General features: G+C 36.6%; 1 protein-coding gene and 1 long non-coding RNA gene across 2 annotated transcripts; one reads left to right on the forward strand and one right to left on the reverse strand.

Annotated features, from left to right (window-relative positions):
* Positions 1-37,474: 37,474 nt before the first annotated feature.
* LOC119984157 (cullin-associated NEDD8-dissociated protein 1-like) lies at positions 37,475-57,805 on the forward strand. The gene is made up of 29 exons (XM_038827979.1): positions 37,475-37,632; positions 38,314-38,421; positions 38,516-38,685; positions 44,225-44,435; positions 45,099-45,264; positions 45,732-45,861; positions 46,590-46,704; positions 46,860-47,014; positions 47,106-47,229; positions 47,465-47,515; positions 47,589-47,671; positions 49,388-49,472; positions 49,541-49,642; positions 49,761-49,859; positions 50,123-50,233; positions 50,311-50,394; positions 50,480-50,620; positions 51,528-51,620; positions 51,720-51,841; positions 51,952-52,114; positions 52,196-52,435; positions 52,870-53,118; positions 53,248-53,424; positions 53,558-53,704; positions 53,791-53,907; positions 55,952-56,120; positions 56,660-56,737; positions 56,817-56,955; positions 57,205-57,805. The coding sequence occupies exons 2-29, from the start codon at positions 38,386-38,388 to the stop codon at positions 57,299-57,301; spliced, it is 3,654 nt and encodes a 1,217-aa protein (XP_038683907.1). The 5' UTR covers positions 37,475-37,632; positions 38,314-38,385; the 3' UTR covers positions 57,302-57,805.
* A 126-nt stretch (positions 57,806-57,931) lies between these two features.
* Positions 57,932-58,883, reverse strand: LOC119984637. Its single transcript, XR_005464944.1, has 2 exons — positions 58,665-58,883; positions 57,932-58,532 (listed from the first exon to the last, which is right to left on the reverse strand). It is a non-coding gene; the product is annotated as an uncharacterized LOC119984637 (long non-coding RNA).
* Positions 58,884-72,089: the final 13,206 nt, after the last annotated feature.

Consider the following 72,089-nt stretch of genomic DNA (forward strand, 5'->3'; position numbering starts at 1 on the left):
CTTCATGAAAAATAGCATCACCGGATTCAAAAATAATTTTATTTTCAATATAAAAAAATTTATAGGCTGTACTATGCAATGCATATCCGAGGAAAGCACAAGTGGTAGCTCTAACACCCAATTTATAGGGCTGTGCAAATTTCGGTTGTAACCGAATTTCCGAGCCGAACCGACCGACCGTTAACCGAATTTATCGGTTAATATTAACCGATTGGGCGGTTCGGTTAGAGATTTGTGAGTATTTCGGTTTTCGGTTAATGGTTCGGTTAACATAAAAAATTAACCAAATTAACCGAACCGAACCGAAAATATATGATATTATATAAATATGTAATAATATGTGTATATATATATATGATTATTCTTATAAATATATAATTATGTTATTAATTTTCCACATATTAATAATTTAATACTTATATTCTTCTAAAAAAAATCTACTAATACTCATATAAAAAATTCAAAATAAATAAATATACATCAATTAATAAGTATTAATTCATGTTATCAAGTACCAACTTAGTAACTTACCATATAATGTAATACCTTCAATATATTATATATTTATATTTATCATCATTAAATATGATGATGAAATTAATAATATGACAAAACAAATACTATAAACCATTAAACCCTAAATCCTAAGGTTAAAGGTCCCAATAATATAAAACCTTAAATATTTTATTTTTTTTAAATGGAAACCCTAAACCCTATAAAACCTTATGAATATAAACCTTAAACCCTATTAACTATATAACTATAGTCATGTTATAAACTTAAACCTAACCGATAAAACACTAAACCTATAAAATTATACTCTAATAATATAAACCCTAAACTCTAACACTATAAAACCTTAAACCTTTTGTTTTTTTTTAAATGAGAACCCTAAACCCTATAAAACCTTATGAATGTAAACCCTAAACCCTATTAACTATAATATAGTTATAAATTGAAACCCTAAAATTATAAATCCTAAACTCTAACATTATAAATCATAGTATATGCTAAATTAGTAACACATTCCACATAATATAAATATATAATAAATGATTAAAAGATCATGTTGTACGATATGCTATTATTTATTATTGATTAGGTGATAAATGATAAAATGATTAAAAGATGAGATTATTTATTAATATGTCATTATTATTTATTAAAATATATTTATGTACTATAATTCTGGGCCATTGATCTAAAAAAATCAATGGCGTTTGGGCTTTGGCCCAAAATATAAGGTTTTTGTGTTTTAACTTTGGGCTTTGATTTTGACCCAAAATATTTGGAATTAACCGAACCGACCGAAATCCAAACCGAAATTTTAGGTTAACCGAACCGATGATTAACCGTCTAAAAAATGATGGTTCGGTTAAATGGATGAAATTAACCGAAAAAATTTGGTTAGGTTAAAAATATGTCCATAACCGAACCGACCGACCGATGCACACCCCTACCAATTTAGGTCTCTTAGGGTCACTAAGCCTAACATAGACAAGACAATCCCAAACACGTAAATATCTCAAGTTTGGCTTATAGCCTCTACACAATTCAAAAGGTGTCATTTTTATTTTCTTATGAGGCACTCTATTCAACACATAACAAGCAGACACAAAATAGCTTCACACCAAAAACTAGAAGGAGCACTAGCATTAATCAACTAAATCAAAGTCCTATTCTTTCTTTCAGCAACATCATCGGACCTGCCAAAACAACCAAAAATTCATGGAGATAGATTTCATTTCCGATCGATCGAAATAGTTTCCGATCGATCGGAGTTACTATTTACAGCATAGCAAATTTCGTGAAAAAACTCTGAATTCAAGTGGGTCCGAACCAAAACGATCCCAACTTGTGTGAGAAACGACATAGGAGTTTAGGGAGGTATAAATAGGTAGTTTTAGGGTTTTTGAGGGGTTTTTCACACATTCTTACACATTCTACCACCATTGGAGAGCTTGGAGCTACCAATGGAGCTTGGAGAAGAAGAGGGTCTACAAGGGGGTTTTCTCTCTCCTTTTATATCTTAGTTTCTATGGTTGATTTCCTTTGTTTAATGATATATTTTGCTTCCATGAGTGGCTAGATTTCTTTACTAGGGTCTTAATGTAACCAAACCTTGAAGATTCAATAAACTTGGTTTCTTTATTTCTTGATTTCTCTCTCTTATTGATTGTCTATGGGTGTGCTTAATGCTTTTGGATGTTTGACCATCATTCAATTGCTTTGTTGCCTAGATTGAGACCGGAAGAAGATATCTAGGGTTTGCCTCAAACCATAGATGACATAGGGTGCATGAACCATATGAATATAGATTTGTGACTTATGCAATCGCTAAATGATTTCCATAGTTCTTAATGGGTTTTTGATATATTAATCAGATTGTTTGGAATAACAGGGATTTATATTGAAAATACGTTTGATGTATCTAGGAATATAACATTGAATAGGTTGGGAAATCGATTGTCATTATAGAGAGAGGAATTAGGGATTAAGGGACCAAGGGAATTGAATTGGATAAATGAGGTGACGTTAAGTACCCTAGTGCTTTCCATCTTTGATTACATACTTGTGTTTGATTTGTCTTTGTTCTTTTGCTTTAGTTTAGTTTAAAAACAAAACTGATCTCGAATCCTTTTCCCCAATTTGCATAGTTGTTACTAGTTTGACATTGATCTTGATTGCTATTATATTCTCGTTGGGAACGATAATTTACTCATCTCTTTATTACTTATGCGATTTTTGCGCTTGCAATTAAATCCATATCAAGTTTTTGGCGCCGTTGAGGGGGATTGAGGCAATTGTTTTTGTGTCAAAGTAGGTTTTCAATTGTGTTAATTGGTTTCTATTTTTCTGCAGAAATTCTTTCTGTTGTATGAGCTTGGGAAGACGTTTTCTTAATCCGGAATTAATTACTATTGATTTGGAGATTGAAAGGACTCTTCTCAATCTTAGACGGGAGCTTATTAATAATCAAATGGAAGGCGTTGGAGACAATCATGGAAGGGGGAATGTTGGTGAGCTAGGTGGTGGTTTAAATATTAATGAAGGCAATGATAATGGTGGAGGTGCTAATGGAAGAAATAGTGGTGATGAGGTTGAAGGTCCTCCTAGGCAATTTGATCCTCGCTCTCTTGAGGATTGTGCTAGGCCTACTTGGGACACAAATCCTTTAAGCATCCGCTATCCTCCTATCAATGCTACTAATTTTGAGATCAAGCCGACTATCATCAACATTATCTCTAATTCGGTGGTTTTCTATAGTCTTATTAATGAAGAACCCAATGTCCATCTTCGCTCTTTCTTGCATGTGTGCACTACTTTTGGGATTAATGGAGCTTCTAAGGATGCTATATTGTTGAGGTTATTCCCATTCTCTTTGAGGGACAAGGCTAAGGGATGGTTGATGTCGTTGCCTCCCAATTCTATCACCACTTGGGATGAGATGGCGGAGCAATTCTTGGCGAAATTCTTTCCTCAGGCCAAGGCGGTGTAAATTAGGGCGGATATCATGTCTTTTGCTCAAAAGGATCTTGAATCATTTTATGAGGCTTGGGAGCGCTTTAAAGGAATTATTCGAAGTTGCATAAATCATGGCCTTCTGGAATAGGTGGTGTATCAAGCTTTCTATAATAGGTTGAGCATGCATACTAATGAGACTATTGATACGGCTGCGGGAGTTTTTTTTTTGATCAAAAATCAAAAGGAGGCTCGGGAATTATTTGATAAAGTGGCCAAGACCACTAACTCTTGGTCCTCAGTGAGGAGGAATCCAAAGCAAGTGGGAAGTTGTAGAGATGATGAAGTTATGTCTATCTTGGCTATTATGGCAAAGAAGATTGAGGCATTGAAGCTAAATCAAGCTCAAGGAGTGCAAACTTTACAAAGCACACCTTCCTATATTTCTTGTGATTATTGTTGTGGATGCCATTCTACGGGGAAGTGTCTTGTTGCTTCTTCGTCTAACTCTAGTGAGCAAGTGAATGCCATTGGTGGAGGTAATTTCAATCAACCCCGCAATGATCCTTATTCCAACTTTTACAATCCGAGATTGAGGAATCACCCCAACTTTTCTTGGAGCAATACTCAAAATGTGTAAAATCCTCAACATCTAGTGCAGCCCCAAAAGAAGAAAAGGGATATTGATGAAATGTTCTCAAAGCTTGCTGGAGGCCTAGATACACTTACAACTCATACCTCCCAATTTATGACAAGGACGGAACAATACATGAGCAAAACCGATGCCACTCTACAAGCTCAAGCAACTTTGATGCAAAATAACTTCCATCCGAAATCTTGAGGTACAAATGGGGCAAATAGCTAACACTTTGTCATATAGAGAAAGAGGTACATTGCCAAGTCAATCGGAGGTGAATCCAAAAGGGAAGGAGAAGGAGCAATGCATGACAATCACTCTCTGGATTGGTAAGGTGGTTAAAAATGTTGCTGATCTAGATGCTGAAAAGGTGAAAATTTTACAGGAAAATGAGGAGTGTAGCAAAACAAGGGAAAAATAAGTTGAAAAGTGTCTAGGGGCTATTTCCGATCGATCGAAGGGGGTTCCCGATCGATCGGGCCTCCTTGGTAAATCTTTACCCGAGGCTATTTTCGATCGATCGGGCCTCCTTGGTGAAAGATGCGCAGCCACGATATGCAGTTGAGCCCGATTGGCCCGATAGTTCTCTTCATGCACCTCCAGTCAAGGCTTATGTGCCTCTAATTCCATTTCCTCAAAGGCTAAAGAACAACTAGAAAAATGATGATCAATTCTCTAAGTTCTTGGAGGTTTTCAAAAAGATTCAAGTGAACATTCCCTTTACCGAGGCCTTAGAGCAAATTCCTTTCTATGCCAAGTTCATGAAGGAGATTTTATCCAAGAAACGGAGGTTGAAGGAGCATGAAAAGATACAATTGATCGAAGAGTGTAGTGTCATTGTGCAAAGGAAGCTCTCAATTAAGCAAGATGATCCGGGAAGTTTCACAATCCCGTGCACCATTGGAAACACCTTGATTGAAAGATCTTTATGTGATCTTGGAGCTAGCATCAATTTAATGCCATTGTCGGTTGTGAAGCAAATTGGAGTGAAAGAGATTAGTCCAACCATGGTGTCCTTACAAATGATGGATAGATCAATCAAATACCCGCTTGGCCTAGTAGAGGATGTCTTAGTGAAGGTGGGTCATCTTATGTTCCCGGTGGATTTTCTTATCTTGGATATGGAAGCCAACCCCACTACTCCCATAATCTTGGGTAGGCTATTCTTGAGCACGGGAAGAGCTTTGATTGATGTGGAGAAAGGGAAGCTTACTTTGAGAGGTGCAGGAGGTGGCCAAATCACTTTTAAGGTGCTTGGAAATAGAAGGCAAGAGGAGGTTTCTCAACAATACCTCCAAGTGGAGCATATTGATATGGTCATTCCCGACACTATTGAGAAGGAAGCTCATTATATTCCAATTGAAGTTCTCCTAGGCCAAGACTCCAAAGTGAAGCATGAAGTTCCCAAGGCAGTCACCCAAGCTGAAATTGAAGTGCAAAAGTCTCAAGTGGAAGATCTCAAAGAGACGCAAAAGAAGAGGAAGAAAAAGAAGAAGTGGAAGACCAAGAAAATGAAGAAAATGTCTTTCCTAAAGAAACGGTAGTGATGAAGGTGTGTGCTCCTTGCATGGCACCTAAGCAATCAAATGTCAATCTCAAGAAGCCATCAAGGGGAGTATACACCACAACCCTCAAGGATCCCGGTTGAATTCACAAAGGGAAGTCGGGCTGAAAACTCTAAACCAAGTGCTTTTGGGAGGCAACCCAGGTCGTATTATTCTATTCCTATCTTTTTCATTTTATTTTCACCTATTTCATGCATTGAGGACATTGCATATTTTAAGTGTGGGGGTGGGAATTTAGGTTTCTAGTTTTTATTAAAAAAAAAAAATTTGACTTCAAATGCCTTATGCCATGTCATTCTTGAGTGTATTTGAATGAATTTTGTGATCTTTGAAGCATTGATGGATCTTGCTATGGACATTCTTTCCAATTGAGTTTTCCTATCTTGACAATTGTTTTGTCCATTGTGCTTTTGTGAATATGAAACACTTGATTGTGGGGTATGAAATATGACTTGACTTTGGCATTTGTGGTTGTTTGAGATCAATTTGATTCTAAGTAACACTACTTGAGCATTGAAAAAAAAAAGAAAAAAAATATAGAAAAAAAATTGTGTTTATGAATAAATGGTTTCTTTCATAAGTTTTCTGCTGAGTAACCGGGCCTCTTGCCTAGCAAGCAATGAGTTTCGCGTAAAAATGTAGGAAATGAATGCTAGAGTACCTTGGTGACTAGTTTAACCTCGCCTTTTTGACTCTGGTAATTAGATCCGTCGGGGTGTCTTAACACCTAGTGCCCTAAGCCAACTGGATTGGAAGTCATTGGTCGAAAGCTCGCTACATGGGTTATTTAGAAAGCTTAAGGAGGTTGAACATTGCACAAGTCACCTTTGAGAAGAAAAAGAAAGAAAAAAAATGTGAATAAGAATGAAGTTTGAATAAATGCTCATTGTATTTGTTCTTTGATTCTTATTGTTCTTGGAAGACTACATGACCATTGTTTATGTCACTTTGAAGCCAAATATCAAGTGAAATTCATTATGGGCATTAATTCTTGAATTTATAAGCAAAGTGGATGAGATAAGATTCTTAAAGGAATGCTTTTATTGGTTTGAATGCCCTAATGCTTGGTTTGTTAGTGTGGATAGGGTTGCAATTGAGAATCCATTTTATACTCTTCTTGATGACATCAATTTTGGCATTGAAGTTGTTTAGTGTTTGTGGGTATGATTCTGGTAAACCCTCATGAGACACAACTCCTCCTACTAGGGGCACCTAGGGGTTTAAAGGCTTATGGGACATGCTAAGTGCCATCGTGAGTAATACGAAAGTGGCGTTGTTTAGTTTCTCATTTTTGCATTAGTGTTAGTTGTTTTGTTTTTCATTTGAGCTTAAATGAGAACTCCTATCTTTTTTGATCCTTAGTTTGCTCGAGGACGAGCAAAAGTTAAGTGTGGGGGTATTTGATGTGCCAAATACATACGTATATTTGTGCATCCTTTACACATAAATTCATCCCATTTTGAGTTGATTAAGAGTTGATATTGTCTAAGAAAGTTATATTTGCATATTGTAGGTGCCGAAGCAAGAAATGGAGGAAAAGAGTGCAAAATGAAGATTTTTAGAAGAAATTTTCGATCGATCGGAGCCATTCCCGATCGATCAGACCTGCCAAAACACCCAAAAATTCATGGAGATAGATTTCATTTCCAATCGATCGGAGTTACTATTCACAGCACAACAAATTTCGCTAAAAAACTCCGAATTCAAGTGGGTCCGAACCAAAACGACCCCAACTTGTGTGAGAAACAACATAGGAGTTTAAGGAGGTATAAATAGGTAGTTTTAGGGTTTTTGATGGGTTTTTCACACATTCTACCGCCTTGGAGAGCTTGGAGCCACCATTGGAGCTTGGAGAAGAATAAGAGGGTCTACAAGGGGGTTTTCTCTCTCCTTTTCTATCCTAGTTTATATGGTTGATTTCCTTTATTTAACGATGTATTTTGCTTCCATGAGTGGCTAGATTTCTTTACTAGGGTCTTAATGTAACCAAACCTTGAAGATTCAATAAACTTGGTTTCCTTATTTCTTGATTTCTCTCTCTTATTGATTGTCTATGGGTGTGCTTAATGCTTTTGGATGTTTGGTCATCATTCAATTGCTTTGTTGCCTAGATTGAGATCAAAAGGAGATATCTAGGGTTTGCCTCAAGCCATAGATGACATAGGGTGCATGAACCATAGGAATATAGGTTTGTGACTTATGCAATCGCTAAATGATTTCCATAGTTCTTGATGAGTTTTTGATATGTTAATCCGATTGTTAGGAATAATAGGGATTTATATTGAAAATACGTTTGATGTATCTAGGAATAGAACATTGAATAAGTTAGGAAATCGATTGTCATTATAGAGAGATGAATCATGGATTAAGGGACCAAAGGAATTGAATTGGATAAGTGAGGTGACGTTAAGTATCCTAGTGCTTTCCATCTTTGATTACATACTTGTGTTTGATTTGTCTTTGTTCTTTTGCTTTAGTTTAATTTAAAAACAAAACCAATCTCGAATCCTTTTCCCCAATTTGCATAGTTGTTACTAGTTTGACATTGATCTTGATTGCCATTATATCCTCGTTGGGAACGATAATTTACTCATCTCTCTTTATTACTTGTGCGATTTGTGCATTTGCAATTAAATCCATATCACACATCTTTGAGGGTAAGCACACGTCCAGAGCTGAACTTCAACTCAACATCTCCGCTTCCAATTACTTTGGTCTTGCTAGAATCACCAAGCATTATAGACCTAGATGACATGTAAGGAGCGGATTTTGTCCACATAAACCACTCGGTTGGGGCTTATCCAACAGATGTAGTATATTTATTCTTAACATTCTCCCGATATCATATTAGAAATCCAAACCCCGAACAACCAATTATATTGTATGCTTTGGGGTTTAGATTTTCATGGATATGTCAGATTACCCTCACGTGTTTGTTTCTCATGAACCTAGCAACTGAGCTTTAGCCCGATATATGAGTTAGACTCTAGACATTCCATTATTTTGCTGTTATTTTTAAAATTCAAAGTAAATTGAAAATTCTCTCAAAATAATGAAAAACAAAAGGCAAATAGTTGTACTACAAAGCCTTTGGGAACATTCTCTATTCCCATCGCTTTAAATTTTTTGTCTGGACTTAAAACGACTCTAAAAGGATCTCACTATTACATAAAATTAAGATACACCAAGCCCTACCAAACATTCTCTAAAGCAATTTATTTATATACATACATATATACATATTAGCATTAGATTCAAAGGGAACACATAGAAACAGAAAAAAAGAGAGAAAGAGAGACTTTTTCCTTTACACAATTCCTTAGGTTAAGCATCTCTCTCTCTCTCTCTCTATATATATATATATATATATATATATATACCCTACATACATATATTCACGCACCACCTTCTAATGTACGATTCAGAATGTTACAATGGAAAAAAGCTACACAAAGCAACTTGCTTTTGAATTTTTTGGATTTTCATAGCTTTAACTTCTCCTCCTTTTTTCTTTTTTTTTTATCTAAATGAATATTCCTTACTTACCATTTGCAATCCTCAAACATGAAATTGTGAAGTGACATAAAATTATTCACTCAATTATATATAGGGCAATTTGTGCTGTACAACATTTGTTGAAATTAAGAATAATTTGGTAATATCTTTTTCAGTAGTGCTAGGTAGCCCATATGGTGGTAGTCCATGGGAGCCTAAGTCTCTTAAATGAAATTTTAAAACATTTTAACTCTCAAAATACATATTAGATTTTTTTAAAAAAATTACATATTCAGAATCGATGTATAAAACTCTGTCTAACAAGATCTATTATCAATGAGTTTTATCGGTAAAATTTGAATTCCATTATTTCTTTTTCAATGGAATTTCAAATTCCATTATTTTTTTCAATGGAATTTCAGAAAACAATGAATTTAGAACTAAAGTAATGAATTCTAGACTATGCGTTAAAAAATAATGGAATCTATATTAAAACAATAAATTTTGAATAATGAATTATGGGATAAAAGAGTGGAATGAAACTACTTCATTGATTAAATCAATTGAATAAACATGTTGGGCTCCCATGAACTACCAAACTGATGGGGATACATATCACTTTCGTATCTTTTTTTCTAGTGGAAAATTGGAGGGAAACTTATCAAGAATAAAAAAATAAAAAATCATATGATCCGTATGATAATTGTTTTAGAACTCATTAAACATAAAAACTAACTTTAATGTTGCCTTCTATGCAAACTATGCTCCTACTCTGATGTATCACTTTTACTAATTACTAATAAAAAAAGAGAAATTTAGTTCATGTAAAGAGTATATTTTCATCTTCATATGGTAATATACACTATATATATATATGTATGTATGTATGTATGTATGTATGTATATATATATGTATGTATGTATGTATGAGTCAACTTACATGAGCCAATGAAACATGAGGGTAGCCCAGTTGGTCTTAATACAATTAAATAAATTTAGCTAAGTCAACATTAAATGGTTTCAATATTCTAATTGAAAGACAAAGCGAAACCAATGAAAGAAAAATAAATGATGCTTTACCTTTAATTTTAATTTGTTCTCCTTCTTCTTCTTCTTTTTTCTTCTTGAATTCTTGTGTCCTTCATGAATGTACTCTTTCCGCAGTCAACCCGACAACTTAACCCTATAACCCTTAGTCCAGTCTTTCTAGAAAAAAAAAATGATATATATTTTTTTACTTAATTTGATTGATTAGTTGGTTTTGGCAGTCCCACAATGTAACTAGTTTGATTTTTTTATTTTCAAATTTTGATTTATCATATTCATACATTCAGAAGGTACTATTATATATATATATATATATATATATATGAATTATGTTATGAGATTTTAAAATAAGGTCCTAATTTTTATATATTTTTTAAAAATTTTGAAAAAATTTATTTGTATTTTGATCGGTTTTACTAACCCAACAATATAATTTTTCTTCGAAACAAAAATCAAATTCAACATGAAAAGTGCATGATAATTCTAAATCATTGGATATAAAACGAAAAATATTTCAGACACTTTTCAAGTTGTATTTGATTTTTGTTTCGAACAAGAAATATATCGTTGAGTTGATAAAACCAATCAAAATAAAAATATATTTTTTTCTAAATTTTTAAAAAATATTTTGAAGCCTAAAAGTGAAACTTAAAAGTTAGGACTTCATTTTAAAACCTCATTTTTTAATATCCCTTTAAAGATTATATATATATATATATATATATATATATATATATATATATATATATATATATATATATATATAATCTCCCTGTTGATGTTCTCAGTATATTTAAAAGAAACTTTTATGTGTTATATGTACAAAGATTGAAGGGTAGTAGAATGGTAAAGGTTTTGGACTATCCTAAGGACCACCCAAGTTCAAGTCTTACTACTTACCATATATAATACATAGGTCAAACTTGGGGACTTTGATATAATCTCCTACCTTGTGTTAATTTTTTCCTTGATTATTTTTTTTTCTAATTTGATTTGATCAATAACTAAAAACATGTTTTTCCTTGATTCTCTCATTAATGATGAACGTAATCACATTTCCCTAATTTACTGGAAAAGGATCCCAACGTTTTTTTTTTGATATATAACAATGGAAAAAGTTCTGGTTTATATATATATATATATATATATATATATATATTTTTTGAGAAAGAAAGACAAAAAGAAACACTGTAAAATTCGAATAGTGTTCTAAGTGTGCAAAGATCACTGATAAGAAGAGAGTATTCTGGGCTTGTTTTATTCTGGGGATGACGTAACCGATTTATTGCTTGCACACAAGAGACAGAGCCACGAATCGTCTTAAAGAGAGCGACGTAGTTCGTGACTCAAGCCATCGGTTTTAATTTGCTGTTCAATCTCCTTAAAGGTAATATCTTTAACACTCCCTTTAAAGATATTTCTCTACGACTAATATTGTATGTATATACAATATTATTGTAAACTTTTTTTAGTGGAATAAAGTACAATAAAATTCAATTTCTTTTGTGTGTGTGTAGCAGTGAATGATGAATGATTAAAGGAAAGAGAGTGCATTTGCGTGATCCCATAAAAGAAAGAAAGAAACATCGCATGCTTAAGCCTGAATTCAGGCAGCCTTCATGGCATGACCACACATTCTGAAACCTTTATTTATGTCTCTCTTTCTCTCTCTACATTCAATCCTTTCACGTATATTTTGAGTTCTTGGGCCCATCACCTTTGCAAATATATATATTTACTTTCTTTTTTAATTATTATTACTTACAATTTATCTTGTAATAGTGAGTAAGATTTCCAACTGCCACGACTAACTTATGTTTAAGTTTAAACTAGGACTTCAAAATTAAAAGAGAAAATACAATTCTTTTGTAATTAGGTAGTCGAATGCATTTCTCGTCTTGATCTCTGTTAAAAAGATTCATCTACGGCCAACTAATTATTTAACCACCTTAAATTATTAACATAATTCTATAATCTATTTTTATCAAAAAGAAAAACTATATAATCAACTAAAATAAGGCGCATGTTATAGGTGATACAGCCGTAATTATAATAGTTTGTGAGAGTGTGTCTAGGGTTTCCTAGGTTATGTCAACAGCAAGCCGTAAGGGTTTCTGAGAGTGTGTGTCCAAGGAGTTTCCTAGGTTGTGTCGGCGGTAGTGATTGCTGGAGAAGGTTAGAGTGATTTCTGATGGCAGGGGAGATGGTGATCAATAGGCTACAACAAATGCGGTTGTTTGATCAGGAAAAAACATAGTTGATTTGGTGGCCAATTTACAATCTTTTCCGACAAAATGAGTGGATCGATGTTTGGTGGGGAGGATATTTACATTAAAGAATCTGGAAGCAATCAGACAGTCTATTGGAAGAATATGGAAGGATTCAACATTAGTTATTGAAGAAATGGATGAACGACTCTATCTTTTGAAAATTTTCAATCCTGACAATAAGGATAGGTTCTTGGCTCTACAGCCTTTGACGATTAAAAACAAGCTACTTGCCTTACGTCCTTTTACTGTAGTGAAATCTGTGGCTTATATGAAGTTTGAATGGGTCTCGATGTGGATTCAATGTCATAGTCTACCGGTGGGAGGGATGTCTAGCAGTGTATAGGGAAATAATTGGGGGCTAGAATAGGGAAAGTCCTCTTGGTGGACACAAATAATGACGGGCATAGTTGACATTCTTTTCTTCATGTGAGAGTCTGTGTCACGCCCCTCTCTCCTAAGGTATACCGAAGTGTACCTAAACCCATAAGAACGTGACCGGCAGGGGACCCCATCCCCCGAACCAACCCTTAATCCAATATACCTAAATCAACATATAAAATATATAAAATAGTAACAACTCCTGAAATATAACATGGGCATAGTCTCTCCAGAATACCACATATATACACCTATCGAAAACATCGGAGTATCTATACAACAGCGGAAATAAGAAGACTTATCTACCCGAGATCAGACTGAGCAAATAAGTAACATATATACAACTACAAAACCCCAAATCCTCAAAACTTGCTAAAGAAACAGCTCGAGGCTACACACCAGCTCATGCGTCCCGCCGCTGACCAGCATCACCTAAATCCAACTCACCTGAAAGGGAAACAAGAAGAGGGGTGAGCCAAGAAGCTCAGTAGGGCATAGAAAGGGAACACCGATATCAAAAAAATAAGAAATCCAGGGATATGACGCATAATATGCAGTACAATAAATATACAATCATTGACAATTCACCCAAGTAATATGGTAGCCGATAAGGCTATACATCACCGTAACCACAAACACTAGTCTCCGGTAATCCATAATCCATAATCCACCCCTGGACCCACCCTAATCCCCGTAGGGTGTCTCCCAGTCCAGGTCCACACCGAAACTGGATGAGGATCGGATATCCCGATAGCATAGCCTACACCAGAGAGCGTCCCCTGTGATGCACCTCACCTCAGACGGTCTACAGGTACGTACCCAGTTTACTGTATAATCCATCATAATCCAATATATTGGGCTCCTATATGGGCCCCACAGTGTACCTCAACCTCCTCCAATCACCCCACTCCCAAAGACGTACCAACAATGATAATCAACATAGAATACATATAAATTATACAAACAGGTCGTATTTCCACCCCCGGAAACCGACAGATTTATAATATAATAAGAGTCCGTGAAACCGGAACCCTAGAATCACACGCAAGATACATAGAAAACCCCTACCTGAAAATCAGAAACCGAATACCCCGCACGCGTCCCCAATAAACCCCTAACTCTGAAAGTCAACCTGCTTCAAATCTCAACCGGGATCACCGTCTACATCGAAAAACACATTATACGAAAATACAGTTAAAATACGTTCGGTCAACTATGGTCAACGGTCAAAGTCAACAGTCAACGGGCAAACCGGATCAAATGGGTCAAAACCGGGTCAAACCGGGTGAAATGGGTCAAAACCGGGTCAAATGGGTCAAACCGGGTTAAATCGGGTCAAACTGGGTTGAACCGGTCAACACATCAGTCAACCGAGTCAACTCGGCCGGAACCCATTCAACGTCACCGCCGGCGATCCGGCCACCCAAACCTGCCAAATCTTATATCAAATTGAAGAGCTCGATGAAATGAACTCATAGGTACCTGAATCAAGCCAAACCGTCGCCGGAATCGGCCGGATCGACCAAAGAAAGTTCACGGTGGCCGGAACTCAATCTCAGATTTCTCCCAAACCGGATCTCCGATCGACGTGATTCAAGTTGGGTTACACTCGTCTCGTCCGTACGCTTCTTTTGATACCAGCCTTGACCGTCACCGTCGCCGGAATCATGAAATCACAGTTGAACCCGTTTTAGAGAGAGAAAGAGGAGAGAGAGAGAAAATCGTGAGAGAAGAGGGTATTTTTGCAATTTTTTATTTTTTTTTATTTTCTTTAATTCTTCTTTTATACAATATTTTACTTTCAAAAACACTCATCTTTCAAAAACACCCCTAACTAAAATGTTCAAATTAACTTCAAAAATTTATAATAAATCCAATTTACATCCGATTCGAGTAATTCTTGCGCCAATAATTTTCTTTTTAAATCCCCCATTTATTAAAAATATTTTCATAGTTTTTTCTTGATTTAATTTTTATTCTCCCTAAATCCCGATTCACGATTACCGAGGTTCACTCCACCTCGATCAACGTGTCAAAATACCGTAAATAGTGTATAATCGGGTTAGGATATTACAGTCTGTATGCGCATTGAGCACAGTCTTCTTCGGGGTGTGATGGTGAATCTGGGTGAAGGTGAAAGATTTGTTGAATTTAAATACGAATGTCTTCTATTGTTCTATTTTTCGTATGGGTGATCAGGACATTGTGATTGTGAATGTGTTGATCACTTGATTGCGGATTGGGGGATTTAAAGAGTGGTAAAGGGAGGCTACCTTTTGGGGCTTGGATGTGTGTAGGTGGATCTATACACTGAACTTCTTCTACTTCTTTGAGTAGCATTGAGGGTGAATCTGTCCCATTAGCAAGGGATGGGTCTCGTACTGGGAAGGGAGGCGATGTAGGCTGCTAGATGGGATGAATTTAGTTGTACATTTGGTGCAATTGACTATTGAACAAATGTCGGAGCAAGAAGGAGTAGTCCTAGGGAAGGAGGTGGGGTGATAATGTAGCTTTCTCAAGGTCTTTTGCAGATATAGAGGCAGAACTACCTTATGCCAACAACATGGTGGGTATGGGTGACACTGATCAACTGAATAAATGAGGGACTCTGACTACTGAAATGGTGTATGTCTCACATGTTCCTCTGATGACAAAGTGTTGGAAGCGAAAGGAGCATACTGTGGGTGACACTACAGTGGTCTTAGATGAGACTATGATGGTAAACTGTCAAGAAGTCTCGACAGTGGTTAATCAAGCTAAACAATTGGAGATGGGAGAGGAGTCGTTAAAAAATCGCTACGTATGAAACATCATAGGTTAGAATGGATAAATCGCAAACACTATTCTATAGAGAGACATACTAAAATGTGCCAATTGAATTTCAATCTCAATGAGTTATTACTTCGGGAATACGTTATGTGAAGGCAATGATTTTGAGTTGGCTGGTTAGAGTATGATAACCGTAATACTACGTTTTTTTTCACAAGATAGGCAGTCAGTGGAAAAATTCACATTTCAAGAATTGAGGATGAGTAGGGAAGATGGTTGCAGGAGGACGATCAAGTTGCGCCGATTATTTTCAATTTTTTTGGAAAGGCTTTTCCAATATGATAACCCATCTGATGTTGGGATTGATCTATCTTGCCTTCATGGAGTGGTGTTACAAAGTATGAATGATGTTCATGTTACGAAACTAGTTGAAGACGAAATTTTCAGGGCACTGTTTCAAATGCAAAGTATGAAGATGGTTGAATGGGGTGATCTTGTGATGCATGTGTGTACTTTCTCCTCATAATTTTTATCACACTATGTTTCCCACCAATCAAATCCTCTAGCTTCATATTCAGTATCATCAGTTGCACATAATGGGGGTTGGTTGGCTCCAAATGTTGGTAGGCTCAAGTTAAATGTTGAAAGGGCATTATTCGTTGAGATGGATGCGTTTGGGGTTGGTACTATTTTGCGGGATCATCTAGGGAGTCTTCTTTTCCATTTTTCTGAGAAGATTTGTAGCTGAGTAGATCCAACATTTGCTAAACTACTAGTAGTGACTTGTTCTTTATGTAGTCTTATGGTTGGAGGATTTTGGGATTTTGTTCTTGAGGTAGACTCTACTAATGTTGTTCAAGCCTAGGAAGCAGATGATTATTTACACTCTAGAACGGAGTACTTTGTAAGGGAAGCTAAGTCAATTATGAGTCGGCTTGGTACCACACTGTCACGCCTCGACCCTTAGAGCATGAGGGAAGAAGGAAATGACACAACAATACCACACAACAATAAATCAAGCAGAAAATCGGACAGCATCTCCCCATAAATTAGAGAACGCTCCCCATAAATATAAAAGAAATTCAAAGATGACATAATATCCAACAGAATCCAAACATCCAATCCAAACCAAGAACCTCAGGGCCCACTTCCACCTCCATATTATTAGACATAGGAGTCCCAAAAATTGGGAGCACCCTCCTAGTCATCCAACATAAATCCAGAAATACAATCTCATAATACATAAATGTATATCCAAATCAAAATAACGCATCCAAGTCCAAAACACAAGTGAGTCATCAGTCCAGGCCACTACGGTCTCACCCCATCCTACTAATCTGAAGGACCTACATCAGAATTAGACTTACCTAAAAGGATAAGAAATGAGGGTATGAGCCGAATGCCCAGTAGGGATATAAATAGAGTATAAATAAGGGTTGAAGTTTCAGGAAAACAAATGCAACAATATGTCAATGATAAAATATGCACCCGATCCACCCAACCGAACCTCCAAACTCACCTCCAATGATCAACCATCAACAACTCATCATTCTCGAGCATTTATAACCTCCAGAATACTGATAAATACTAGAGAACGTCAAATATTAGGTACAAGAGTCCCGATCACACGGAGCACCGTCTTGGCCCAAAATCACATATACATATATCTAACACAAGAGTCTCGATCACATGGAGCACACTCTTGGCCCAAATATCATAGTAACCCCAATCTACCAACACCTAATGTGAAACACCCGAGTCCATACCCGGTGATCCACCATGGCACTAATAATGCACAAAAAAATGCAATGTCCACATACATCAACATTTCATGAAGAACATTTTCAAACATATCAATCAAGCTTGACATTTCCAAGGTTTAATGTACAATGAATAATCAATTATAGATATAACAAATAACAAGAATAAAATAGGGGTTCGACCCTCTTTGGAACAAACAAAGAGTAGCCCAAATGAATTTACTAAACCAAACAAATAATATGATATCCAAGAAGAGGAAATTCAAGGTACTTTTACGAAATTTAAATAATCCAACAAAAATGGGGAAAATCACTACCTCAAAGCGAAGTGCAAGTTCTTACCACAAAAGCAACGTATACTCCGTGTAATTTTACTAACCTATTCAATGAAATAAGCTCCATCAATATTTCCATGTTCACCAATCATCCAAGTCTCACATTCCATACTCTAAAATCCAACCCATTTCTTAGAAATCCACATTCTACCTTAAATTCAAAGGTTAAACAATCTAATCCCACCATATATTATTTCTCTTGTCAACCCAACCTTAATTAGAACAATTTGAGATAATAAACCTTACCTTGAAACTTGTTAGTGCCACCAAATTAAGAAATCAAACTTTCCTCTTGGATTGGTGATAACACATATTTATGCACTTTTTACATCCCTTATTCCTATACTTTGCACTAGTTTCCTTTGTGAAATTGGTTGTTTTGATGTGTTTTGTATAAGTTTTGAAGGAATACGTCCCTAATGGTGATTGAGAGCTAAAGAGGCAAAAATATGGTGAAATAAGAAAAGATGAATATGTTCACAATTTTGAAGCCAAGTCAGGTTCCTAAACAGATTCGTCAATTTCACGGAATAAACTGGACGTTCTCAGGAGGAATTGGACAACGAGTGATATACCGTTGGAAAGATCTAGAAGTCTAGTTTCCATAGAATTTTATGGTTCGTGATTTGGAGTTCCCTAGAGGAAGTTGCATCAGTTTTAACATCAGTGGTTCAGTGCAAAAATTATATACGGAATTAGAAGATTTGATATCTCAAGTTACTATTCTTGGTACTCAAGACACGGAACAAATCTTGGGAGATTACGGGGCACTCGAATCATGTGTTAGAAGTCAATGACAACTCTCTCAGTCAATTAAGTTCAGTTTCCATAAGGAGAAGTGTATCGAAAGTCGAGTTCTGTATCAATTAGGAGAATCACTTCCTTATGGTAATTGGACTTAATTCCTATTTTGTCTCAAAAGTCTCAGTCGTGCCCTATTGTGAAACTATAAAAGGGATGTAAAAGTCATCGAAGAACACACGGACAGAGGAAAGAACGAACGGAGGACGCAAAGAGAAGGTGAAATCGGCAGCAAGCAAGCGGAGATCTACTACTTGGTTGTCTCTTTCTCTTATGTGTTTTAGTGTTCAAAACAGATGATGAGTGGCTAGTTTTCCTTCAGTTAAGGGGCTGGTTGAAGCCCGAACATGATTGTATTGATGCTTCGTTAATCTTTAATCTTATTTCTTGATATCGAATGAAAATATTTTCACTATATTACCTGTTGACGAAATCTGAGATATGTTTCTTTGAGTGCACGCTTAGATGCATGTCTTAGAATTCTATTGCTAGGACAATATGATTGATCGCCCATATCTTCATAAAGTCTCAAGTAGCCAATGAATAAGATAGCTCACATTCATGTGAATTGATTTCTAGGTTATGTAAGATGCATGCCACATCTTGTGAATTTAGTGATGTTTGCTTTCTTTGTGCTTAATGATCCTTGAGTGTTGAATCTATGAACATGTCATTCTAGATTGCATCTTAAGAACTAAGTTAAGGAGTACATGCCATGCACTTGACATACTAATTAAGAGAGAGCAATATGGTAAAATCAACACGCCATTGTTTTATCTTAAACATCATCATTCGTGAATCAAGAATTACAGTTGAAGATTGCAGCAGTACATGATTGTTAGTGGTGGATAGCTTTCCCTTGACTCTTTCTCTTATAAGAATCAAAAAGTTTCCTACTTCTTATTGATTATTCTAAGTTAGTCGTGTAGCTCGAGTCACAATACTGTTTAGCTCGAATCACAATTAGATTTGACTTGCAATTACATTCCAATCCTCTGCGGGAGATACCCTTGCTTCTCACTATACTCAACAACCTTTTTTTTTTAGTTGCAAGGATTAAATTGGGTTATTTTTCAGCACCTATTTTGGTGTTCGAAAATAGCTGAACAATTGGTTCACAACCCACACTTGAACCTAGTAGTAGAACATGATTAGAGTCTAATTTTAGCTATTAGGTGAATAAAAACTCAATTTGAACCAAAACCCCATGACCCATAACCCTAGATTCGAACATTTACCTTAATTCATTCTCTTTTCTTATAGGAAATTAAAGTATGTGTGTAGACTCCACCTATGGAAGATCCTTGCCGGCTGGAACCTCATCGGAGCTTCGCCAGAATGGGAGTTGCCGATTCGGTCTTTGGTGTGGAGAGAAAGGTGAGGCAAAAAGGGATATTTCGGTTATTTCCCTTTGTTTAATTTTTAGAGAATCGCCCTTTTCATGTTTTTTTTTTTAAACTTAAAGTTATATTGTAATGATCATGTTGCCCCTCAGCACTTCAAACATTTACAATTTAATCAAGCCTTAATAACAAAACTGTCACTCAAAATGTTCTTCTGCAAAATGCCCCTCCCAACACTCATAATTATAGAATTACCCATGTCTTATTTATGATTATGCCATTACGAATTTAATGTATTATTTCTATAAAGTTTTTATCCAATTTCGGATTCGTTTTAAGCCCGATTCACACCATTCTCAAACCAAAATTTTCACAATTTAATTCCTCAATTTTATTTGTACAGATTTTGACATTTTAATTAGTTTTATTTTTATTCATTCTCATTTTTTTGGACGAGGTATTACACACACAATGTCAACATGTTCCTCGCTCTGGTAATGCTGTACCTCATTCTCTTGTGCGAATGGTGATTACCAACCATTCGGCTTTGGTTAGTTTCCATACGCATTTGTTCGATTAAGCCAATCCTTCCATAAATGTTACATCTGTTCTATTAGGCCAATCCTTCCATAAGGCAGAGTGCTAATATTGTTTCAAGTGCCCTGTTGGAGAAAGTAGAATGAGGACCAAGCATCTACATGATCATTTTAAGGGATGCCCTAAGCGAAAGTACAGAGATATTACAGATATAAGACAACAAGTTTTGGTGAATCAACAAAATAAAGTTGATACAAAAATGAGTTTGATTGCCTATCACTTTGATCAAGAAGTAGCAAAGAAGGAACTCTCAAGTATGATCCTCTTTTTATGATTGAGCATGTTGGATTTAGAAGATTTATTACTTCAGTGCAACCTATGTTTCAAATGGTTTGTAGAGATACAATAAAGAGTGAGATCTTCAACATCTACGAGCATGAGAAAGAAGGTGATGAATAAATTAGACAAAAATCGAGGTAGAGTTGCCATAACAACTGATATGTGGACATCAAGTAACAAAATAGAGAACTTATGGTTATAACATCACATTTTATAGATAACTCATGAACTTTACACAGTCGAGTGATGAGGTACATCATATCTTCCTTGTTTTTTTTGGATTTCTTTAGTTTGAAAAACTGTTACCTTCATTTATATGCAAGTTCGCTGAATACTTACTTAAATTGGTTTCAAGTTTATCTATGTGCCTTCTCAATGTATGAAGTAGGTTGTTTCGGATTCATTTCTTGATAACATTGATCGGAAGTTATCGACTATGACCTTGGATAATTTTATAACAAATGATGCCATGTTTAGAATTATTTTGGAGAAGCTTCAATAGAGTTCACTTATGCGGGTGGGTCTTTGTTGCATATGAGTTGTGCTACGCATATTCTAAATTTGATTGTTTAGGATGAACTGTTCAGGATGGGTTGACTATAATTATAATTAAATGAGCGCATATCAACATAGATAAAGAATAGTGCCCATCCCAAGCTGTTAAAATATTTGAAAACAAACCCTTCAATCTTCGTAATTAAAATAACTAAACAAACACAAAATCTCCTCCCATTTTAAGAGTTTCTGCACTAGCTTCTCCCACATTGACCACATCCTGATTGCCCCAATCTCAAGCCTTGCCATAAAAATTGCATTTGATTTCATCGGAGTAGTGGTGCATAATCTCCATGTTAACACAGTCCTATCATTTAGCTCAATCGTCTGCAAAATATATCATAATCAATTTAGTCTTGGATTCAGGATAACTCTCATTATCTATGTTATCATTTATAATAATGAATATGCAAGTGAAAAAAAATATACATAGCATTGTAATGATAAGGTGTTCACATAATAATCCTCTTGAAAGTGAACAGCTTCGATCCATGATCATTATATTTGACCTCAAGATATGAATCGACCAATGTAATATTAATAACGTTAAAAGTGAAATTGACATTTGATAGACAAAATTTTACTATATCGCAATTGTATGGTGTTTCGAAATCATCGATCATTTTACCATATTGAGTAGTCGCAACCTCAACTTCAACTCCTCTTTTAATAATTGTTCCCTGCATGGTTTATAATGCAAAGAAAGAATATAGTAAATATTTATATAACTAAATACCAAGATCTATTACGAACAAAAGTTTCTCCTTATATAATAAAACCCATAGCAAAATCAACAGGTATGTACGCCCATCCAACTACATCTGATATTTAGTTCACTTCTGACACATACAATTTGATCACGACGTCTATGACCTGCATTAAGCAATGGAAAAAATCAATACTGTTTAAATTAGTAATGTGTTGTCACAAACTGTTACTGATGCAGATTGAGATTGAGATATTTCAATTAAATATTTTATTTTGGTATTTTAGGAAATCAATTGTTTGTAAATCAATTAGTATTATTTTTTAGGAGTCTAGTACATTTTTTATTAGGAGTACTTTTATATATTTACTTTTAGGTTTTTGTTTCCTATTAGAAGTGTTTAGGGTTTTGTTTAGTTTACTATTTAAGATTGTAACCCTCATTGAGAAAGGACAATTTTTGATTGAATAAAATTAAGAGACGGCTAATCTTTTCCAATTCTTTGGTATTCGCTAGAATAAACAAAGTTTGAAGCCTTAAATCTGGTATTCGTGTGTCGAATCAACAGGTCCAAGTAGGTGTTCTTTCTACCACGTCGTGCTGCATCAGTTGGTATTGAAGCCAGGTCTTCCTTCGCAATCATGGTACGCAATGACAAAGTTGATGGAGTTTGTGAAGGTCATGGTAGTAGGCGGGTTCCAAAAGAGGAGGCCTATGAACATGAAAATCGTGATGGTGGACGGGTTCTGAGTGAGGAGGTCTACGATCATGCAAGAGACGTTCTTGATATTTTTGATTCAGAGATAGTTCTTGTAGAAGAACTGATCTTCGAGCCAGTTGGAGATCCCATCTTCGATGATTACAACGATGTTGACGATCCGGAGGTACATCGGAAGTTAGAGTCGTACTTGGCTGAATAATTGTTTGATTATTATCTGAAAGATCTAGAGGAGTTTCTATTAGAACAAGTTGTTGGTGTGGAAAAACCTACAAAATTTGTAGCTAAAGAAAGATTTCATCAAGAACTTGTTGTAGAGATACAATATGTGGAGTTTATTATTCCTGAATGGCTTGACGACCCACGTGAAAAAGGCTCTTTATTAATATTGTTTCTGAATTTAATCAAGAGTTTAAAGTGCCATGAGTTGGAGGCTTGTTCTTTTGTTGCAAAGACAATGATTGAGAAATCCAGAGTTTTCTTACTACAATTCTTTAAAACTCGAGGTCGAGTTTTCTCCAACAAGGGGAGAATGATGCAGATTGAGATTGATATATTTCAATTAAATATTTTATTTTGGTATTTTAGGAAATCCATTGTTTGTAAATCAATTAGTATTACTTTCTAAGAGTCTAGTATCTTTTTTATTAGGAGTACTTTTATATATATTTACTTTTAAGTATTTGTTTCCTATTAGAAGTGTCTAGGGTTTTGTTTAGTTTACTATTTAAGGTTGTAACACTCATTGAGGAAGGACAGTTTTTGATTGAATAAAATTAAGAGACGACTAGCCCTTTCCAATTCTTTGGTATTCGCTAGAATAAACAAAGTTTTGAAGCCTAAAATCTGGTATTCGTGTGTCGAATCAACAGATTTAAGTAGACTTGCTCCTGGTATTCGTGTGTCGAATCAACATGTCCAAGTAGGTGTTCTTTCAACCACGTCGCGCTGCATCAATTACTTACTATTGTAGTAATGTTTTTTTTGTTTGACAAACAAACAAGATCATTTCTCTTGAGGACATGATATTTTGACTTCACAATTACTTGATCATTGACAATTCTAAAATATCATAAGTCATAACAATAATAAAATATAAGGTAATTTCAAGACTAACAAATGACGACATATATTTGTAACATTCACTTTACTCGAGGTCTGGATAACATAAAATAGGGATTTGAACCAGTTAACCATTAAATTGACCAAATTGTAGCGTAATTGTTTAATGTTCATCATCATTCCTCATTCGTTCATGAATTTGAGTTGTATGTTTGCGACCCAGTTTTGAATAGGTTAATTATACACTTGTGGATGTTTGCTATTCAATGATGATCAATAATAATTTTACTAAATATATTGTTACATAATACTTTCGAGAAAATGTATGTTTGGACATGCATCGTCACTTTGAATAGTAAATTATGTTAAGGGTTTAAAGTTGGAATAAAAAATCAAAAAAATAAACAGACAATTCATGATGGACACGTGGTTATACGTGGCATCCAATTTGGTATGAAACAAATTGTCTCAATACAATATATTTCGATGAAATTGCATTAAAAATTATCACATATTGATCCATTAGAATTATAATCCATTTTTCGGTGCAATCTGTAATTTATTGGATTAAAATGAATTTCAGGATGTATGGAGAAAATGCACTATTGAAAAAAGAGTACGGATATAACTGGTGGACTTAAAGGACCCAATCAGGCAATGAGAGATGAAGCTCTTATCCAAACAATTAGTAAACGAATAAATGAAAGGAAAACACTCAATTCCAGAGTTTATCGAACTTTCATCCTTCTCGTTATATATCACCTACTAGCATGAGGTGCCCTTCAATTGAAAATTTATCAGAAAATATTATTTTATTCTATGAATGTTAGATAGCATGCATAATGGGGATTGTATATTAAATAAGTGTATAACAACGACATCAAAAAACAATTTCATGTTAAGGTCACATAATGTTACTAGCTAATCCGCATATACGATTCAAAATTTTAAAAAACATTAGGAAATGACATAAAAGTTCATAAAAATGTTATCGAGATCATGGTTAACAACTCAAAATAAACCAATGAATTGGTTCCCACCACCCATATATTGTTCACAAAATGCGACTTTATTTCACCTCCTTACCAACTGTCCAATCAAGAGCGAGTTGCTTAACATGTTGAGAATACAATATTCCTTTCCCAAGATTGTTAGTCAACTTAATATGAAATTAATGTGGAAAATAAACAAATAAGAACACCACAAATTTAACAAGGAAACCCAGACTAGGAAAAAACCTTGGGTCTATGAGTAACCATCCTGTCAAAGCAATCCACTATGTAAAGAAAAGCTTACAATCTATCGTTACCTACGACTCGATCATACAACTTGACTCAGCATATGCTTTAACCCCAAACCAACACACCAATGATGATTTGCAATTGCTCTTGGCTCCTCCAAGAGACTTTGTACTGAAGTACAATCCAGGTAACTTCTGAGATAGCATGCGCAGGTTACTTCGAAACAGTGCAATCTTGCTATTCTTCTTCCTCTTATGGATCAGTCAGAGAAATCAACAGAGCAGCACTCAAATATGAAACTCACACTCTCTCATAATGAATACAGATATGAATCACTCATCAAAATATCTAGGAGAGTGGAAAAACGAATCTAACAAAAAAAAACTCAAAGCACAAAATCTCTCTCAAGGTTTTTGTCTCTCAAAGCTTCGATATATTTCACTTCATGTTGATGTGCTTTAAATAACCACCACGAATCACTTCTGATAATCTTAGATGTTAATCAGATGATTATCTTGAAGATAATTGCTGCACCTGATTAAGATAAAAACCAATACATATATATCCAATTAATAGACATTAGTTCTTATCCAACAACTAATAAACAAGGAGTCCATATCAACTTCAACTAATCCACAAAGAGTCTATATCAAACTTCCGTACTTTGTTCCTATCACATCTCCTGTATTAGATAATATCCAGATCAACTTTATCTGAATAAAAACGTGTTCCAAATCAATACAGAGATATAGTTCAAGCAAAACAAAAACTGTAGATTCAGATCTAGTAACCTCTGAAGCTTACCTTAAGACTATTTCAAGTGAAGTTTAACTTATCATGCAAGTGTCATATCAGTGTAGGATTTTTAATCCCAACAATCTCCCCCTTGACACTTGTGTGATCAAAACACCAGTAATCAAAACACCTGCATAAACAAACAAAGTACCAGACCAAAAATACTTGAATAAAACTCCCCCTTAATGGAACACCAAACAACCAAGCAACCTGCAGTATACAATCAACCAAGCAATCTGCAGTAACCAAACACCAAACCTCAAACCTGCAGACATATATATGCAAGAAACCACAAACAAAAACAATCAACAACCATCAATCAACCACCATCAATCAACAACCATCAATGTATCAACCAAATTCAATGTATCAAGCAAAATAACCTCAAATTCTCCCCTTGTTTTGGTTACACAAGTGTCAACGTCTCCTCCTATTTTGAAAAGAATGAAGAACATCAGCGCATTCAGCAACTTCCCTTTGTAAAGTTTCCAACTTGTGACGCGTGTCAACTTGATGAATCCCGTCACGCTCAATTCCAAAATCCACTCGCACCATGACATAGTCCATATTCGAAGCAAGAACATGTTTAGATTTTGAAAGTTCAGTTAGCCTGGAGGAAACAGTGGTATTCACAACTTCCATAGCAGATTCAGCCCTGGAGGAAACTAGATCATGGAGATTCGAAAACATGCTATTCAACTTGGTAACCTGTTCTGTGAGTGAGGTAACCTGTGTTGTTAGGGAAGTAACCTGTATTGTCAAAGTCAAAATCTCTACAGAAACCTTTACAGATTCTTGAGCAACTGATGTAGGTACAGAAGTAGCAAGAGAGTCAAATACTGTAGACATTTGAGATTGACTTCTCAAAATGGTCTTTGCAGTGATTGGAGGCCTAAGTGGCAAAAAATAACGTGGTATAATCACACCTTCAGACTCAAAGATCTTGGTCAAAATGACTCCATAAGGTAGTTTATAAGATCAGTTCCTATTTGACTTCACAAACATGATTTGATTGAAAATCAAGATAGGTAAACAAATGGTTTTTCTAGTGAGAATGACATGAAGCAAACAACAATATCTCTCGGTTAACTCACCATGATGTTCAGTAGGCAATAATGTAGAATAGACAAACATATTCAGAAGCCTATGATTGGGTCTAAGAAACCCATGAGGTAACTTATCATGGACTATCTCAAAACCTCCTTCACATAAATATTGATGAATGTCATTCAAAGGTGGATCAGTAGGAGGATCAAAAACATCAAACTCAGCATCAGGGACAATAGGAATGTTCAAAATTTCAAAAATTATGGCTTTTGAAAAATTGAATGTAATACCCCGAACAAAACCAGAAATTACACCTAGTTCCTCATCATCAAGTTCCCTATCTGATAGATTTGTATAAAACTCCCTAACTAACAGAGGACTGGCCATACCTGTTAAGTCAGCAATGGGGGACCATAAACGAGATTCGAAGACATAAAACAGATCAGGGTCATCTAACTCATAGAAAAGAAATTTTCATTCAGTACTAAGCGCACGGGACTCGAAGTGGGCATCAAAGAAGGCTTCGGCATCAGTGGTGGAAAACCTTTCCATGGGTGGTTCTCGTGGCTTCTTTGACTTCTTCGGCTTCTTCAGAGGTCTCTTCAATTTTGTTGATGAAGAAGACTTTGGAATCTCCCATTTTCTTTTGGCCATGGAACTCGACAGAAAATATGGATTTAGAACTTGAACGGAAGAGAGATAGAGATGAAATAGGAGTGGGAGAGCGAAACCAAACCGGTAATTTGCTATTTAAGAGAGAGTGGGAAACTGAAAGATGTATCTCTTCAATGAAACCCATTCCCACGCAACTCCTCGTTGTAGGAAACTGTGAAAGATGTTTCTATTCAATGAAACTCACCCATTCCCACGCAACTGGCCTTTTTGAAAAGCATGCCTCTTTAATTGACTTGTCAGTTTGGACAAAATTTCAGAAATGTCATTGGGCCAGGATTGTGTAGACATTTGAGGTTACACTGCAGCTTACTCCTCAGTTGACCAATCTACTTAATAAATTTTTCCACCTAGAACACAGCTAGGCTATCCCAGAGAATTAAAAACACATAAAAAGTATCCAAATAAAATAGATAATCAAGAGAAATTGGTTTCATGATGGAACTTTTAGATTTTGATACTCAATCAAATGAAATAAACAATGATTAGAAAGACTTACCATAAGATATGTTCATGAAATGGACTTACTATTCCCTCATCATTTCCTTGAAATCTGATGCATGTTATTCGTTCTTGTGAATCTGTGTGTGAATCTCAACAATACTGGTTAGATCAAGATATAACATAATATTAGAGATAGAATTTTCATAGGTTGTCAAATCTAGATCCATTGGTACTTTTATGTACATACAAGCAACTTACAAGATTACCCCCTTTATTTCAAGAGGTGAAACCTTAGAATATATGGCGGCTTTCACAGTCACACTTAGGTAGTTCTTTTTATTTCAAAAGATACGTACCTCTTTTTTTTTTGTTGTACCTTTGACGTAGCCTTTTCCATTTGTGTTACTTGCATCAAGTTTCCCAAGAAACTGTTCAATAGACCTATCAAGTCAATTCTCACACATTATGTTAATCAGACTTCACCAGAAGAGAGTTGTGAAATACAAAATATGACTAATAACATGATCTTTTCAATTCCATGGACGGATTAGCCATTTAACAATAAACATATGTGGAGGTAACATCAAACAATCAATCTATAATCATCAATTAAGAATTAAATCACATATCCCACATACTTGTACCTCAAGCTTACTTGAAAATCTATTTTATTTTGATCACCCCTAGTGCTTTTCTTAGGAACAAAAACCTTTGCGTGTCTAGAGGTTTTGTAAAAATGTCGGTCAATTGATTTTCAGTAGCAATGTACTCAAGTTTCACACAATTGCTTTCAACAAGGTCTCGAATGAAATGATGACAAATGTCAATATGCTTAGTCCTAGAACGTTGAACAGGATTTTAGAGATGTTAATAGCACTCATATTATCACAAAATATGGTCATACTTTCCTGATCCAATCCGTAGTCAATGAGCATTTGTTTCATCCAAAGCAATTGAGTACAACAACTTCTAGTAGTTATGTATTCTGCTTTAGCTGTAGAGAGGGAGATAGCATTCTGCTTTTTGCTATGCCAAGCTACCAAGTTTGTACCTAAGTAGAAACATCCACCTGAAGTGCTCTTTCTATCATCGCTGCAACCTGCCCAGTCAGCATCCGAGTAACCTGCCAATGACGTATTAGTATCCTTTGAATAGAAAATTCCAAAGTCTAGTGTACCATTGATGTACTTCAAGATCCTTTTCATTGTCGAAAGGTGAGATTCCTTGGGATCGGCTTGGTACCTAGCACACACACAAACACTAAATGCAATGTCAGGCCTACTTGCAGTCAAGTAAAGTAACCTTCCTATGATACTTCTATACAAAGTCTGATCCACAGACTTTTCTATTGTATCCTTGCTTAGCTTAGTGCTTAGGCTCATAGGAGTTTGAGCTGGTTTGCTCAAAGCTACATTGAATTTCTTCACCAAGTTACTTGCATACTTGGTTTGAGAAATGAATATCCCTTCTTGGGATTGCTTCACCTGAAAACCTAAAAAATAGGATAATTCACCCATCGTACTCATCTCAAATTTAGATTTCATTAACTCACCGAACTCTTGTGACAAAGAAACAGAAGTGGATCCAAACATAATATCATCGACATATATTTGAGCAACCAAAATATGTTTGTGATCTTTCTTTACAAAGAGTGTCTTGTCAGCTGTTCCACTTGAAAATCCTGTACTCAAGACAAAATTTGTGAGTCTTTCATACCAAGCCCTAGGGGCTTGTTTCAAAGCATACAAGGCACGATTAAGCTTATACACATGTGATGGATGAATTGGATCCTCAAAACCTTGAGGTTGCTTAACATATACTTCTTCTTTAGTAATCCATTCAAGAATGCACTTTTCACGTTCATCTGAAACAACTTAAAACAAAGTAAGCTTGCTATAGACAAAAGAATGCGAATAAATTCTAAACAAGCAACAGGTGCAAATGTTTTATCAAAATCAACCCCTTCAACTTGTGTATACCCCTGTGCAACTAACCTGGCTTTATTCCTAGTAATCAAACCATGTTCATCAGTTTTATTCTTGAAAATCCATTTTGTCCCAATGATATTGGCATTTTCAGGTTTAGGAACTAAAGTCCAAACATCATTGCGTGTAAATTGATTTAACTCTTTATGGATTGCATCCACCAATGACTCATCATTTAAAGCATCCTTAACATTTTTGGGCTCATATTGAGACACATAGCAAAAGTAACTTACCTCATTTTGAAGTTACCTTCTTGTCTTCATGGGAACGGTTATTTCTCCAAGAATGAGATCTTGTGGATGGTTTACTCATTTAGAAGGCTCAAGAATGTCTAGGTAGATTGCTTCACTACTTGTGTTAATGTAGGCTTTTCCAAGGTTACTTCAGTGGTTACAGCAGGTTCTGCTTGTGGAGAGGTAACCTGCTGTGAAGTTACATCAGTACCTTTAGAATCCTTTTCAGCACTTGTACTTAGCTCATCATTTGACTGCTGAAATACATTTTCTTGTCCAACATCACTTTTAAACACATCATCATGTATAATAACATTTGGAGATTCCATCATCGTTTTGGTTATGGTATTGTAAACACGATAAGCTCAACTATTTAAGGAATATCCCATGAAAATACCTTAATCACTTGAAGTGTTTCACCGTGGGCTTCTTTCCTTCCCAGAGTTCATAACACGTGAGTTTTGTTCCAGATCTCACAAGAACTCGATTTGAGATAAAGCTTGAAGTGTTTATTGCTTCAGCCCAAAACCTTTGTGCAACATTCTTTGAGTGCATCATAGTTCTTGCCATTTCTTGAAGCACCCGATTCTTTCTCTCCATAACACCATTTTGTTGAGGAGTCTTTGGAGCAGAGAACTCGTGTTTGATTCCAAAACTTCTGCAAAAAGCATCAAATTTAGCGTTTTCAAACTCAGTTCCATAATCTGTCCTAATTTTAGTCAAATTAAAATCATCATCTTTCTTTTCATTTTCCAATAGTAGATACAGATCATAAAAGGCTTCAAATGTTTCAGTTTTGTCATGCAAAAACCTTACCCATGAGTATCTTGAAAAGTCATCTACCACAACAAGAATATACCTCTGAGACTTTCAACTTGGGTAGGTCCCATAAGGTCCATGTTAAGTATTTCAAAAGGTCTTGAAGAGTTTACAATACTTACCCTCTTGTGTGGTACCTTGGTTTGCTTACCTTGTTGGCATGGACCACACACACCTGTTGTTGAGCCAATCCTTGGCATTCCTTGTACTACCTCCTTATTTGACAGTTTCTTCAAGTCTTGATAGTTGAGGTGCCCAAGTCTTTCATGCCACAACCTGTCGGTGGTAGAAACAACATAAGAATTGCATGAAAAGTCAGCTTCAGTTGGGATTGTATAGCAGTTGTCCGAAGATCTCTTAGCCTTTAAGATGCACGTATGTTTGTCATTGTAGATCCTGTAAAATCGCTTTGTGAACAAGACAGAGTATTTTGAATCACACAAATGACTAATACTGATTAAGTTGGCTTTGAGACCTTCAACATACATAACATTTTTTAAGATGCATTCATCAGAAGCTCTTATCATGCCCTTACCTTTTATTTCAGCTTGACTACCATCACCAAAAGTTACCTTTCCACCATCAAAAGACTCAAAAGATGTGAAAAATGATTTGTTACCGCTCCTGTGTCGTGAACAACCACGTCCAGGTACCAGGAATTAGTCTTGAATGCAGCTAACGCTGTTTGGACAAACATGCACCTTGATTCTGAACTCTTGACCCATTGTTTATTAGCTTGAGGTGCTTGTGTAGGCTGTTTTGCCTCAGGTAGCTTTCTGGGTAACCTTTCAGGTAACCTGTCCTGAGTTATATCTTTAGCTAGCAGTTGAAACCTGTTAAAGAAATTTTTCTTCTGTATTTGCACAACATTAGTCATTCTAGACATGTATGACATAGGTATTCCATACAATTTATGATAGTGTGGACGAATATGTCCCTTGATTCCGCAATAATGACAAATGGGAATGAACCTACCTTGGTCATACCTTTGTGAAATTTTTGCCTCCTATAGAAGGATTGAGGATGGAATGGTTGAGCTATGCGGCCAAATCGATAAGAATTTTCATACCTTAACTGAGGAGGTGCTCTCCCATTTTTAGCATTCACCACGTTTGGTCTATTACACTTTTGATTTTCCTACTCCAAGGTCTTAGAGGTGGAAGGAACAAACTTCACAAATTTTGGGGTCTTGTTTTGTGCACCCATTTGTGAACTTTCACCTATTTCGTATCCAAGTCCAAACGTCTCCTTACTTGTCCTTTGCATATCAAGTATGTTCTGCAAATGATTAGAACCATATTCAAATTTATTAACATTAGAACAAAACTTTTTCAGCATGCTTTTTCTTTTTGCTTCAGATTCTGTAAAGTAGGCTATATCAGAGGTTACTTCAGGTTTTTTCAAAGCCTCTAACTCAGCTATTTCTTCTTTCAACTCTATGATTTCCTTTCTGGCTTCAGGTAGTTCTTGCACTAGAAGTTCCTTCTCTTTAGTAGCTGTGTCTTTCTTTTTTAGCCTTGATACCTTCCTCAACATGTCTTCATAGGCACTCTAAAGCTCACGTATATCAGCAACCGAATCATCTTCTTCTGAGCTTGTTTTGGATCTTTTGTTGCTTAAGGTTACTAGAAAGGCTACTGGAGTATCCTTTTCATCCTCTGATTCAGCGTCAAATTCTTCTTCTGTATCATTGCTCTAAGTGGTCTGATAAGCCTTCGGCTTCTTTTTCCGATTTGCACACTCTTGTGCAAAATGTCCAAATCCTTTACACTCAAAGCATTGCGAAGACTTTGGATCTTTACTTTTCTTTTCAGCTTTGGACGATGAAGATTCGTCCTTCTTGAAATCCCTGGAGTTCCTGTTCTTCATGAATTTCTTAAAACTCTTTGTTAACAGCAATAATTCATTAGCAGTATCATTAGAATCATTAATAGAGAGATAAGGAACACCTTTCAATTTTTTAGGTTTTAGAAAACTTGCCTCAAAAGTTTGTAGTGAGCCAACTAGTTCTTTTACCTTTATTTTATCAATGTCTTTGCTTTCCTCAATTGCTGCCACCTTCATTGTGAATCTTTCAGGTAGAGATCTGAGAATCTTCCTTACCACTTTGCTTGATTCCAATAAGAGTAGTTTGATCCATCAAACTGTGGTACCTGATTTGTTGATCCAGATTCCATCGTTGACTCCTGCTCCGATACCAATTGAGAATACAATATTCCTTTCCCAAGATTGTTAGTCAACTTAATATGAAATCAATACGGAAAATAAACAAATAAGAACACCACAAATTTAACGAGGAAACCCAGACTGGGAAAAAACCTCGGGTCTATGAGCGACCATCCTGTCAAAGCAGTCCACTATGTGAAGAAAAGCTTACAATCTATCGTACCTACAACTCAATCATACAACTTGACTCAGCGTATGCCTTAACCCCAAATCAACACACCAATGATGATTTGTAATTGCTCTTGGCGCCTCCAAGAGACTTTGTACTCAAGTAAGATCTAGGTAACTTCTAATGTAGCCTGCATAGGTTACTTTGAAACAGTGCAATCTTGCTCTTCTTCTTCCTCTTATGGATCAATCAGAGATATCAATAGAGCAACACTCAAACACGAAACTCACACTCTCTCATAATGAATATAGATATGAATCACTCATCAAAATATCTAGGAGAGTGGAAAACGAAACTAACAAAAAAAAAACTCGAAGCACAAAATCTTTCTTTCAAGGTTTTTCTCTCTCAAAGCTTCGATATATTTCACTCCATGTTGATGTGTTTTAAATAGCCACCACGAATCACTTTATAATCTCATATGTTGATCAGATGATTATCTTGAAGATAATTGCTGCACCTGATTAAGATAAAAACCAATACATATATATCCAATTAATAGACATTAGTTCTTATCCGACAACTAATAAACAAGGAGTCCATATCAACTTCAACTAATCCACAAAGAGTCCATATCAAACTTCAGTACTTTGTTCCTATTACATTACCCACCAGCAATCCCGGCAGCAACATGACTTCACCTATAATCTCATTAGAAAGTTTTTCTCTTAAACTTATTTCATCATGCAAATTAGAGGTTAGTAGCTCATTCTCGATCTGCAATCTCTCCCTCTCCTTCATTCTGTTCGATCTCTCTCGAGTCAAACTTTCAACCTCTACCAATGCAGTAGATTTTTCTTCCTCCAACTTTTTAATTTTTGCCAATGCTTCATTTAACCGATTTTTCATGTGTTCAAGTTTAGCATAAACTTTTTAAAAAGGTTTGGACATTTGAACCAAAGTGATAGTATCTTCCAGACTTGATGGCGAACTTGTGTAGTGTCATTGGGAAGATTAGGGGGTCCATTACTAGAATTGGAACTACTAAACCCAGTTGAGGTTGAACTTGTGCACGGAATATCCACATCAATGTCAGAATCTGAAGTGGGACGTTCATTGTCCATTACTTCCTTTTCTTGTTCATGCATAATAATGTACCTTCAAATACCTGACATGTCAAAATAATCATACAATTAAGAAATGTAATTGGAATGATATGTAATATATGGCATAAGAGCATAGTGTATACAAATTTTTATCAATATTTGAGAAATATATAATGTAATATATTGCATAAGAACATAGTGTATAAAATTTTTCACAATAGCACATAATAATGTAATTAGCATGCATTATAGATTAAGAATTTAAATACCTCATCGCTCTTAAGTTTCTTGATGTACCGAATGTTGAAATCCTTTAGCCATCCTTTAAGATCCCACTTTAGCAGCCTTGGGAATATGGTAGAGTGAATAGGGTCCACAACCCTAGTATGTTCACAGAATTAGTACTCGAAAATGATACATTTTTGTGGTCAGATATTGATAAAATAAAAACATGGGAATAACAACTAAAGCATTATATTGGTTTCTTATCGATAACAATGTCAAACAACCAATGACCTTTGAAGGTGTTTTATAGTACTTCTTTATCAAGCCCATGAGATTATCAGATATTGTCTTGGCCCAATTGAATTTCTTAACATTCTCCAAGTCTTCAACAATCTTGATAAAGGCCCAGGAAATGTAGTATGCTCTTGTTGAGAAAAAAAAGTGTCAAGCACGTGTATAACATCAACAATCATGCAACATCATCAGAATCTTCATCTGACTCACCCTCTAATGACAGATCTATTGCATCTTTTATATTCAAACCCTTCATGTTATTGATGTCTAAAAATATTCAATTTATAAATTCAGATTCTACTGGCTTTTTCTTCCTACCAATCCTCAAACGCCTATTGCAAGACACTACACCGAATATTATCATAACATCATTGTCGTTTAGCTCAACTTTTCTACTTCCTAGCATGAAGCAACCCCTGCTGTCATTATATGAGCTAATGATACCTCCATTTTTTTCCTCTTTCCTTGTTTTCACATTAAATTCATCATATCTAATGAACTTCTTGAACATAAGCCATAAGAGAGTTTTCCGAAGACTCCTTTTATGCCTATTTCTGAATTTTAGATTCTTAAGTAGGGAGGTGATACCCAATAAGTTTGAACAGAATTGCATTTTCTTTTCCTTAGACTTCACATCTTTAGATTTAGAAACATGATCATCTACTGAAGTAGAGGTAGGATTAATCTTGTTTGCTCTTATTTTCACTATCCTGTATTATTTAAGATTAGGAAATGTAATTACTAAATTAGTAATGCAATAAAGAGGTACTGTTATGTTATTAAAAAAACTTTATCCCAACATTATCTACATAGTAATGCAATAAAGTGGCAATGAAGTATGATTATGTCAAAAAAAGAGTGGTCATGTAATTTGTGTTCATAAACAAGGCATAAATTACTAGAAAGCATAGTAACTTCAAAAGATCTATTATATGGAACAAACTAGAGCATAAATTCTTTAACAAAAACTATAATAACATGGATATAGTACCTTTCAGTAATCAAAAGCATGGAACAACATGGATATCTGAACTATTAGGCCATAAATTCTTTAACAAAGTAGAGTTACTTCAAAAGTAGTGTAAGACTGAACAAATCATGGCATAAAATCTTCACAAGATGTGTAATAGCATGGATATCTTAACTATGAACAATCAACATCATGCAAGAACAAATTTCTTACAGTAGAACACCACTCAACAAAGCCCAAACGCAAATACCCAAATAAATAGAACAATATTGTCGATTTGGTTCATAAAGGTGAGAAATGGGCCCGAAATTTTACCTTCCAAATACGTGATTCTCTCAACCGTGATGAACCGCCTTACCGTCTTGTTGATGCAACATCCACCGTGAAGGTTTTCGGCTGATGAACGACAGAGTGACGTAGAGAGGATGAGTTTCTTAAAAGAAGGAGAGAAGCTTCTGTTGCTGGTTTTCAATGTCTGACAGTTTTTGCTTCACTTTCTCCTAATTACACGTTAACTTGCCCGCGATTTTAGTTGAAATTTTTTTTTCATTTGAATTTGCCATGTCAAGTCTGATGTGGCATGCCACTTAGGCATATGTATACTTAGGGATGTTTGTGTATGTATGACTAGTGGAAATGCTTTATGAAAGTTGGACATTTAGGTTAAAGAAAAAAACATTTTGCCATATAAGTATCTCTTTTCCACATAAATATTAATTTTAAAAATTAATAATTACATAATCCCACATTTGTCTTTTTTCTTCAATAGGCATTGATTTAAAAAATACATAGATTTAAGACACTTACTCTCCATCTCCACCATTTTCACATTTGCCTCTATCTCCACCGCTATCACTGTCCGCCACTGTTGCTTCTCCATCACCTTCGCACTTCCATAATCATCTTCTTCATTTTATTATTATTATTATTATTATTATCGTTGTTGTTCTTCTTATTTTTATTGGTGATGTAGCGAACCGTCGTCAGAATCGTTTGGATTTGAGACTTTTTCTTGCATGTTACTATTTGAAACAGTAACATGAACTAATATATAACGGGGTTAGTGATGTAATTGACATTTTTATGAGTACTTATGTGTCCATGTGTTTTTTGAGTGGACCTAGATGTCCAAAAGTTTCCTTAAAGGTATCAGTATGAAATTTTCTCTTTTATATTCAATGATCATGGGCTGGGCTAGGCTCAAACTCAAGTCCGTCCCACAAAAGAAATCGGGCCTAAATTGCGACACAAATTCAACGCATGGGCAAACGATTCTCTTCAAAACTGTCTATAATCAGTTGGATCTACTGCCCAATAAATCAAATACGAAATACCAAAATGATATGTGTCCAAATTTTAGTGTCCATAATTTAGGTGGTATGAGGAGAAGTAAGGCGACATAAGTGTGTGTGCAAAATGGTCTCCATACTTCTTCTCATGCATCTAGATTATGGATATTTATGGATATCAAAATTATGACATGTAGTGATTCCGTACAAAAAAATATGAGAGAAGAAAACCAACCTAAAATCGGTATACGCGTTCGACGATACTAAGGACCCCCTTTCTCCCTCATAGAAACAAGCGGAGACGAAAACAAACGCAGCAAAAGCCAGATCACTCTTTCACACAACTGTGTCTCTGTGTGTCTTCGATTGAGCTCAAACTCTGTTCTCCCCTTCTGTCGGTGAGCTTCTCACTTTCTCGATTTTTCTTTCGTTTTCAATGCCTCCTGTCTGCCTTTCTCTTTATCTGTTCCCTGTATTTACAAATCAATGGACCTTATTTTTCTATCCATTTCACTGTCAATGGAAGCTCGCTATTGTAGGGTTTTTTGTTCTCATGGTCGAAATTAGTACTGTAGAACGAATGCTCTGACTTTCTTACTGCAATATTTTGATTATGATTATGATTATGATTATGATTTTTCTTTTTCTTTTTTTCTTTTCTGCGGAACACATGCAGACATCTATGAGTAGGGCTTTATTTGTATCACATTGTATCTGGGGTATGGGTTATGCAGATTATTCTTGTAATTGGTTACTGGTTCTCTCTTTGTTTTGATGTGTATGCGATGTTTGTGTTTGTGTGACAAGAAAGGAAAATAGTGTTGTTGAACACAGGATGGTCAAGTAAAATATCCACTTTTTAGGTCCCTTTTCCCTAGCTTATATACATGTACCGGAAGACCTGAATTAGGGTAAATTGTTAGGCAATTTTTATATGGAAATCATGTGCCCTACTTTCCATTGTCTGGTTTGTTCTAAAGCTTTTCAAGGATTTGGTTGAGGAGTGTTTTTTAACAAGCAATTTCGTGTATGCTTTCTAAATTGTCCTCTTTGATATTTTTTTAAATTTTTTTTTGCAGAGGTGGTAATATACAGAGCTTTGAGCTCCTACGTTTTGTTAGTCATCTACATTCTTCATTAGTTCTACAAAGATGGCGAATATTCAGATGACTAGCATTCTAGAGAAGGTATGATTTCTTCTCTGATTTATATTGCATGATATCAATTTATGAGTATGTAAAGTACTTTCATCAATTATTGGTATAATCCGCTTGTATGCAGATGACAGGCAAGGATAAAGATTACAGATATATGGCAACATCTGATTTATTGAATGAGTTAAACAAAGAAGGGTTTAAAGCTGATGCTGATCTGGAGATAAAGTTGTCGAATATTGTCTTACTGCAGCTCGATGATTTAGCTGGTGATGTTTCTGGGTTGGCGGTGAAATGGTACATCAGTTTATCCCTTGCACCAATGTGATTAGTCAAAAAAGATGTAGTTGCTCTTTATGTTTAGCCTTTGTTTCATCCATATATCCATTGGGATGGGAGGGGCTGGAATGATGATAAGAACCAGACTTCTAGTACTGAGAAAATCAAGTTCAACACTAAAGAAAGGAAATACAGAAAACCCTAAAGGAACACAACTGAAGATTGTTTTTGGATAAAAACGTAAAGAACACCAAAAGAGGCACTTATACAACCTCGCAACTAACGAGATACGCTACTACACAACACCCAGACACATAAAAGGCCCAGACTAGTGACCAGCCCATGGGCTTCCTAACATTACTCCTCCCTTGAAAGAACAATCTTGTCCCCAAGATTGTGTGTGAGGAAAACGTTCCACAAACTTTGATGCCTCCTCCCAAGTAGCCTCGTCTGCTGGTAAACCTACCCACTGTACCAAGAACTCCAATTGATCCTTTCTCCTTTTCTTAATCTGCCTTTGCTCCAAGAAACACAAGGGTTCAAGTTGAAGTACCCCATCTTCAGTAAACTTCGGTAACTCACCCATTGTAACCACCTTCTTGCCAATAGCTTTCTTAAGACAGGATACGTGAAAGACTGGATGAACCCGTGACCCATCAGGGAGCTTGAGTTTGTAAGCCACGGCACCAACTTTGGTGAGTATTTCGTAGGGACCATAATACTTGGGAGCCAACTTCATATTACCCCTCCACTGCACAGTGTGCTGCCTATAAGGCTGCAATTTAAGGAAAACCATATCGCCAACCTCAAAATGCCTTTCCGTGCGATGTTGATCCATAAATTGTTTCATTCGATTTTGAGCCTCTACCAAATTAGTCTTCAACTGTCGTAACAGTTGATCTCGACTTTTTAACTCTTCTGCGACTGCTTCTACCTTGGCTGTCCCAGGCTCATACGCTAGCAGAGTAGGTGGAGGTTTCCCATAAGTAGCTTCATAAGGAGACATCTTAAGCCCACAGTGATATGAGGTATTGAACCAGTACTCTGCCCAAGCCAACCAACGGGTCCATTTTTTTGGATGTTGTCCTGAAAAACATCTAAGGTAAGTCTCAAGACAGCGATTTACTACCTCCGATTGCCCATCAGTTTGCGGATGGTAACCTGAACACAGGTTCAGTTGAGTACCCTGCAACTTGAATAACTCCGACCAGAATTTACTCACAAATACTTTATCGCGGTCACTTACCACCGACTTCGGTATTCCATGCAATTTCACCACATTTTCCATGAAAGCTTGTGCTACTGAGATGGCAGTAAAAGGATGTCGTAGAGCTGCAAAATGAGCTCCTTTGGAAAGTCTATCCACCACTACCATGATAACCGTATACCCATTCGAATTTGGTAATGCTTCTACGAAATCCATGGTCAACTCCGACCAAATCTCCTCTGGGACAGGCAGGGGCTGTAGTAATCCCGGTGCTCTTATGGTTTCATATTTTTGCCTCTGACAAATGTCACATTCTGCAATGTACTGTTTGACAAAAGTGCGAACACCAGGCCAATAAAAGCTTCGAAGAATTCTGTGAATAGTTTTCCTGTAACCCTCGTGACCTGCCATCGGACTATCATGCATCTCGTACAACAACTTCTGTCTCCAAACAGAGTTAGGACTAAGGGCTATTCTCCCATTATATCTCAAACATCCATTCTCTATCGCATAATTTTTAGTTAAAAATGAAGAATGATGTAACTTCTCCTTCATTTCCAGCACCCACGGGTCGGAAGCCAAATCTTCTTTTAATTCTTCCAGCCACACTGGTTCCACATTAGAGATAGCACATATAACATCTTCAATTCTTTCTCTACGAGACAAAGCATCCGCCACCGTGTTATCCACCCCCTTCCGATAAACAATCTCAAAATCATACCCTAACAATTTAGTAATCCACTTTTGTTGCAAAGGTGTGTGGGTCCGCGAGCCTAAGAGATGTTTGATGCTTTCATGATCAGTCTTGATGACAAACTTGTGGCCAATTAAATAAGATCGCCACTTATTCACAGCGAACACCACAGCTAACAATTCTTTTTCATACGTGGACAAACCCAAATGTTTTGGAGCCAAATGCTTGCTAGCAAAAGCGATAGGTCGATCTCCTTGAGTTAACACAGCCCCCAAACCCACACCACTAGCATCAGTTTCAATCACGAATGGTTTGGAAAAGTCAGGCAGCACCAACACTGGTGTCGAACTCATCGCCTTTTTCAGAACTTCAAATGCATCCGTTGCCTCCCCCGACCACTGAAATTGCCCTTTCTTCAAGAGATTAGTGAGCGGAGCACTAAGTTTGCCATAATCCTTCACAAACTTTCGGTAATACCCTGTAAGTCCTAGGAAACCTCGCAAGGCAGTCAACGAAGATGGAGGGGGCCAGTCAAGCATGCTCTGAATTTTGGTTTGATCGGCTGCGACTCCCTCAGCGGTGATCACATGACCTAAATAATCCACCTGCGGCACCCCAAAACTACATTTGGAAAGTTTCACAAACAATTCGTGCTCCTGCAAACTCAAAAACACAAGCTCCAAATGTCGTAAGTGCTGCTCCATGGTGGAGCTATAAATCAATATGTCGTCAAGAAAAACGACCACAAATTTCCGAAGATATGGCTGAAAGACTGCATTCATGAGTTGTTGAAATGTACCCGGAGCATTGGTTAAGCCAAAAGGCATTACCAAAAACTCGAAATGCCCATCATGAGTTCGGAAGGCCGTTTTGGCCACATCTGCGTCATCAACTCTAATTTGGTGGTACCCCGCTCGAAGGTCTAGTTTAGAGAAGATTACTGCCCCATGTAATTCGTCCAGCAGCTCATCGATGACTGGAATGGGATATTTGTCTTTGATAGTGATGTTATTGAGTGCCCTATAATCTACACAAAGCCTCCAAGTGCCATCTTTCTTTCGAACCAACAAGGCCGGCGACGAAAACGGACTGCAAGAATACCGAATAGTGCCAGCTGCCAACATGTCACTAACTAACCTTTCAATCTCAGCCTTTTGAAAGTGTGCATATCGGTAGGGCCGAACATTCACTGGAGTACTCCCCGGTAGAGTAGGTATTTTGTGATTCTGTTTACGCATAGGTGGTAGACCAATAGGTTCATCAAAAATCCTGCTAAAGCGCTGAATCAATGCTTCAACCTCTGGAGCTGTACTATTCTGTATTTGTCTGAGTTCAGCCTCCCTCTTGAAGTAGGAATATGGAACAACAGGAGTCACCACTACTCCCAAAGGCTCTGGCACCTTCAACAGTCTTTCCATTCTACACGCCTCAATAACTTGGACAGGTTGAGATGATAATCCCGTAATAGCCACTTCTTTACCATCACTAATAAACCACATCCGAAGATGGTCGAAATCCCATCTCACTTCTCCAAGAGTTTTCAACCAAGCCATACCCAAGATGGCATCACAACCCCCTAGTTTGAGAACAAAAAAATCAACAGCCCCTCTATATTGATCAATGTGAACCTGCACAGACGGACAAAAACCTGAACTACTCATACTCCTACCATCCGCGATTTTAACTTCCATAGCCGAGTTATTCTCCAACTTGCAACCCAATTTTGAAACTAATCTGGGGTGGAGAAAATTGTGAGTGCTTCCGGAATCAATCAAGGCTGTAAAGGGCTGATTTCTAATGCAAACCGTGACTCTCATAGTTTGAGGAGTAATGGACCCTCCCAGTGCAGCAATTGATATATGAAGTGCTTGTGGCGCACCCAGTTCAGTACCCAAACTATTATCCGGAACTACCTCTTCCCATTCCTCGAGTAGGAACAAGGTTTTTTGTTTACACTTGTGTCCTGCCACCCACTTTTCATCACAATTGTAACACAATTGCTTCTTCTTCCTCTCTTCCATTTCTGTAGGAGTCAAACGTTTCACAGGCGGTAATCCTGCAGAAACCTTCTCCTCTTGCACCTTAGGTTTAAACGGCATCTGCTTCCCACGTCTTGCACTCAGTTTATCCTCCATCAATCTGGCTAACGCCATTGCCGATATCAGAGTGGAAGGTCTTAAAACCTTGACCTCCATACGGATCTCATCTATCAGCCCACCAACGAAACAACTAATTAAAAACCCTTCAGGCAACCCTTCTACCATGTTCGCATACTTCTCAAACGCCTTTTGATAATCTCGCACCGACCCCGTTTGTCTTAGCTTCGCCAACACCTCTGCATAGTCTTCAAACTGGCTTGGCCCGAAACGAGCCGCGATTGCAATAGTAAACTGTTTCCAACCATCCCAAACCACAGTCTTGTTCATCCACTTGAACCACTGTAACGCCTCACCCCGAAGATAAAAAGATGAGAATCTGATCTGCAAATCTGGAGGTGTTTGGTTAAGATCGAAAAATTGCTCTGCACAATAAACCCACTCTGATGGATCTCCTGAATCGAACTTTGGGAAATCCATTCGTGTCCCCTTTGGAAGAGTTCCCACTTCGACTCGCCGATTCAACGTCTCCGGAGAGACCTTCGAGACTCCTTCCACCAGCTTTGAGATCTTTGTAGACTCCTGATCATTTTGCAATCCTGGTGCACTACTCGACATCTTCTCCAGCTGTACACTCATTCCTGCGACCAAATCTACCAGCCTCTGCATCTGCTGTTCATTTTTCTGGAATCTTGCCTCGAACTGCTGTTCCAATGTCTGAAAGCGTTGTTCTGTCCTTTCTGCCGCCTTGACAAGCTCCTTCTCCATGTCTTGTTTCTGCTTTCGAGTAAGGACCATGCGCAACACTAACCTGCCTCTGATACCAGATGATAAGAACCAGACTTCTAGTACTGAGAAAATCAAGTTCAACACTAAAGAAAGGAAATACAGAAAACCCTAAAGGAACACAACTGAAGATTGTTTTTGGATAAAAACGTAAAGAACACCAAAAGAGGCACTTATACAACCTCGCAACTAACGAGATACGCTACTACACAACACCCAGACACATAAAAGGCCCAGACTAGTGACCAGCCCATGGGCTTCCTAACAAATGATTCCAGTCAATTTTACCCATCACAGCCGTTGATAGCACTTGCTTAATAATATAATTAAGTGCAATCAATGATGATGCAAACACCCATCCCGTGTCCATTTGGGTTACTGCAGTTATAAATTCTTGCTACGGCTGAGGCCATTAATCGAGGTTTCTTCAAAATTGTCTTTATTTCTAGTGTGTATCTGATTGATATTTTTGAAGTTATTGATCATGTGTATTTTAATGTTTGAAGTATCTAAAAGTATAAATTTAAAATCTTATTGCAAATTTCTTTATTTCATATATTTACCTGTTTAATGGGGCTTTCTTTGCTGTCTCTTTGAAATTCTTTTTGGTATCATTTATTTTTTTTCTTGGATTTAAAATATGATATTGGGGTGAAATGCTTACGACAGTTTTAAACATAGTTGAGGGCATAAAGTTGGTGTTGGTTAATCAGAAGCTCTTGTGGCAGTCTTGTTGTTTTATGGCTACTCACATGCTTTTTTCTCCCATTGCAGTCTCGCTCCATTAGTGAAGAAAATTAGTGAGCCACGAGTTGTAGAGATGACGGGTAAACTATGTGATAAAATGCTTAATGGGAAAGATCAGCACCGTGACATTGCAAGCATAGCATTGAAGACAATTGTTTCTGAAGTCACTTCTTCATCTCTTGCTCAATCAGTTATTGTTTCTCTTTCACCCCAGCTTATTAGGGGAATAACTAGCCCAGTGAGTTTCTAGCCCAAAACTTGAAACTGTTGTGTATTTTTACTATTAGTATTCTATTTCTTTTTCATTTTAATGAACTTAATATGGAAACAAAATAATACTGACTGTGACTTGTGTCCTCGAATAAACTTAGTTGGAATGGTGTAATCGTCCCTGAATTGTTTAACCACTGATAAGACTCAATGATTATGTCGACGGTGGAGGAGTCAATAATTCATTTGACAACAGGGTTTACTTGAGGAGGTTGTTAAGTACTTGAATGAAAAAATCTGATATATAGCATTAATATGCGCTGTGAATCATAGTCCATAATAAGTTTAATTGATTGATGACCAAGATTTCTTATTAGAGTGATGTTAGGTGGTAGAATAATTTTCAGTACATTAAAAGTGGAAAAATGACAATTGGGTAGTGGGTGCAAACACTAGGGCCTATTATATCTGCTAGATTTTATTTATTTGTTTAATGTGCATGCTTGCTTTTTGCTTGTTAATAGATATTTGAGCAAGGGCACTTTGATTGTATAGAGTATGTCAAGTCTTTTGCCCTTAATACAACACTTATATTGCTTTCACTTCATTTTCCAGGTGATTTTTCATGTAAGATTTTGTTTATCGTAGTTGTTTGGGCCTTCTGCTAACATACTGTGCTGGTTTAACCCAGGGAATGAGCACGGAGATAAAATGTGAAAGTCTTGATATCTTATGTGATGTCCTCCATAAATTTGGAAATCTAATGACAACTGAGCATCTGATGCTTTTAGATGCTCTATTATCTCAATTGAGTTCCAATCAAGCTGGTGTTAGAAAGAAAACTGTTTCATGTATAGGTAAGACAAAAGAAAGTATCTAAGGTCTGACATATTTGCAATGCTTTTGTATTTGAAAGCATTTTTTATTAATGTTAGGAAGTTAAGTTTTCCTTGATGGTTTCATTCCTAAAAACCTCTTTTTAAGTGTACCTTATGCATTTTTTTTTTCTTTTTGCTGCTTTGCTTTTTGAGCAGCAATTGCGCTTCTGTTTATTTTGTGTTGCAGTTTCTGGCTGCCCCTCTTTTATAATACATTTTTTTTTTCAAAAGTTCTCTCTTTCCAAATCCAGATACTAGATGTCAGAATGCTTCCTTTAGCACCAATACCATTTTTTTAAAATTCATTACGTTTGTTGTTTTGACCCTTACTGTAGAAATGCAACAACTTTGACTCCTGTAACATTTGGTATCTAAGTTTTGTGCCTTTAGTTGTAGGAGAAATTGAATAAGATGCAGATTTGGTTAACTAGTGATTTGGTTTTCAGCTTCTCTGGCTTCAAGCTTGTCTGAGGATTTGTTGGGAAAGGCAACTGTTGAAGTTGTTCAAAACTTGAGGAAGAAGGGCGTGAAACCTGAGATGACCCGCACAAACATCCAAATGATTGGTGCTTTGAGGTGAGCTAAATAATGTTTTTTATAATTTATATTTAGGTGTAGGACCTAATCCGCTCCTTCAGCTATTGGCTGGACAGCTTTGAGAGGAGCGCCAGAGTTTTCAAGAAAACAGGGTCTCTGGCCTTGATTCAGGACATATATGGTCAAAGACATTAACTTTTTTTTTTATTATTTTTTATTTATAATGTAGTTGCTGGTATATTGATAAGAAATTTGCCCTATGGTGTAATTGAGTTTTTTAATGTAGTCGCTGCTTATGATGTACTCATCAAATATCACCCGTGAAATATCACCCGTGGCACTCAAATGGATTTTTTTTTTCTAGCTAATTTTTTTAAAAATGCTCAGAATTTGTATATGTATTTCCATTACATTGATTTAGACATTCTATATCTGTTTAATGCTGCAATCTGCTCTTCTATCTTTTATGATTGTAGTGCTTGTGTGAGATTAGAATTTTTCTTACTTTAAAACTAGGGATGAATAGTGTGGGAGCATGCCAGGTTAGAGCAAAACATTTGTAGTTTCAACCATAGTCTCCACGGCGTTCATGTGCGATGACCAAAATTGGTTATGGTTACGTCAGTACAAGTTCAACCATACGTGATAATGTTATGGACATGATAGTAAACAAATATAAACCATCAAATACTGCATCATCTGCATTTTACTTTTTGAAGGTTGCAACTTTCTTTCACTAACAAACTATGTTTTATGAATCTTAATAGCCGTGCTGTGGGATATCGTTTTGGACCACATTTAGGAGACATTGTGCCTCTGCTAATTAATTATTGCACTAGTGCGTCAGAGAATGATGAGGAGCTTCGCGAGTATAGCTTGCAGGTTCTTCAAATAGCCCCTTTCTTCTTCTTTTTTGGGGCGGTGGTGGGGGGAGGGTATAGAGTTGGGCATGGATGGTGTCGCACTGTCGTGGGATGGTGTTTATACTTGTTATTTTATATGCAAATTGACTAATTATTTCATGCTTCTAACTGCAGGCCATAGAAAGTTTTCTGCTCAGGTGTCCTAGGGACATTTCTTCATATTGTGATGCTATTCTTCCACTTACTTTGGAATATCTGAGTTATGATCCCAACTTTACTGATAACATGGAGGAAGATACTGATGATGAGGTTAACAAGGAGGAAGATGAGTATGTTATCATTTATGCAAATGACTGGCATTTAGCTTCTATGTCACATTTTCTACTTGTTATTTATCTTCAGCTGTGAAATATTTTGTAGTGAGAGTGCCGATGAGTATACAGATGATGAAGATGTCAGCTGGAAAGTTCGTAGAGCAGCGGCGAAATGCTTGGCTGCATTAATTGTTTCTCGTCCTGAGATGCTTGGCAAGCTATATGAGGAGGTAGTTGCGATAAAACTCTTGCATTCACTTGTTTGCTTGTTTGTTTTTTAGATATTTTTTTTGCCTGCTGTTATGGAAACAGAATAATATTTTACCTTGCATTTTTTAGTTACTTGTAAATAGCTATCTGTGAAAATTATGCCGCCATCTGTCAAATGAGATTGGTGTCTTCTACAATTCCAAACTCTGCTGTTAGCACGTCACTTGTTAAACATTTGATTCTCTGATTGTGCAGGCCTGCCCCAAATTGATTGAAAGATTCAGAGAGAGGGAAGAAAATGTAAAGGTGAGCTAGAATTGACTGTTTCTATATTTTCTACTGGAACTCGTGGTCAGTTATTGATTTTCTTGTGATGCAGATGGACGTTTTCAATACCTTCATTGAACTTGTACGACAAACAGGAAATATCTCGAAGTCACTGATCGACTTGAATGAATATAGGCATGTTTCTAGTATCATTAATCATCCAATTTGCAGTTGCTTTCTTTACTTTCTGTTTTTATTATGTGCTCGGTATGTTAATGCTTTTTTGAAAAGTGGATTGTGCCAGGCTGCCAGCTTGTTTTGCTTGGTGAATCTGGATCCCTTTGGCTTTCTGGTTCACCTCTCAACTGGTATTTTACTAAGTCAAAAAATTGTCAAAACTCAATGGGCCATCTACATAAAATACTTAGCTTGAAAGAGTTTGTATGTTGTGCCACGTGGCAGTAGGCAATACATTTTTTTTTATCAAAAAACAGAATATTGGAATCTATTAGATTATTATGGTAATTGTATTTGGACTTTTTACACATATATATGGTAATACTAATTTGATTATAATTCTATTACTGTAACATATATAATATTTGTACTTTTGTATCCTATATATATTGAAAAATTAATTTTATATACAGTATTTGTTAGAAGTTAAAATTTGTACTCTTGTTAGCACTTCATGTGCATTTCATGGGTTCCCGTCTAGTTAAATGGAAAATCAGAAGATTTGTTTAGAATAACTATACTGAACTTTCAAAATTTAACGCATTAAATCTTTTGGGATATTTAATTTGATCAATTTTATAGAATTTTTTCTCTCTCTATGTTTCCTACACTTTTTTTTTCGAAAGTGCTCAAGTGCTAATCTAGACTTTTTTGGGCATGTTGGATTCTTTAACTTTAGGCCTCTATACATAGGTTTTCCTCGCCCTTACTCTTCTGAAAAGTCTATTTCCTTCATCTTTTCTTTCATACGTTCTGTGGCATGCTTCATCGAGTTTCTCTTTACTGGATTCTGGCCCAAGCTGTTGTTCACTTCTCTCAAAATTAGTGCTGCCATGGATCATCCAAATTTCTTCAAGTAAAACTGTTATGTAAAGGCTGTCCTATCTAGTTTCAGACACTAAGATGCATTTCAAGCATGGATGATCGTCATAGGTAGATTCTGAATATTCCAAAAGACTTCCTTCATTTGGAATCTGTGTTTTCATGAATCCAGAAAGCAGATGAAATTTTTAGAGTCCTCGAGGTGAATATTTTATAATGCATCTCTTCCAGTTGATCCGCACTCCACGCTTGTTAGGTGATACATGTTAGTTTTTGAATCCTCTCACATCTCTCTCTTTTGGTGATAAGTAAAAACCGTCTTCTTAAAGCAAGTCTATCAGTCTATGAAGTCACCTACATAAACTGGTAAGATTTATTTCAAATCCAGGAGATGTTTGAGTTTCACAACTGAAAGTGACTGGAGGGGTTAGTGGTAACTGGTAACTTAGAGGTGTTGCAGTGCCATCGTAGACAATGCCCAGACAAATAATGTTCTTCACCACCAGCAGTTATTTTGAAAACTTATTTGCTTGTTGCATATTGTTTTGCTTATGGAGTTCCCCCTTAGAACTTAAAAGTTTCTGAAGTAAGGATGAGATGAATTATTAAATTTCCATCCAGGCAGGAAGAAAGAGGGCTTTGGTCCTCTCTTTCACCCTTTTATTCTTTGACAATCATTTTAATAGTGACATGGACTTTTTATCTTTTTCCACTCTAAAAGTAGTCATGGTGCACTCTTTTTTTCTTAAAAAAAAATAACTGTGTACTATTACCATTTGGCATTGCATCTGGGTTTGAGGTGCACTAATTCATTTGTATAATTATTCATCTATGAATACTGTTATTCTTCAGTCCCAGATGGCTTCTGAAGCAAGAGGTGCCAAAGGTTGTTAAATCCATAAATAGGCAGCTACGCGAGAAATCTGTCAAGACTAAGGTAAAATAACGTACCTGTTTGGATAACCATCATGCTGTCATTGTTTTATGTCATTCATCTGTCTACAGGTTGGTGCCTTCTCTGTTTTGAAAGAACTCATCGTCGTCTTGCCTGACTGCCTCGCCGACCACATGGGCTCTCTAATTCCAGGAATTGAAAAGGCATTAAATGTAAGTAAATCAATTTTGAGTTTAGAAGGGGTACTGGCTTTTGTAATTTTCAGTATGACATTGACATTTTTGTTGTTCTTTGTTTCTTTAATATTTGATTTCCTTCGTAACTTGGCAGGAAAAATCTTCAACCTCAAATTTAAAGATCGAGGCTCTTATATTTACAAGATTGGTGTTATCTTCCAATTCACCTTCTGTTTTCCATTCTTACATCAAGGTACTGGCAGATTAATGCAGTATGTGGGACACAGAAATTCTGGAGCTTTCACTTCTCTTGCTTGCAAAAAGTCCAGTTGCATTAACGATTCTATAAGTTTATAAGGAGTGATTTTAAAACAAACTAATAAGGGACTCTTTCTTTGTTCAAATCACCACTTTTTTGTGTAGTATGGATACAAATATGGAAAATTCAATTCATTAATTGGTTTTGCACGCCATTTAGTTAAATTGAGTCTACAACTCCACATTTGATTAATGCAGGCACTTTCAGCTCCGGTTTTATCTGCTGTTAGTGAGCGTTATTATAAAGTCACCGCTGAGGCACTGAGAGTATGCGGAGAACTTGTCCATATACTACGTCCAAACACTGAGGTGAGCTTGGTGTTATCACTTTTCACTTCTGCATCTTCTTAAATAATTATCTGATTTGATTGATCTATGTGTTTCAGGGTTTCGATTTTGATTTCAAACCCTATGTTCGTCCTATATACAATTCAATCATGTCTCGCTTAACAAACCAAGATCAAGATCAGGTTAATAGAATTTCCAAAAAGTTTTTCTTTTATATTGTTAGGTATTTTGTGTGTTATAATGTTCTTATCAATATTTCTCCTCCAGGAAGTTAAGGAGTGTGCTATTTCTTGCATGGGACTTGTGATCTCAACATTTGGTGATCACTTAAAAGCAGAATTACCTGCATGCCTTCCAGTACTTGTTGACCGCATGGGGAATGAGATAACCCGACTTACAGCTGTGAAGGTTGGTCAGTTGCTTGCATTTTCCTTTAGTTTGATCTTGTGCTTGTTCACCTAATATTTGTTTGCTTGCAGTGATAGCTTTTGCTAAAGCCTTCTCCCTTAGGATGTATTACTTCTACAATTTTGTGTCTAATTATGTAAAGTTTCAAGCTTTAAGATATCAAAAATCTGTGCGATTCATGTTCAATTATTTTAGGATCGTCATGCTATTTGTAAATGTCCCATCTTACGATATTTTAAGGTTGGTTTTTGATTACAATATATGGTGGATCTCATCTCGTAAACTTCCTTAAAAAACCAAAACTTAAACGATTAAATCACTTGTTAATAAAAGTATCTATTGAATATGCCTTGGAGTTTAATATCCTATGTTTCTTTCTAGCCAACAGATGGAACTGTTGTATTCTGGATAATTCTGGATAAGACAAGGAGATCAAAAGTCCTCCCCCCCCTTCCCCCCTTCTTTCTTTCTTTGTGTCAAATTTGGTTACACTTGAATCCTTTTTTCCTTGTTTCATTGAAACATAATTACATCTCTGAAAAGTCACGGTTTTATTAATGTTTGGTTGGGATTAAATCTGTCATATTGGAATCATTTGATTAGCTTGGTGATCTCACTATAGATGCAGTCGTTTCTCCAATAATTACGGTTGTTCTGTGATAACCTTGCTTTGTCGTTTTATAATCTGGGATTTGATGCTACCCGTCAAACTGGTATAACTTTTTTTTTGGTTAATTAAGTCAATTTTTATGATATTTATGGTAATATACAGTGCAAGCTGGTCATGGCATTCAATTGTGGATCTGGATTTCCAACATTTGTTGTGATTTGAACTCTCTGTTGGGTACGAGGCTTATGTGGCTATGCTTACCCATTGTTACTTAGATTCTAAACCTTTTGAATCCAGGCATTTGCTATCATTGCTGCTTCTCCACTTCAAATTGATCTCTTGTGTGTTTTGGAGCACGTAATTGCGGAGCTGACTGCATTTTTGCGGAAGGTATTGAAGTTTGTTCAACTGAAGTTGAATTCATGGTGTATTTATCCAATTATCAGTATATGTAAAATTTTGACTTCCGTTGCTTGTCATGGAAAATAGGCTAATCGTGCATTGAGGCAGGCAACATTAGGGACACTTAACTCCCTAGTTGTAGCTTATGGTGACAAAATCAGTTCATCTGCTTATGAAGTTATTATTGTGGAGCTTTCAACACTGATAAGGTTTCCTCTTTCTTCCTCTTAGTTCTTTTTATCTTCACTTGTTTCTAATTTGCAAAAGTTGCCTTTCAATTTCTTTTTGATAACTAGTTCTCTTAGTTTGGATGTATCAGTGATTCTGACTTGCATATGACGGCTCTTGCCCTTGAGTTGTGCTGCACCTTGATGACTGACAAGAGGCCAAGCTCAAATGTTGGTTTAGCTGTTAGAAACAAAGTTCTTCCTCAGGCACTAACATTAATAAAAAGTTCATTACTTCAGGGTCAAGCGCTTTTGGTACTTTCACACTCTTATTCTAGTGCTTATGTCTTGGTTTAGCATTCTTGCATGTTTCTAATCCTTTGTCTGATATTGCAGGCTTTACAGAACTTCTTTGCTGCCTTAGTTTATTCTGCCAACACAAGTTTTGACGCTTTGCTGGATTCTCTTCTTTCAAGTGCTCAGCCATCACCCCAGTCTGGTGCTGTTGCAAAGCTGGCTTTGCATTCGATAGCGCAATGTGTGGCTGTTCTATGCCTTGCGGCTGGTGATCATAAGTGCTCGTCTACTGTGGGAATGCTCAATAAGATTCTTAAAGATGAGAGTAGTACCCACTCGGTAGGCTTCGATTGCCTCAATTTTCTTTTTTTTTTGGTTCACTGATTGGGTGTCTGAATATCAGGGACAGGGTCCTTCAGGGGCTTTACAAGTAATGCTGAGTGGAAAGTTCCTATAATTTATATCCTCTTGAGATTTTGTTGATGATATCCTTTTTCTTGTAATTTTAGGATTACATTGAGTTTTTTAAGTTGCTAGCATTAGCATTTTGAAGTCCATAGGTTCTGCCACAAACTATGTGTATACAAATAGGAAACAATTGTTTGTAATGATTTGACTCTGAGGATTGGGAGGGCGGGTGTGTAGAAATGTTAGATGATAAGATTCCTAATACTCTTAAATATGCTTGAAGTTTCGGGTGTTTGTCCTGTAATTTTGTATCAGTTAAATTCATTCTGCTTTTAACAAATGATCTTTTGTTTTACTTTTTCTAGGCTAAGCAACACCTGGCCTTGCTATGTCTGGGAGAGATTGGGAGAAGAAAAGACTTAAGCTCACATGCAAATATAGAGACTATTATTATTGAGTCCTTTCAATCACCTTTTGAAGAGATCAAGTCTGCTGCTTCTTATGCTCTGGGAAATATTGCTGTTGGTAATTTGTCCAAGTATTTACCTTTTATCTTGGACCAAATAGATAATCAACAGAAGAAACAATATCTCTTGCTTCATTCTCTGAAAGAGGTACCTTATGTGAAATTTTTAGTCTGTTTTAGTCTGTTGAACTGGCTATTAAATATTAATATCTTTTTCAAAGAAGTCTTTCGCTCTTCTTTTTTTTTCTAAAAAGAAATTATAATTTTTGGCTTGCAGGTTATAGTAAGGCAATCTGTAGATAAGGCTGAGTTCCAGGATTCTAGCGTTGAGAAGATACTTAATTTACTCTTTAACCATTGTGAAAGCGAGGAAGAGGGAGTTCGCAATGTAGTGGCTGAGTGCCTTGGTAAAATTGCTCTTATTGAACCGGCAAAACTTGTTCCAGCACTAAAGGTATTTGACCCTTAGAAATACAACTGCTTTCCTTTTCCCTCTTTTTTCTTCAACCCTCCTGTACAAGTTTAGCCTGCATCTTGCTCTTGTTCCTTTTTTCTCTCAACCATCTCCCTTCCTTTATTTCCTCTAGGTGAGAACAAGGAGCCCAGCTGCGTTCACTAGAGCAACTGTAGTCATTGCTATAAAATATTCTATAGTTGAGAGGCCAGAGAAAATAGATGAGATAATCTACCCTGAGATCTCATCATTCCTTATGCTTATCAAGGATCATGACCGAGTAAGTCCTTTTACTATCCAATGAAGAAAAGATAATTGATGTTTACATGTTATAATACTTGTGTTCATTTTGATATGTTTGTGCAGCATGTTCGGCGTGCAGCTGTGCTGGCATTGAGCACTTTTGCTCACAATAAGCCAAACCTCATTATGGGACTTCTTCCAACGTTACTGCCTCTTCTTTATGATCAAACAATTGTTAAGGTAATCTAAAATTGACATTAGTACTATTGCCCCTGAATTATAATGTTTTGTTTCAGGCTATGTCTCCCATTTTTTTGTTTTTTGATATCCGAGGGAACCCACATCTCAGCATGCCACTTTGTGACAGCTGGGCCAAATCCAAACCTCGGGTCACCAACCCACTTTGGGCTATGTCTCACATAGAATACCATTCATGCAGAAATGGTTTCTATGGTTTTTCCTGATTATAGCTTTGCCAGCTTTAATATTATGCTCTATGTGCTACTTAGAGGGCGAACCCCTGGCCTAGTGGTAACGTTTGCTTTATTGCAACCTAGAGGTCGTGGGTTCAATGCATGGAAATGGCTTTTGCTTTGCAGGGCTAAGTCTGTGCATCTTACATCTCCTCGACCCACCTCCCCTGCGGGAGCTTTGTGTACTGGAGTTGCTTACCCTTTTAAATATATGTCCTGCTTAGATTTTAGCACTTCCTAGATCCTCTATTGTTTTTACTCTCTGAAATTTGCTTAAGGATCATCATTTATTCATTTGTATATTTCATGTACTTCTGCTTATATGTTTCATACTGAAAAACATAATTATCAGAAGAGTATTTTACCATGTAGTCTTTGACTCTGTGCATCGTGAATGTTATATGCTACTGAAGACTATTAATGGTGCCATATTCAGTTAGGCCTTTAAATGATTTTATATTTCGTTAGTAGTATCAGTGCGTTTCTCCTTGGATAGTTCATTTTGCATTGGTGTAGTGGGATGGCTAGTATCTCTTTAGTTGAAAAGCTAGTAATCATGAACAAATTGACATAATAAGATATGCATACATAAAATGTGTGAGCAAAGTTAGATATAAACTGGCTAATTAGATTTTTAGTTTTCTATGGAGCTGGCTAGTTAGAGAAATAGAGGCATACCCGTGTACATGCTGTCAACAAATTCTAAGGAAAATTCCTTGCCGTACTGTGGTTTGGATTTGGAAGCTATGAGGTTCAACTGATAGGGTAGAGTATTTGTAGATGTTGTATTTTGTGACGACAAAAAAAAGATACAAATAGGATTTTTGGTCTAAACAACTGCTCAAAATACTTGCTTGAGATTGAGTCTTCTGGCCAGATAGTGGAATCCTCAACTTCAAGGGCGATCTGATGACTGAGTTGGCAAACATTTTTTCTTTTCCTTTGATCATATTTAGTTTTGAGAAAGTTAAATGAAAAGGTTTACTGAATTTTTTTGCATAAAGGAAAGGAGAGGAAAGAGTTATGATTAAGGGCTTGGTTGAGCAAGCAGGAGCTATGAGTTGAACTTGTTAATTCATTCAGACTGAATCTTTGTAGTGTACTTTTGAACATACTGAACCTGTTGGTTATTTGTCTCTCTGTGCTTGTGAGCTATGAGGTACAGGTGCAATTTTCTCAAAATATTTTTTCTTTCAGTTTTTAATTTCTTTTTCGATTAATAAAATTATTTAAAAAATTGATTTGTATAAAACATCTACAATTTTTTGTTTGTGTTAAAACTTCTGCATTTGAAGTCTGTTGTAGAATGTTTCTGAGTTGAATTTTTGTAGCAAAACAAGAAAGATGGTAACATTGTGGAACTTATACTGGAGAGTCCAATGGAATTGTGAAGGTCTGGATTGGCTGTATTATAGTTTGACCTTTTCTTAATTTATGAGAAACGTAACTGGTGACTATTTTCTTGTTCATATTCTTATTCCACTTCACCTTTTTCTGGAAGACTCAATTTGGGCAGGACTTCTGGTTGAAATTTTTGAGCCTTCTTAATTGTGTCTTTATATGTTTAATTTTCTATCTTCATGAATTGATGGATTGTTTTTACCCATTTTCGTCTTTAGTGTTTTTTTTCTTTTCCCTTTTTCTGACTGCGCAACAGAGGTGCATCCATAGGAGAATCTGGTTATTCATTACTAATTTTTCGGACTATATTTTTTTCGGTTATTTTAGATTTTGGCTTTATATACTTTGTCCTTCCATTTGAAAAGCTGATCACCGTCTCAAATTTTGTGTGTTTTATTTCTCTGTTTCAGCAAGAATTGATCAGAACTGTTGATCTTGGTCCATTCAAGCACATTGTGGATGATGGGCTTGAGTTGAGGAAGGCAGCTTTTGAGTGTGTCGATACATTGTTGGACAGCTGTCTTGATCAAGTGAATCCTTCATCTTTCATTGTACCTTACCTCAAATCTGGTCTGGATGGTGAGTGTGCTGATATTCTTGTATTCTTTTTTTCTTTTTTCTGCGTGATTGTCTCTTTTCTTAATCTGTTATTTTCGTCATTTATGCTTTGGTGTTGTGTGTAGTCATGAGTTCAGATTTAACAACTTCCATACCTGCGTTTTTCACCAATACTCTAGGCAAGGTGCAATTTTTGGCCACCCAATGCTACAGATAATTATTTTCCTTATTGTGTACCCTTACCTGTTCCTTTTTCTCATTCAACTGAAGACAGAAGTTAGATTTTGGACATTGATAAGCATCCAAGCCCAAGTGACTTTAATTTCTTTCAAGAAATACATAGCTTTAAACCATGACCTGTTGCACTTATATGGCAGGAAACTAAGAATAATTGAATTGTTGGTTGTTCCATACTGCAGCTGATGTACTTTCCCTTGGTTCTTCTTTATCAATAAATGTATTTTGAACATTATGAGTTAATTATGTTTTTAGTGATGAAGTTTGGAGTTAGTGCTCTATATAATTATCGATGCAATTGTTTTGATTTTTGGCTTCTCCAGATCATTATGATGTTAAGATGCCCTGCCATCTCATCCTCTCAAAACTGGCAGACAAATGTCCATCTGCTGTATTAGCAGGTTAGTAATGTTAACTTAATTATATTATTCAGTTGTCCAACTAGTGTTCTTGATTTAATAATTTTTTTGTGATCTTTAGTGTTGGACTCTTTGGTCGATCCATTCCAAAAAACTACTAATTTTAAGCCCAAGCAAGATGCAGTCAAACAAGAGGTTGATAGGAACGAAGACATGATTCGCAGCGCTCTTCGAGCAATTGCATCCTTGAATCACATAAGGTTTGTAATTATAGTTTTGTGCTCGAGTTAATTCAATGATGGTAAATTACACGTTTTTGTTTTGTTGACTCTAGAAGTCTGGTGACTAGTTACAATATCGCATCAGGTTTTTCTTTAATGATTTGTTTGCGAGTTTGATTTTAATTTGCAGGGCATAACGCTATTTGCTACCCTTTGTTTGTCCTTTGTGTTTTATGTATTATCTGGATGCAACTCTACAGATGCTTAATTATTGTTTCTTTTCTGCAGTGGCTCAGATTGCAGCCCAAAATTCAAGAACCTAATGACTGAAATCTCGAAATCTTCAAGACTGTCAGAGAAGTTCTATTCCATCCGGAATGAGTGATGGGCATGTTGAATCCTGGCCCCCAAACTGTGTCAGTATTTTACAGGGAATGTGAAAGAAATTATTTTGGGAGAAGAAAATATGAAGCAGATGAGAAGCTAGGTTGCCCCCATTAGCATTTAAGAATGGGATATACTAAAAATGAAATTTTTTTGGGAGAAGCTTGTCAAAAGAACCACATTGTCGTGTTAGTTAGCATAGGAATACAGAATATGGTTCTCTCATGTATAGATAGGATCATCTTCTCTTTTCGTACCCACATGAGCCCGCCGCCTTTTGGTTTACTGTCTTATTTTATACCTTGTCATTGTTGCTATTAGGGTTAAAATGGAAAGTTGCTTTCCTTATGAGGATGAAGTTGATGCTACTAGTAAAGAATTTGTTGTACTGATTGACTTCTATGGTGATGAAGTCAAGTCTTATGTTTTTTTCACTGGAAACTAATTTTTTTTTGTTGGTGGTTGTGGCGTGGTAATCCATTGGTGTATTATGGTTGTGATTTCATATTCGTCATTTTCTTCTTTTTTTGTCCCATTTTGGTGTCTTAACCAATAACCATCTGAAGGTACTCCTTTCGTCAAGTGAGATTGGGGTCCAAAAAATCTGATGTGGCACGCTGGAGTTTGCAAATGTGGTAAATTATCCATAATTTGAATGATGTCCTAAAAGTAATTAAGTTCGAGACTTATAGTCCCCGAAATTATATGAAAATGAACACGTTATCCTTGCAACATCCAGCTTCAAATAAATAATAAACCGTAACAAATTCCAATACCAATCCATCTAAACGACGTTTAGCTTTGGACATTACAACATTCTATATCAAAATCCAGCTTCAAACATTGCGACATGAAGGAATGCAAACCATTACTGTACCTGTTCAAACAACCACCTGCAACAAATGCAATTGAACAACATCCATTCTTGGTGATGCATTTCCAATGAATGTATGAGATTAAACCCACTCAACTAGTATGGTCCCATCATTGTCCTCCTATCTTCGGTATTGTTGATATCAATACTGTATTACCTCTCCGTAGAACCAAATATGCATAATTCACCTCACCTCATAGCTCACTCAACACCCTCTAAACAGACCTCGAGAGCCCAAAAAGGCCAAACACCAAGGAACCCACCTCTCCAAAATGCCAGTCAGACAGCCCCAAAATGAAGAATTGCTGCTTCAGTAATCAAGCAGATCTTTACACCCACCCCACACTGATCAAACAATCTAATTTAAAGTAAGGACAAAGGCTTAGACTCAGAACTGAGAATCCCCATGAATCGATAAAAAAAACACAGATATGCAGGATGGACACAAAACATCCAATCAAAAAGGAAGTGAATTCGAGAGAAAACTCACATTGAAAATCCGGAGTGCTGCCACAGAGGTTGCTGCAGCAGCTGTGGACAATGCTGCCTCTGAAAATCCGGCCCAGTCAGGTGGTGGCATGGATCTAGAAGATGGGATGAAGGTGGGGAAGAATTTAGGGATCAGATTTAACAGTGGCCAGATCCATTTTAGGGATGATTGGGGGTACCTTCCAAAAGTTGAGACACGAAAATGGGACCAGAAAATGAAAATGACGAAAATAAAACCACACCCATAATTAGTGGATGAAAAATACATTTTTGTCATGGGGAAAGACAACTTTTGGTCACTGAAATATCTGACCAGATTCAACTCAGTCACTCATTTTTCAAATGTTTCAATTTGGGTATCCAAATTTCGAAACTGTTCCAAATTAGTCACACAGGCAGATTTCGCTCAATTCGGGCAGTCAACCATCCCACGTGACATAATATAGTCAAAATCAACTATTGACTGCCCGAATTGGGTGAAATCTGTGCGTGTGACTAATTTGGAACAATTTCGAAATTTGGATACTCAAATTGAAACATTCGAAAAATGAGTGACTGAGTTGAACCTGATCAGATATTTCAATAACCAAAAGTTGTCTTTTCCCTTTTTATCATTATGATTTGTTTAACGGTGAAGCATACTTTTGGTCATTAAGAGAGAGGGTTGAGTTACCAAATGAATTGATCAATGATTCGTTTGTTTCAGTAAAATGAACTTGCTGGTAATTTGTTTGGGGAAATTAAAAGTCCGTAACAAAAACCTAATATAATTGAAGGAAAACAGTAGTGGGTTTTTTTTTTTTTTTTTCTTTTTGTGGTGTTCGTGCATCCAATTTTTCTCTTGATCTTTTTCTTTGCTTCAGATTTTTTGTTTTCTAGGGTTCACTTTTGCAGACGAGAGTACTCATATTTGTTCTCTTTTCACGATTGTGTCATTATTATTGGGTGTATGTTATGTCAATGGATTGGCACATTTGATCGACTCTGATTGGGCTATGAATATTATTGAAGGGGCATTAACGGCCTGACCTCATTGGATTATCACAATGCCTTTGCTTTGTATTTGATGCCAACGCATCTCACCCTTGATTTTTTCCATCTAGAGACAAAATATCTTCGGTGACCAATGAGTCTGAGTTGTCTTACGAGGCCCAGAAAATAGTAGCATCAAGTCCTTTACCAGTTGCAGACTTCTCTCTATGATGGAGATCAATTGCTGCAATCATCGATCCTGGAAAAGGATTCTTTCAACCCCAAATGATCAGAACTTGAGCATTAGAGTGCATTGTTATCTTGTTGAAAAGGGTTGTGTTGTTGTGCATGGTTGTTAATTAGTTTGTAGTTAGTGGTGCTATTGCACGTCTATTACAATGTCAGATTGGCATAATGTGTAGTTGGTATATGTCTGGTGATTTAGTTCTTAGTGATTTAAGCTAGTCGATATGTGGTAAATATGTGTCTAAATATTATTATATTAGACTTTCATTTTGAAGTTCATTTTGTTTTAAGTTGGATCTAAATGTTTATGGCTTAAAGAAGAGTTCTTAGCTGATTTTGCTACTTTTAAAAAAAAATTATGGCTTAAGTTGATAGTTTAAGTTGGACTTGAATGTTTGTTTATGGCTTTAAGTTGGAGCTCGATGTTAATGATTTAATGCTGTAAGATGGAGTGGGATGTTGTTAAACACCTTCAACCTTGATCTAGCATCTAGGGTTTGAACACAGGTAAGGAAGAACAGAGAAGAACAATGAATACTTTTTCATTTAATTCGTCACACCAAAAAAATCCTAATACCACACTGATATACTAGTTAGTGGTCTAGTCTCCACACGTGGGACTACTAACAGAATTACAATAGTAGCCTATGTGGCATCTATTGATTGGTTGCTTACAAAACTACTTTAACTACTAACCCTGTGTTCTATGTGGCATCCACTGGAATCATATCAACTACCCCTTCCTTAGCATAAACTTTGTCCTCAAAGTTACAGTAGAACAACATGCAACCATTTCCATAACAACCAACGGTAACAAATGAAATAGAATCAGGACAATCTTCATAAACCATAATACAACATCAAATCATCCCTTATCATTTGAAACTAAGAAATTTAGCTGTGAATTCTTTAATCCCAAGTTGCTTCTTCCGCATTATGATCATTATCATTCCATAAAACCAGCAACTGTGTCCCTGCTCTATTCCCTTTCTTATAAATTATTCTTTTCAAAATAGCTTTAGGAATTGCTTGCTGGACAAGTCCCCCATCTGCTACTTCAGGTAAAAGAAACATTTGAAGCCACATCTTCACCCCAAGTGCTTCTTTAAACAGCTCACATGGAACACAGGGTGTACCTTACTCTCCACGGGAAAGGTACAATTTATAAGCCACATAGTCAATCTTCTCTTAAAGTTCATATGGACCATACTATTTGGGATGTAATTTTTGAAATGAATGAGTTGCTAAAGATGGTAATTGGTATGACACCAACTTTATATACACAAAATCTCCTACAAGAAACTCTCAGTTTTGTGTTCGTTAGATTGAGTTTGCATCCTCTCTTGTGTTATTTGTAAGTTATGCTTCAATAAATCCAGCAGATTGTCCTTACTAACCAATGTCTGTTCTACCAAATCCAACCTTGTTGTACCTATTTCATGACATGATGTGCGGTGGGGGGTGGCCATAAACCAGCTCAAATGGTGTAGCTATGGCTGCAAAATGAAGGGTAGTATTGAAGCTCCACTCTACCCAAGATAACCAAGTTAATCACTTCTTGGGCTGCAAGCTTGTAAAACACCTCAGATATGTCTCTAGACACCTATTCACCACTTCTGTTTGCCCATCGCTCTGTGGGTGATACCCTAAGCTCATACACAGTTTTGAGCCTTAGAGCTTAAAAAATTCCTTCCAAAAATTACTAAAAAAGATGGGGCCCCCTATCACTAACAATTGAGGAAGGCATACCATGAAGTTTAAACACATTATCTATGAATGCTTGAGCTACCACAATAGCTATTGTGTAAGGGTGAGCTAAAGCCACAAATGACTGTATTTTGTCAAACGATCTACTACAACCATGATAACATACTTACCTTTATTGACAGGTAATGCCACTATAAAACCCATACTGATGTCTTGCCACACATGCTGAGGTATAGGTAATGGCTGCAACAAACCAGGTGGAGCTAAGGTTTCATAGTTATTTTGTTGGAAAACCACACACTCAGCCACCCTTTGCTTCAAATCCCTCTTCATCCCTAACCAATAAAAACCTCTTCTAATTATTTTATAGGACTTCAAGAACTCAGGATATCCAACAGTAGGGGATGCATGTAACTCAATAAATATCTTGTCTCTCCATATAGAACTAGGACTTAAAACAATCCTAGATTTACATTTCAGAAATCCATTGTCAATTGCATACTTGGAAGTAACTCCACAAGCATATTTGATTTCCTGCAATTTCTACAACATCCAATCATTATGCTCCAAGTCTCTTCTTAGCTCATCCAGCCATCCAAAGTAAGGGTAAGATATAACACTTAATTCTCCAAGTTTTGTCAAAGGCTTTTCAGGAATTAGATGTGTTGTAGGAGCCCTAGACAATGCATCTGCTACCACATTCTTTATTCCTTGTTTATACTGAATTTCATAGTCATATCCTAATAACTTGGCCATCCATTTCTACTGAAAAGGAGTGCTAGCCTTTTGACTCAAAAAATATTTCAAGCTTTTATGATTTGTCCTTGTTACAAAATGTCTTCCTTGTAGGTAGTGTTGCCATTTCTTCACTGCATACACAATGGCCAATAATTCCTTCTCATAAGTAGATAATGCCAAGTTCCTAGGACCAAATGATTGATTAGTGAAAGCAATTGGCTTTCCTTGCTGCTGTAATATAGCACCAATCCCACTATCAGAAGCATCACACTCTAATTCAAAGGGAGTAGAAAATTTTGGGAGGGCTAAAACTTGAGGAGACATCATAAGTTGTTTCAACTGATTAAAAGCTTTGTGTTGTCCACACAAAACCTTCCTTCTTGGTTAATTTGTATAGGTTTCGGCATATTTTACCATAACCTGGCACAAATTTTCTATAATGTCCTGTTAAACCAAGAAATCCTTTTAATTCCTTCACATTTGTTGGCACTGGCCATTCCCTAATGGCTTGTAATTTAGCTAGATCAGCTGCTACTCCCTCCCTTGAAACGACATAACCTAAATATTCCACAATAGTTTTTCCAAAAGCACACTTTGGTTTTTTAACTAACAACTGATGTTGCATTAGGACCTCAAAAGCATTCTGCAAATCTTGAATATACCTTTCCCAACTTGGGCTATAAACCAATATGTCATCAAAGGAACACATTTCCTAAGGAAAGGTTTAAAAATGTCATTCATTAATCCTTGAAAGGTAGTAGGGGCATTGGTTAAGCTAAATAGCATGACCAAGAACTCATAATGGACCTCATGTGTCCCAAAAGCAGTCTTTTCAATGTCTTCCTCAACTATCCTAATTTGATGGTATCTTGACCTAAGATCAAGCTTAGAAAAATACATGGCTCCATATAATTCATCAAGTAGGTCATCAATGAGGGGTATTGGATATTTATCCTTTATTGTCATTTGGTTGAGCTCTCTATAGTCCGTGCATATCCTCCATGTGCCTTCTTTCTTTTTGACTAACAAAACATGCCTAGAGAAAGGAAGATGGTTATCTCTAATGAAACCAGCTGCTAACAATTCCTTAACTGCATTCTCTATTTCAGTTTTTTGTAATGGACCATAATGATATGGCCTTTGATTAACTGGTTTGGCCCTTGGTACTAATGGAATCTTATGATCATGTGCCTTTACTGGTGGTAGGGTGGTGGGAGTATGAAAAATGGAATCAAAAGTATGCAACAATTTATTCAACTCTTCTAACTACCCTTCAGAAAACTCAGTGTTATCCTCAATCACTGGACCTTGAACCTCATTAGAATACAGCAATAAGCTCAAGCTTGTTTCCAATAAGTCTCTCTCAATTTGATGCAAAGTAGCCTCCTGAATTAAAGCAGTACTAGCAACATTCTTTGTATCACTATAAATTTGAAAGTTCTTATCTCCTTGACGAAATTGCATTGCCAATTGGTGGAAATCCCAAAGGACTGAACTCACAGTTTTTAACCATTGCACACCCAAAACTACATCACATCCCCCAATTGGTAAAACAAACACATTTGTTTCACATAAATAATTCCCTATAGACAATGAACTTTTTCTACAGCAATCCTTACTTTTAACAGTACCACCATCTGCAATCATAACCTCAAAACCAAACGAAGCCCAAATACAAAAGCTATCTCGAGTAAGTTAAACACAGTGGCTTCCAAGATTCAATACGTGACACCATGTAGCACTCTAGTGGTTCCATCATAAAGCCTTAAACTGATACTCTTTATCCCTATAATCCTACATGACTGACCATTACTCATGTAGACAACTCCACCATCCAATTTCTCAAATGTGAAAACGAATCCCTACGAGGGCATATGTGATATCTATATCCAGAATTAAGTACCCACTCATCAATGTCGAACCAACATATGTACTAGAATTTTTCGTCACTGTGACAAGCAACATTGACCTTAGAATCTACCTTGTCCTTGTTTTTCAACTCAGGACAACCTTTTTCCAATGCCTCCTTTCATGATAGTAAGCACATTCATGTTTAGCAAGTCTCTCATTCTTCGATTTGGAGCAAGACTTGCCACTCATCAAGGATTTCTCACCCTTCTCACTCTCTAGCTTGACTGTAACTGTCAATGCATCAGTAGAGGCGCCACTATGAACTTCCTTGTCTCTTTTCTAACCTCATTTTTTTGATGCATTACAAAAATATCTTCAAATTTAATCTTCTTCTTCTCATAAAGAGGAGTAGTGATTAATTGGTCATAAGAGTCTAGCAAGGAATTCAGGAGTAATAGAGCTTTATCCTCCTTTTGGATTGTGACTACCAAGTTCTCCAAATCAGCCAATATCTCTCATACTCACTCAAGTGATCCGTCATAGTGTTACCTATCAAATACTGAAACCAAAACAACTTCTTTTTCAATTAGAGCCTATCTTAATACTCTTCGTCATGAAATTGCCCTCCAGTTTCTGCCACAAGCCCTTTGCCCTAGTCCCTTCATCGGTGAGTACTTCAATCTCTTTTCCAAACACAAATAAATAGTTTTGCATGCCTGCCTATTCAACTTCTCCCAAAGATTATCCGAAGTTTTAGCAAGTTTGTCATCCAGTGTGACAGCCAAGTCCTGGTGATACAACATATCCAACACCTCACACTACCACATATCCAAATTCTCTTTACTATCAAACTTCTCTACTTCAAATCTAGCATTGGAGATAGCCCTCCCATAAGACGGACTCAATGTGGAAGATGATGATAAGGCTACCTCTTGGGTAGACTTCTTCAAACCGTCTTCACTCATCTTCTACCCAATAGTATTCAGTCAATCTCAGAGCGAAAATAAGACCTAGGGTGTGTAACAACCAACGATTAACCACAATAAAGTAGAAATCCCAAAATCAATCCAATAATCACAAACCTAGGATTTGATACCAATTTATTGTGCTAAATCACCAATACCCACAAATAATAGCACCAAATTGATTGACCAAATCAAATATCCAACCTAGCTAAGTAAAAGATTCAAGCAATCAACAATATCAAAGCGGAAAAGAGACAATATAAAATGATATACGTGGTTCGACACACAAGCCTACGTCCACGAGCAGTAAATAACCAATTTTGCTATATGGAGAAGTTTACAAATTGAGAGACTACCCATATAAGTAGAACAAGTCCACTCTAGTTGCTATCTTGTTCCTACAAGCTCTCTCTACAAGAAAATCAATGGAGAAGACAACAAAGACAAGAAACTCACTTACTCACAAGTCAATCGGAACCCCAAGTGTTTCCCCTTTGCAAGTAACCTCTCTCTCTAAACGGCACTCTCAACCAAATTACAAACAAAGAAGACCTAATTTTTCTATGTAAACCGAATGCAAGATTCCATCAGGTGTCTAAAAGACAGATGTGTCATTGTGAAGAACTGGTCCTAACTATCTAGACAACACCTAGAGGTGTCAGTCATTGCCAATGAACTGGTCCTAACTATCCGGATGGCAAATGTAGATGTTTGAACAGTATCAGCAAAATAGCATATAGTACTGCAGAAATGAGCTAAAATTCCAGAATGGCTGCCTACCTTTTATGTGAAAGCCACTATGATAACGGAAAGGCTACCATTGGGGTCGTAGTTATTTTTATTACATCTTTGTAATATCTTGCTGAGGAGAAGGCTACTTGCCCTTTGTGTCGAGCCACTATAATAGTGGAAAAGGCTACCATTAGGGGTTCAGTATAAAAAATGATGAGCACTATATGCACTCCACATTTTACTAAGTACATCCCAAAATCTCATGAAAATGCTGAGTCTTAAAAATACCCCACTGTCCCTACCATTTTTCAGTCCCAAATATCCTCCTCCTTCCATGAAAACCCACTCATCAACCAAGGAAAGCCGGACTTTGCAAACTTCAATCAGGAAACTCATTGGAAATGTTGTTGTAATAGAGGTTCAGCTCTTCAAGACTAGTGAGTGAGCCAATCGAGGAGTGAATCTCACCGGATTGAGGTTCGAAAGCGAATCATGAATTGAACCAGAGAAGTAATTGTTGGATAAATCCAGAGTTTGCAAGAAAGGCAAGTTCAACGAAGCACGAACCGAGTGAACCCGCATAACCCGCCTGGTCAAGAGCGAGTTCGGTCGAACCAGCCACCACATTATCACACATGAACCCACACTTGAATCGCCCATCGAAGAGATTTTCACATTGGTCTACATTGAAGCATGAGCCAGGACTCACTGAGTTGGGCTCCATCGGTGTGCTCAAAAGTATGGGGGAAGAGGAGATGAAGAAGTTAGTTACAAAAAGCATGAAGAAGAAGAGGAGGAAGAGCAAGGATTGGAGCAAGAAGAGAGGAATCCGAAAGGAACAAGAAGAGAGGATGCGGAGTTGTAGATTTAGGGTTTGAAGGGGGGTATAGATTGTGTTTTTAGAAAAGCTGAGAATGGGATATACTCGATAATGTTATGTTTCTAATTGGGGTGCTTTAAGATTGTGGTGTATGTAGTAAAATTTTAGGTGCATATAATGTTCATCATAAAAACTCTACAAGGCATCTCGATTCTTGAGCTTATATTTCCATATCTACAGAACGAGAAAAAAATGCCAACCCCCAGACGGGCCAATGTGGATCGGAGTGAAAGTCATCTTAGTATTAGTATTATTCTTTTTACAAAAAAAGTAGCACTACCTAACCTTTGAGTGAAAGCCGCGATTATCATAGAACGGGCTACCATTGCAGATAGTGCGAAAGTCACCTTAGTATATCGGTATGCATACTTTTACACTCAAGAGAGAATTGCCTCGTTGGAAAAAAGAAACAAAAAATCAATCACCATTGACATATTTTTGGGTCCTAATTGGATTGAATTGCAATTAAGTGTTGATTTTGTTTGATTTGGATGGCCTCAGTTTTATTCTGATGAAATTTTTTGTCCATGTTGATCTTTGTTTAACTCACTTACTCACTTACATGCTAATAATGATTGTGTTTGAATGGATTCATCTACACAAACACGTTGGAATGAACTTTATGTTGGAAACGTGCAACGCAGCGGAAGCGTATAAGGACCTCATAGACATAAACGATAACTAGACAAGTTTCAAAAATTTCTTATCAAATACTAATCACCATAGCACAAGCCATATATTAATTACTTGCAAGAAGATTATATACCTTGAGATATCTTTGATTTGATCTCTAATAATCAGGAACAAAGGATGGAGTCAGTGAGTTTGATACTAAGCTCAAACCTGCGGATCTTCCACCGTATACACCAATTCCCAAACTTGGATTGAGAGGGTGGTCTCTTTTCTCCAAGAACCTGAAGAACACAAAGCAAAACTAGTGGAAACGATTAGAGAGTAGAGAGGTCAACTGGTGTCTCAAAACTTGTGTTAACAAAACACACACTATGTGTGTATTTATAGCGTTTGGCCACACCTAGGGTTTTCTCCCTAGGTGGGCCGGCCCCTAAGCCTCTCCCTCTCCTAATTCCGGTCCGTTTTGGTTTTCTTATATCTTCTAGTATTGGGCTTCTGGGCTACAGTGGGGACCAACTATGAAAAATAAAACCTGGGCTTCCTATGAATTTAATTATCAGTCCAAACCCATGGACATAATTATAATTCATAAATTATAATATATTCCACTAAAATATTATAATTGCACTCCCCGTTTTATCTCAAATTAAATCTGAGCCTTTCGTTATACTTGTTCATAAATTCCTCACATTAAGTTACAGATACCCGTCAATTAAATATGCCACTGACATATAATATTTAATTGACATCTTTAAATATTTCCTTGATCTTACCGCTTAACTTATTTGAATGTGTCGGATTAATTAAAATCCACCTGCAGGGTTTTGACACAATCTCAAATCCTATAAGCATTCTCAAGAGGGTATCATCAATCCATAATTGGACGTGAATTTTATTAACAGATTATTTTCCATCGTACAATTAATGCGGTGACCCAACTCACTTGGTGTTTGTTGGCCTGTACAAAAAGACCTCACCCTTTAGTAAATCAAAGTCCCGTACATTAAATGCACATGTACTAAAAATCTTTACTAAATTTAGAATATGAACAATTCTATAACGTCTTGAGTGAGTGTACAATTTTCCATATAGTCGGACTGGGAAAATTGACTCACAAGTAGTCCTGATCAATACACTCCAAGTGTACTGGTATAGTAAGTTCAATCTTTGCCGCTCTCCGTAACCAAGATAGGTATACTGAAATACTATACCACAGCCAAGCCGACGGTTTGTCCAATTCCGTCTTAGCTGTGATCGCTTACTTATATTCGATAGGAACTTATGAATTGATCTTCCGTGTGTAAGCTTAGACTCTACACACCAATTCATATACCATATAGAATAAAAGACACTGATGCCGATATGTCTTTTCTCATTTTAAATGCTAAATATATTTTATTCAAATAAATAAATCGAGTTTGAATATTACATAAAATAATGGCCTTTAGCATACTGTTCCTATCAATCTCTCACTTCTGCTTAAGGCCATGACGACATCACCTATCCGTACGATCTCTCGTATCAAGTGATACTTGCGTTCAATATGTTTTCCTTTTGAATGAGCCCTTGGTTCTTTTGAATTTGCAACTGCTCCGCTATTATCACAGCAAAGTGTAATAGGCGACAGAGCTGTAGGCACCACATTCAAGTTTATAAGAAAGTTTCAGAGCCACACTGATTCTTTAGCTGCCTCAGAGGCTACTACATATTCAGCTTCCATAGTGGAGTCAGCAATACAAGATTGCTTGACACTTCTCCAACTAAAGGCTCCACTTCCCAATGTGAAAACATACCCTAAAGTTGATTTCCTGGAATCTTTGTCTGACTGGAAATCTGAATCTGTATACCCAATGGGTATAAGCTCATCAGACTTGTAAACTAGCACATAATCTCTCGTTCTCCTTAGGTACTTAAGTATGTGCTTTACAGCAATCCAATGTTCCATATCTGGATTAGACTGATATCTACTAACTAGACCAACCATATAACATATGTCTGGTCTAGTACACATCATGGCATACATAAGGCTTCCCACTGCTGAAGCATATGGTACTTGACTCATTTTCTTTATCTTATCAACATCCTTAGGACACTGATCTCGAGATAAAGTGACTCCATATCTGTAAGGAAGAAATCCTTTCTTGGAATCTTTCTTGCCGAATCTTGCCAGGATGGTGTCAATGTAGACTCCCTGAGATAAGCCCAACATTCTTTGTTTTCGATTTCTTAATAATTTGATCCCAAGAATGTGGCCGGCTTCTCTCAAATCTTTCATTTCGAATTGACTACTCAACCAGACTTTAACAATAGATAATATAGCTACATCGTTTCTGATGAGTAATATATCATTTACATAAAGTACTAAGAATACCACCACACTTCCATTGCTCATCCGATAGACACAAGGTTCATCAGGACATTGTTCAAATCCATAGGATTTTATGGCCTGGTCGAATCTTATATTCCAAGACCTAGATGCCTGCTTGAGTCCATAAATGGATCTCTTAAGCGTGCACAACAGGTGCTCTTGGTTTCTCGCTACAAATCCATCTGGTTGCACCATATAGATGCTTTCGTCAAGACTTCCATTTAGGAAAGCTGTCTTGACATCCATTTGCCATATTTCATAATCATAATATGCTGCAATGGATAAAAGTATCTGGATAGATTTAAGCATTGCTACCGGCGAAAAGGTTTCCTCATAATCGATCCCTTCTTTTTGAGTGTACCCTTTCGCAACAAGCCTAGCTTTGAAGGTTTCAACCTTCCCATCCACCCCCTTTTTCTCTTGTAGATCCACTTGCAACCAATGGGTTTTACACCATTCGGTGGTTCTACAAGTTCCCAGACTTGATTTGAGTACATGGACTCCATCTTAGAATTCATAGCTTTCTTCCAAGATATTGCATCTTTATCTTGGAGAGCTTCTTTGTAGTTACTGGGATCAGTATCTTGTTCAGTTGGGATCATTTCATACACTTCACCCAATAGAGCATACTGACTAGGTAATCTAGTTACCCTCCCACTGCGATGAGGCTCTATTTGTTCGTTTGGAGTATTTTGGTGTGATGATTCTGTTCGATTTGTATCAGGATCTTCACGCTGATCTGGTTGATTCCCCATCATGTCCTGATCATCCCTCTGAATAGAATCAATTTGGGATTCCATAATCCTCCCACTGTTATGTGGTACTGGATCGTTATCCTCAACTGGTGTTTCTTGCGTTGTTTGGTTTCCTTGTGTTTCCCCTCTTAATTCTTCAAGAACAATCTTACTTTTGGGTTTGTGATTCATCATATAGTCTTCTTCTAAGAATCGGGCATTGGTGCTGACAATGACCTTCTGATCCTTAGGACGATAAAACAAACCACCTTTGGTACCTCGAGGGTATCCAACGAAAAAACATACTTCTGTTCTTAATTCCAACTTCCAGTGTTCCCTACCAGCACATGGGCCGAACTACCCCATATCCGTATATGGGCCAAGCTGGGCTTTCGCCCTGTCCATAATTCAGTAGGAGTAGTTGGTATTGACTTAGAAGGAACTAAATGTAGAATGTAGGCAGCTGTTTCCAGGGCATAGCCCCAGAAGAAATTAGGCAACTCAAAAAAACTCATCATCGATCTTACCATTTCCATAAGAGTCATGTTCCTCCTTTCTGCCACACCATTTTGTTGTGGTGTGCTTGGCGTAGTCAACTGGGATGAGATCCCTTCTGCGTTTAAGTATTCCATAAACTTTCCTGAGAGGTATTCGCCACCACGATCATATCGTAGTGTTTTGATACTCTTGCCTAAACGCTTCTCCGTAACTGCCTTATAGCTTTTGAACATCTCAAAAGTTTCAGACTTACGGTGCATTAGAAAAATGTATCCATACCTTGAGTAATCGTCTATGAAAGTGACGAAGTACTCATAACCTCCTCTCGCTTGGATAGTCATTGGACCACACACATCAGAATGTACCAACTCCAAACATTCTTTGGCTCTATGCCCCTTGGCCGAAAATGGCCTCTTAGTCATCTTACCTTCCAAACATGATTCACAGACTGGAAGTTCCTCAACTTCTAATGAGCTCAAAGGTCCATCTCGTACTAGTCTAGTAATCCTGTTTAGATTTATATGACCTAAGCGTAGATGCCAAAGATAAGTTTGATTTGGTTTCAAAGGTTCCTTTCTCTTAGATGGCAAAATTGTTGAGTTATTCAATTCATTACATATAGCAGAATTTGGACTTATAATGTAAAGATTATCTACCAAAGTACCAGAACAGATAAAACATTTATTGTACCTGATAACAATAGAGTTATCAAACTCAAAACAATATCCATTCAAAGCTAAAGATGGAACAGAAAGTAAATTTCGTCTCATAGCTGGTACGTAAAGACAATCGTTCAAAATTAAAGTCCTATCACTACTAAAACTCAAATGAAAAACACCTACTGCTTCTACTCTTAGTTTTGTCGCATCTCCCAAAAGCATGTAACTCTCTTCCTTATTTGTTCGCCTGGTTTCTTGGAACCCCTGCAACGAATTGCAAATGGCTCCAGTGTCTACACACCAAGATCTAGTAGACACAACCGCTAATTGTGTTTCGACAACAAATAAAAGATAGTTACCTTGAGTATTCTTGCTTAGCCATGTTTGACATTGCTTTTTCCAATGTCCCTTCTGGCCACAGTGAAAACACTTGCCTTTCGGCT

Source organism: Tripterygium wilfordii, chromosome 18 (genome assembly GCF_013401445.1).
Source record: "Tripterygium wilfordii isolate XIE 37 chromosome 18, ASM1340144v1, whole genome shotgun sequence".
Lineage (NCBI taxonomy): Eukaryota > Viridiplantae > Streptophyta > Magnoliopsida > Celastrales > Celastraceae > Tripterygium > Tripterygium wilfordii.

Bases quoted from the DNA above. Each gene is read 5' to 3' on its own strand.
- LOC119984157 (XM_038827979.1), top strand. From the start codon at position 38,386: ATGGCGAATATTCAGATGACTAGCATTCTAGAGAAG. The intron at 52,115-52,195 runs GTACTTTCACAC...CTGATATTGCAG, and splicing joins TTCAGGGTCAAGCGCTTTTG to GCTTTACAGAACTTCTTTGC. The intron at 56,738-56,816 runs GTTAGTAATGTT...TGTGATCTTTAG, and splicing joins TCCATCTGCTGTATTAGCAG to TGTTGGACTCTTTGGTCGAT.